This window comes from Lactuca saligna, chromosome 5 (assembly GCF_052625555.1).
Source record: "Lactuca saligna cultivar CGN05327 chromosome 5, ASM5262555v1, whole genome shotgun sequence".
NCBI lineage: Eukaryota > Viridiplantae > Streptophyta > Magnoliopsida > Asterales > Asteraceae > Lactuca > Lactuca saligna.
In genome coordinates this window covers 85577959-85650047 of record NC_136421.1, presented here as the reverse complement: position 1 = coordinate 85650047, position 72089 = coordinate 85577959, and the positions used below count along the sequence as shown (strand labels likewise).

The 72089-nt window shown below is 37.7% G+C and overlaps 1 protein-coding gene across 1 annotated transcript; it reads left to right on the top strand.

The window, feature by feature from the left end:
* The first annotated feature begins 37719 nt into the window (after positions 1-37719).
* LOC145048910 (signal transducer, putative (DUF3550/UPF0682)) lies at positions 37720-43286 on the top strand. The gene is made up of 9 exons (XM_078997560.1): positions 37720-38385; positions 39084-39290; positions 39579-39821; positions 40767-40833; positions 40912-41094; positions 41183-41274; positions 42052-42240; positions 42355-42491; positions 42680-43286. The coding sequence occupies exons 1-9, from the start codon at positions 37891-37893 to the stop codon at positions 42864-42866; spliced, it is 1800 nt and encodes a 599-aa protein (XP_078853686.1). The 5' UTR covers positions 37720-37890; the 3' UTR covers positions 42867-43286.
* The last annotated feature ends 28803 nt before the right edge of the window (positions 43287-72089 follow it).

Sequence of the window (72089 nt, the reverse complement as noted above, 5' to 3'; positions counted from 1 at the left end):
TTTTATTTTTACTTATTTTGTTTGGCTTTTCTCTTTTCATAATCTTAAAATCTCCAAAAATATTTTTGTCTCATTCTTGTTTAAAAATTACTTGGGATAGGTTTGATTCTCACACTTTATTTTACCTAGTTAAGCGACCCTAGAAGCATGCTGCTGCATGTTGTCCAAAGCCTCAGCTGATTTTGAATAAAAGCCTTAATGAGTAGGTATATATAAACCTTGTCTTCCCAATAAGGCTTCTCCATTTATTCTAATCCTGAGCTACCTTACTCTTTTCTCATATGAGTTGAGAGTTTACTGCTTGGTCACTATTTTCAGCAGAGGTACTATCGCTTTTCTTCACCACGTTACTCTTCTCCATCATATTTCGGTCCCATATCGTAACCCTTGAGACTCTCAGCATTAACCACTGAGGTTTATGGTTACAAAATATCTGTATTTATGATCTAAGCCATGTGCCACTACGTGCTTAGTGAAACCCAAAATTCAATACCTATCATGAATTGACGGTCAACATGAAATCTCTCTTTGGTTGTGCGATTCTTATGAATTTGTTATTTACCATAACATTTCTTCCCTTAGAATCCAGTTTAATTTTTTTTTTGAGATTTCACCATCATATATTTTTCCAAGTCACTATATCTGTTATCCAGCCTACTTGTTCAACAGACCACATCGGTCTCACAAGTACTTCATTTAGTCTTGGTCTTATGTCAAGGTTCGGGTTTCTAAATTTAAGAGAAAGCCACCCTATTATGCCAAACAAAAAGATGCCTTTCAACACTTCTTATAAAGTGATTGATCATAATTCAACGGGAATCCATACAACCACTTTAAGGTCTCTCTTGACCTTGAAGAAAGTGATTCGTGCCCGGGATCAACTGTTTTGTGTCTATTTTGACATCACTCTTCCCCTATATATCTCGCTTTATTTCCTTATCTTTCACTCTCTATGCACGAAAATCTTTGATTTTCCAAACTTCTCGTTCGGTTACCTTATAATCTTATGTTTGGATGACAGCTATTAAACAGATAAGTTGCTGACTCAGCCGACAGAGTAACGGCCTCAATAGTGAGGTGATGGGCACGCGTGCAAAACGGAATAGTTCTTCTCTCTCCTACGTAATCATCGGGGGTGCCAACCGTCGCGCTTCAGTCAAATCCGAAACCGTTTTATTGTATCAAGAAGATTTGGGGATGATCTTTCTCTCTCCTCTACCCACGGTATAAAAGGAACACGTCTGCTTCATTCCCGATTTACAACATTCAAAACTCAAACGAGCAAAATCGGACGATTTCTCATCTACTGCTCATCATCTTCTACTTTCAACCATGGCGGATTCTTCATCAGTACATGAAGCCTCCTCCCGCACAAACATTCTTCCAATCCATGCTCAACAAAGTCTAGTGATTGATCTCAACCCTAAGGCTTACGAGAATTACATGTATCCCATGGTGGAGTGCCTCAAATACTCTCCGTTGGTGCTCGCTCTTTCCAAAGTTGAGCTTGTACCAATGGAATGCCTTTCCCAGGTCTTCTCCACAGCCCATTATGACAGATAAGTGGATCGCATCTACTTTGATCTTCTTTCACACAAGACCTCCATCTCTAAGCAAAGATTCTATTGGCTCCTAGGCCTTGAAGCCGATGAATCTAGGGTTAATCCCGACACCATTACCGTCGGGCAATTATTTTCGATGTTCTACAATATGGGTTACATGGAGATTCTCACAACGGTCACAAGATTCAAGAAATCGTGTCTCCCTCCTCCATGGAATGGTTTCTTCACCATTCTATTCAAAGGGCTCTCTGAGCGTACTTCTGGTTCTGATGGGGCCAGCAAACTATTTATGACCATTCTCTATGGTCTATATCACGGCCTTAACCTTGACTATGGCTCGGTTCTATGGCAGCAACTCATTCAGAGCCTTGCCTCCTCCTCTCGCCACACTGAGGTATCCTACGCCAGGTTCTGGACGCTCATCACCAAGTGGGCCATGGATAAACTTCATGTTCCTACTGTTGCAGGTTCCCTTCTCTCCAACATCAGCATCTTCCACACCACCAAAATTATTGTCACCGATCCGACAAAATTTTCTTTCGTCGGATCCATTCCGGACTCTATGTCCGCCGGGGTGTCAAAGGAGAGCATCATCATGAAAGCCTACAAGGACTTTCTTCCTTCGGGCCCAAGGGAACTTTCTGCTGAAATGGTTCAGTCCATTAATGATGCAGATAAACCTGCTGCTAGAGGAAAGAAACCCGAGCAAGGGAAGATAAAGAAAGAAGCAAAGGGGGCAAAGGGTCCTTCTCCTAAGAAGCGAAAACCCTCAAAACCAGATCTTTCCCCACCAGCGAAGAAGAAGAGAGTCCAACCCAAGAGAAAACTTATTCTCTCTTCTTCCTCCAGCGACTCGGAAGAGAACCACTCTGACTCAGATAAGTCAGCTAGAGGCGAAACCCCGCCTCACTCTCCTGATCATGAGGTACACATTTCATCAAAACCTCCTTCACCTTCTCCTATACCCACCTCTTCCATTCCCATCATAACCTCCTCCATTTCCATTCCCTCCATATCTGACCCTATTTCCATTCCCCCCATAACTACTTCTCTTAAAACCACAACAACCACTCTTCCCCCACCACTTTTTATAGAAGCCACCACCACTACCACCCGTGAGGTTCTAACCAACGTATCTGATACGGGGGTTTCTACTTCACAACCCGAACCTACATCTGCACCCGAACCCACTATCACTACCGAACCACCCACTGCACCCTTATCTCCCACTCCCTCTGCTGAAACCGAAACCTTTCTGGGAGGGGATGATACCGTTTTTGACTCCATCTACTACAACCCATATCAACTTCAGAGTGATGATGATGATGGTGCTCCGGTCACCAAAAAGCACATCAAGGAGCTCCACGAGAAGATTGACAATCTTGTGGCTTCTTCCTCCTCCTCAACATCTCACTTTTCAGAGGCTGTTATTCAAAGTATGGTGGAGTCACTTACCAAAGCACATGAAGCCTCTATCAGCACAGCTGCTGCTGCCATTGATAAATCCACGCAGGCTAGTGCTGTTGCGACCGAAAAAGTTGAAAAACTATTTCAAGACGCCCAGATCTGGCTGGAGTCTTTACAGGCGGCATCAGAGTTAAACACTAAGAAGATCCGCACCGTTGTGGAGAAGCTGGTCCATTCCTTCGAAACGGAAAAAGATCAATTTGCCAGCTTCCTCCAAAAACTCAAAGAAGACAACCAATCATTTCAGTCTTCGGTTGCAGATCGTCTTCTCCCATTCCAAGCCACTCTTGCCGCTGAATCTACCACAAAGGAAGAGCTTGCCTGAAAGTCTTCCGAGCTTACCTTGGCAACTCATCAGCTCTCCCAGGCCGAGAAGGAGATCGATTCTCTTCGGTCCGAGAAAGTTGTGGTCAAGAGTTGTGTTTCAGATGTCCACGGAGCTTTGTCTAATATCATTGAAGCCCATGATCCGATTCTCAACTATTCGGTGAGGCGAAGTCTTGCAGAAAAGCTCGCTCCTGCTCTTACCCTTCTTAGCCGTATTGAAGGCATTCCTGAGTAGGAGGACCATCCGAAACAAGGGGGAGAAAAGAAGAAGTCCACAGCTCAACAGAAACCCCCTCCAAGTTCCATACCTCAATCTATTCCATTTTCATCACTTGTCCCTCCGAAAGCACCCAAACCAACATCTGGTCCTTCATCAGGTTTGAGTGCTCAAGCCAAAGCCAAACAAATTTCCGATGACAGTGATGAAAGTGATGATCAAGAGCCGATTGTCAGCTTGGTCAGGAAGCAGACAAGAGAGAGAGAGAACTGGATGAAAATGCTCGAATAGTCAGGGAAGTCGAGGCCAAGGAGAGGAAGATGAAGGAGGCTCATGATCTCCTTGAAAGCAGGAAAACTCTGTTTCCTCCTTGGACCCTCGAAGTGCTCATCAAAGAAGCCATTGAGTCCCCTTGCACTCTGTGTCTAGAACCGGTCGTCTCACTAGACCGTGTCAACTCAGTCGATTCCCAGTTCGACATGCCCCTGACCCGAAAGGCCTTCATCTTCCATGCGTTCGCTCATATAGCTGAAGTTCCTCACCCTCACCCGAAGGTGGATAGGAAGCTTATAGACTATTACCTGAGGACTGCTCAACCTCAGTACCAAACTTGGAGCGCACAGAAGATAATCAACGTTCGGGTACTCAAGCCTGTTCATGAAGGTAACTTTGTCAATGTCAGATTCAAGGTCTTGAGGGGATCTGAAAAATCTGAGCATTCTATCTCTCTGTCTGATCTTCCCAACCTCAACCCTCACGATTGGATCGTTCTGCACAACATTCTTCTTGTCCATGAAGCTGAATATGGTCCGATCATAGACCATTTCAAGAGAATGTTAGTTTGCTATATTTTGGAGGTGGCTAAGCTTGATCAAGAGGTTGCTAATATCCTGAGGAAGAAGCCCATCATCACTCCAGTCGGTTCTGCTAGCGATATAAACCGAATGAAGATGGGAAAGATTGACCCGAAACAGAACTCAGTCATGTTCACTAGAGCAGAAGGCCAGAAATGCCTGTTTGCTTTGGCTGACAAACATCTCTACACAACTACTTGTCTGGAGCATGTTCTGGGTATAATCAATCGTTGCAAGCAGAACACGGATAGTGATAAAAAGTACTTCAATGATATGATAAACTGGTACATTCACTTCCGTCAAACACTTCTTGCTATCATCCGCTGCCTGTTCAAGACAGTCAAGAAAGCCAGTGCTGCGGGGGCAAGCAAGCTGGAGTGAAGTCTCGCCCCAATTGACGCAAAGGGGGAGATTGTTGGGTTCTTAGTGTTGCATCTTGGGCTAGCTTCCTAGCCCATCTTTTATACGGTATGGGCCTGTCCATCCGTATCTTATGTTCTAGGGTTTGTGTATTTATAGATGTTTGCATGCATCTTTTACGTAACGGATAGATCAGGGTTTTTACGGTGTAATTATAGAAGATATCTTTTTGTAACCCTAGAATCCTCTACAGCGGAAGTCCTTCATCGAGCTCTGCTGAGGATTCAAAGTTCTAATCATTCGACACATTCAAATCCATTCTTGAGTATTGCTTTACATTGCTTTATATTCTTTATATACCTGTTTCAAAGATCTAATCGATCAAAGAGATTTTTATCTCATCACATGGAAAGTATTGTGGATCTGGATGAGCTCTGGTGGAAGATCCAAAACGGTAAGCAACTTGGCCCCCTAGCCAAAACCCTAAACAAACCGATGTATTTGGGGCCCAACTTTCCCTGCTTCCTGAACCAGATGACACCTTTCCAAGGTGACACCTTCAGGAGGACCATATCGCCCACCTGAAACTCCAAGTCTGAACGCTGCTTGTTGGTATAGCTCTTCTGCCGACTCTAAGTAGTCTGGAGCCTGCTCCGGACCCGCTGGATCCTCTCAGTAGTCTTGAGCACTACTTCACTACTCCCCATGACTCTTTGACTGACCTTGACCCAACAGATTGGGGTCCTACACTTCATCCCATAGAGCATTTCTAAGGGAGGTCGGTCTATGCTGGTGTGGTAACTGTTGTTATACGAAAATTCCGCTAACGGAAGATACGTATCCCAACTGCCACCAAAATCCAAAACACATGCGCGCAACTTGTCCTCGAGAGTTTGAATCGTCCTCTCACTCTGCCCATCCATCTGAGGGTGGAAAGTGGTGTTGAAGTAGAGAGAGTACCCATCTCGTCATGGAACCATTTTAAAAATCTGGAAGTGATATGAACATCCCAGTCTGACACAACCGAAACAGGCACTCCATGTCGTGACACCACCTCACGTACGTAGATCTCGGCCAGCTTCTCAGCCGATATACTCTCCTGGATCGGGATGAAGTGATCGCTCTTGGTCAACTGATCCACAATGATCCATATCGAATCTACTCTATGTGTGGTCTTAGGTGCTGGTGTTCGGCCTTGACTTTCCTGCAAGTCATGCACTGCTCTATGTACCATGCTACATCTCGTTTCATGCAGGGCCACCAGTAATTAGGGCGAAGATCGCGATACATCTTCGTCACCCCAAGATGGACGGAGAACCTCGACTTGTGGGTCTCATCCATCAGAATCTGTCATACTCATTCCCATTACGGAACTCAGACCCTACCATGTAGGGTCTACAACATACGACTGTCATAATCAAAGGAGGCCACCTGGCCTATGATTCGATCGCATTTCCGATGCTCCTCCTTCAGAACCTCAACCTGCGCCTTCCAGATCTGCTCTAGCAACAGAGTAATCACTGTCATCCTCATACATATGTCTCAAATCGGGGCCGCTATCGCCTTGCGACTCAAGGCATTGACCACCACATTGGCCTTGCCCAGGTGGTAAAGGATCTCACAGTCATAATCCTTCACCACATCTAACCACCGACGCCGCCTCATGTTCAGATTCGGCTGATCCATGAGGTACCTCAAGCTCTATTGGTATGTGTAAATGGTAAAACGAACACCATAGAGGTAATGCCGCCAAACAAAAGTATCCGCATCTTTTTCCTAACATGTAAACTCTATCTTAGATTAAATTTTGGGACAAATTCCCCTAACGGGGGGATGATGTGACAACCCTATATTTTTCCAAAAGTAGTGTAACGCTCAAAAGTCAAATACAACGAAAACTATTTGGAATCAATTAAATTAACCTCAAAAATAAAGTGTTCAAATATCTAAGTTGGGGTACATCAAATGTTAGATATCGTGCCAAGGTTTCCAACAACATAAAGAGCGTTCAAAACCGGGTTATATTGAAGAAATAATAACCACTTGTATATTTACGACACACCGTTAAAACGCTATTTAACGTAAAAAGTGAAATTTCAATAAAATGCATTTTAGCCTTAAGTTTCTAAAGAAAAGATGTAGAGCTCGTTAGACTGTAAACATACATAAAAAGATCGCCCAAATTGGACCTCGTATGAAGAAGTTACGAATTTCCTAAGTTTCGTAACAATAGTAGAGGGCTAAAAACTCGAATCGAAGATCGAGTGTTATTTAGCTATCGCCACCTAAACGAAAGTTGAAGGCCTCCACAATAGGAGTAAAATGATAAAAAGACAAACGAAAACCGACGTCGAATAAAGAAACTATAAATTTTTAACGGACTTTAGCAGTCCCGGCCTATTAAAAATATATCATTAAAAAATAAAGTCAAAAATAGCCGACGGAGTCTAAATGAAAGTTGTAGAAAATAATCTCACCTACACGTGGATATAAAGAAGATGGGAGACTGGATTTCGCCCAACGTAATCCAAGATTACGCCCAGCGTACTAGACCCAGTATCAAGTCCCATCGGCTCGAGTGCTCTACGCTAGCTAGACCTGAGTCGTAAGCCGTGACGCATTTTTACGCCCTGCGTAACCGAAGTACGCCCAGCGTACTCCAGTGGTACGCCCCGCGTACGCGATCCTCCAGCACTATAAATAGAGGGTTTGAGCTATGGGTTTTTGCACACTTTCTCAAACTCCCAATCACCATTCTCATACTTTCAAGCTCCAGAGACCATCCTGACGCCCTCGGTTTCCGTACCCAAGTCCCCGACGAAAGATCTACGCTTCCGAGATCCCCGAAGAGCCCGAAGACGCAGCTTTCCGTGGTCGAAGTTTTGCTCAACTCTAGACTCTCTCTCTCTCTTCGAACCAAACGAGTGAGTTCATACCCCTACCTTTCAATTCTTTTCATGTTTTAGGGGGGAAATACAAGTACATTACACGTTAAAGTATCATTTTATAAACATAAATGTAATATCTATCTTATAGAATATCGATACAAACATCTTTATGTATAAAGGGCTAGTACATCACCAAATTATTTTCACCAGATAGAACATACTTTCTGAAAAACTATAATGGGTATAGTTATTAGGTCAATCGTACATTTTTTACATACACATCTTGATACTTTCAAAAGAAGTAAAGTCAGTCTTATTGTAAATCTATTTATACTAAGCAATGTGAGATATTCAAACTTCAACGTACTCTTATGTATGCATTTCAAGCCCTGTATTATATACTATAATCTCTTGGAGGGAGAGCGTGATACTTGTGTATAGATCTATACGGGATTGACAACCCCGCACCTAAACTGTTAGCTACAGTTAGACCGGTAGGTCTGGGGTGACAAATGCCATAAGACTACAACACCTGAAGAATGTTGTTATAGGCATTCAGTGTCAATAGCATGGTTATAAAACTCACATGAAAGTATAAAAACAAGATTGATTTACGAGATTCATATATGCATTCAGTTTTCTACATTATTTTGAGCACAAAGATTACCGTTATCATTCAAGAATGAAAAATACTAACGCACTCCAACTTTGAGAACTTATCAAACTATTTATAGAAAATATTGGATTTTCTGAAAACTTCGTTCATTGATTTGCTACCAAAAGGACATACTTTCTCCATACAAAATACTCATGAACTCACCAACTTAATTGTTGACACTTTTTCAAAACCACTTGTATTTCTCAGGGAATCAGTAATACAAGTAACCACCAACTTTTGAAGAAGGAACGCTAAGGACGTTTATTATTAAACATTTACATCATCATATTGTAATATTCTTTTGGAAATATGTATAACGCAACAATATACGTTTTTATTATATATATGATGGTTGTGTACTTTCTTTACGATATTCAATTGTTATGGTACTACATGAAGTCATCCACCCCCGAATGTTTCCACCATTTTGATTTGGGGGTGTGACAGATTGGTATCAGAGCATTGTTTATAGTGAACTAAGTATATCGAACCACATAAGATATACAAACTATAAATGCAACGGGAACCAAAAACCCTCTGACAAAACATTTTCATAAAAATATATTTTCTTTTAAATATATACATTTTTACTCGCATGTATTAGTCTCGTATCATGACAAGTTTTCTAAAAAGTATTAAGGCAAGTTGCGACACCACGATTGGGCCTTGGGGTATGTAATCAAATCAAGAATAAATATAGCCTGATCAACTATATTTATCCTGGATTTGACCAATGTACGTCGAGGAATGGTCGTAGTGGACAACAAGCCAAAAACTTATAAAATTATTTTAGATTTGCTAATTTGAAATACTAAAGGACTATTGTTATGAATAATAGTACAATGAAAAACTTGCACTCCGTAAGATATAGTTAAACGTAGGATGTCGTTAAATAGAAATTTCTTTTCTTATAAAATCCTCATACCTCTATCCCAGTACAGAAAAATCGCCGGATTCCCTTTACCAGGAGACCCATACTACCCAAACCAAGGTAACGACGGCTGGATAAAAGAAGACCCGGATGAAATCGAGGAGAAAGTCGAAGAAGAATTTGAAGTCGAAGAGGAATTCAAAGTCGACAAGGAGGTCGAGGAAATTACTAGTGGAACAGACTCCGAACCGGAAGTGATCGACCCTCTTGCTCCTCATCCTCCCGAAGTCAGACCATATCACCCAGGACCCATCCCCATCTGGGGAAGCCATCTCTACTACTGGAGCCGCCAACTAGGTGTACGCCCTCCTTTTGGCATGTGTCGAGATTTTTACAATGTCAGTGGGGGAGGCTCAGCTGATCGAGCACTTCCTGTTATTGTGGGCATTATCGCTACCCAGAACTACCATGCAGACCAGCAAGCAGCCAAAGTTCACATATCAATGCTGCTACTCAGGGTAACGCCGCAGACATCCGTCGTCTGGAAGGACTACACGAAAATACCCAAATCTACACAGGGACGCTTCAGAATCAAATGGTAAACGTACTAGCAGAAATAAGAGAGATGAAGGAACAACAAGCAGATCTTGAAAGGCGCCTGATGGGAGTCAAGCAGTCGGATGCCGAATCTAGCTCCAAACATGCAACACACCGCAAGTAGAACTTGCTCAGCTTCAACAATTTTGATATAGAATAGGACCTCGGATAAAGTTTTTCCCTTATTTTCTTTGTATCTGTAAACGGAGACCTCTACATAGGTCAAATTTTCCAAAAATTAGAAGCATAATGTAACACACCTTAGGTGTGACATATATATAAATATGAAGTACTTCTTTATATACCTCTCGAAACTTATGGTATTAACTAAATGGTTGTACCTACTTTGAAACCAAAAACTAAAGTCAAAACAAATTACAATATACAACTAATCCTCCAGTACACGATTGTCAAAACATTAGAAACTTATAGTATTCATTCTTATTTTCTCTACCAGAACATGCCTCCTCGTAGATCAACACGCAGAAACTCAACTCCAGCACCACCTCCACCACCCCCCCTCCAACTATGGATGCAGCTATGTTCCAAACTGCTGTAACAGCCGCTGTAACCGCGGCGATGGCTCAAATGAGCAACAATGGGTTAGGAGGAGGAATAAACAGCTTTACAAGTGGCCCAAGCCAAGACCGTTCCGGGGTATGCACTTAAAAATACTTCACCAACGGAAAACCTATTCCCTTTTATGGGACTGGGGGAGTATTGGCTCTATCCCAATGGATAGAGAAAACGGAAGCCGTATTCGAAATTTGCGCATGCCCTGAAGAAAGCAAAGTAAAATTTGCTGCTTTTACTTTCGCTGAACGCGCACTGACGTGGTGGAACGGCCACGTCAAGACACTAACCCTAGTGGTGGTGAAATCCATGGGTTGGGAAAACCTGAAACGAATGCTTCTACGAGAATACTACCCAAGAGGCGAGATTCAGAAGCATGAACAGGAACTGTGGGGCCTCTCGACGGTAGGCTCAGACATCGCAGGCTACACCAACAGGTTCAGTGATTTGATAACACTTTGTCCAGGGATGTTGATTCTGGAAAGCCAAAAAGTGGAGAGGTACATCTGGGGACTATCACCCCAACTTCGAGGAAGTGTGTTAGCTTCCAAGCCCATGACCTTTGATAGCGCCAAGGAACTGGCGCAATTTCTCGTTGATCATGGCGTCTGCCAAGGAGTCACGACTATCATAGCTGAACCAACCAAAGGGAACAACAACAACGATAACAATGCCAACAAAAACAACAAGAAGAAATTCTGGAACAAGAGAAAGGGGCAACCCTCGCAAGAACCTTCAAAGAAACAAATGGTAGCGGTTCATGCTGCTACTGCTCCCGCCACAAATCCTGCTACCCCGGCACCAACAAAACAATATGCAGGGAACCTGCCCAAGTGTAGCAAATGCAACTACCATCACTACGGTAATTGCCACGAGATGCACTGTAAGAATTGCGACAGGAAAGGGCACACTGCCCGTTTCTGTAAAGCACCAGCGCGACCAGTCACTCAAGTTCCTGGTACTGGGATAAGCCAAGCATGTTATGGGTGTGGAGAAACAAGGCACTTGAAGAGGGACTGCCCCAAGACAAGGAATGTTGGTGGTATCAGGAGAGTGCTGGCGATAGGTCAAAATGAAGCAATAACTGATCCAACAGTGGTTACGGGTACTTTTCTCCTCGACAACATTTATGCATGCATACTCTTTGACTGCGGTGCGGAGAGAAGTTTTGTGAGTCATAAATTCAAACACCTACTTAACCAAAGACCCCAACCACTCAATAAAATATTCACTGTAGAAATGGCTAATGGTAAAACGGAAAGCACAAGTGATATGTACGTAGGGTGCACATTAAATTTAAACGAACACTTATTTCAAATCGACCTTATGCCCATTTCGATAAGAAGTTTCGATGTAATCATTGGTATGGACTGGTTGAGTCTTCACCATGCCGATATTCTTTGCCACGAAAAGGTCGTTCGTCTCAATCTACCCAACGGTGAAACTCTTATCATATATGGAGACAAACCTAATTCAAATTTGCAAATCATCTCCTGTTTTAAAGCACGAAAATGTCTTCGCAAGGAATACCATGCCTTTCTTGCCCACGTAGTAGACCAGAAAGAAGAACCAAAGAACATTAAAGACATTCCGGAAGTCTGCAACTTCCCAGACATTTTCCCAGAAGATCTTCCAAGGATTCCACCAGAACGCCAAGTCGAGTTCAGAATCGACTTAATCCCCGGAGCTACTCTAGTAGCAAAGTCGCCTTACCATATAGCCCCAGCCGAGATGCAGGAACTGTCCAGTCAATTAAACGCGCTGCTAAGCAAGGGCTTCATTAGACCGAGCTTCTCAAAATGGGGAGCACCGGTCCTATTCGTGAAAAAGAAGGACGGATCTTTTCGCATGTGCATCGATTACCGGGAGCTGAACAAACTCACAATCAAGAACCGATATCCCCTTCCACGCATAGACGATCTGTTCGACCAACTACAGGGAGCGAGCTACTTCTCAAAGATCGACCTAAGATCTGGTTATCACCAACTGCGAGTATTGGAAGGAGACATCCCCAAAACAGCTTTCCGAGCACGCTATGGTCACTACGAGTTCGTAGTAATGCCCTTCGGATTGACAAATGCTCCAGCGATGTTCATGGACTTGATGAACCAAGTATGTCGTCCCTTCCTGGATAAATTCTTGATCGTGTTCATAGATGATATACTCATATATTCTAGAAGTCAGGAAGAACACATCCAACACCTCCGCCAAGTTTTGGAAACACTGAGGGCAGAGAACCTGTACGCAAAATTTTCAAAGTGCGAATTTTGGATTCGGGAGGTGGATTTCCTAGGACACGTAGTAAGTGAGGAGGGAATACACGTGGATCCTTCCAAGATCAAGGCAATAGAGAGTTGGACGACTCCAAGAACCCCGACAAAAATCCGGCAATTTTTGGGACTCGTCGGGTATTACCGAAGGTTCATACAAAATTTCTCCAAGATTGCCAAGCCACTCACCACCCTAACTCAGAAGAATGTGACCTTCGACTGGGGAGAAAAACAAGACACCGCGTTTCAAACGCTAAAGCGAGCATTATGTAGTGCGCCCATCCTAACCTTGCCAGAAGGAATGGAGGACTTCGTGGTCTATTGCGATGCATCAAACCAAGGACTCGGGTGTGTCCTGATTCAACGAGGGAAGGTCATCGCCTATGCCTCAAGGCAACTAAAGACGCACGAAGTGAACTACACAATACACGATCTTGAGCTAGGAGCAGTCGTCTTCGCTCTAAAGATATGGAGACACTACCTCTACGGCACGAAATGTACGATCTTCACTGACCATAAAAGCCTCCAACATATCCTCAACCAGAAAGAACTCAACATGAGACAAAGACGGTGGGTAGAACTGCTAAATGATTATGAATGCGAGATTCGATATCATCCCGGAAAGGCTAACGTGGTGGCCGATGCACTCAGTCGGAAGGAATACTCGGGCCGCAGAGTGAAGTCTTTAACCATGACAATCCAGTCACACCTGTCCACACAAATCAAGGAAGCTCAAATAGAATCCTTAACATCAGAGAATGTGGCAGGGGAAACCCTAAGGGGAATGGATAAGAAGCTTGAAGTCAAGAATGATGGAGTTCATTACTTCATGGATAGGATTTGGACACCAAAGTTTGGAGGATTTAGAGAAGTCATAATGAACGAAGCCCATAAGACACGATACTCCATACACCCCGGCTCCGATAAAATGTATCTCGACCTCAAGAAGTTAAACTGGTGGCCGAACATGAAAGTCGAAATTGCTACCTACGTAAGTAAATGTTTGACGTGCGCCAAGGTCAAAGTAGAATACCAAAAGCCCTCAGGATTGTTGCAACAACCAGAAATACCCAAATGGAAGTGGAAACGTATAACCATGGATTTCGTAACCAAACTACCCAGGACGGCAAGCGGACTCGACACCATCTGGGTGATCGTCAACAGGTTAACTAAATCAGCGCACTTCCTACCAATCAAGGAGACGGATAAATTGGAGAAGCTAACTAGGACATACCTCAGATAAATTGTACGACTACATGGTGTGCCCATATCCATTATCTCGGACCGAGATAGTAGATTCACCTCGAGGTTCTAGCAATCACTACAAAAAGCTCTAGGAACAATACTAGACATGAGTACCGCTTATCACCCACAAACTGACGGCCAGAGTGAGAGAACCATACAAACCCTAGAAGATATGTTGAGATCTTGCGTAATCGATTTTGGCAAAGCGTGGGACACCCATCTTCCCTTGGTCGAGTTCTCGTACAACAATAGCTGCCACACTAGTATCAAGGCTGCCCCATTTGAAGCCCTCTACGGCCGTAAATGCAGATCACCTGTGTGTTGGGCCAAAGTGGGGGACACACAACTAGCAAGAGGACAAGCAACAAACCACACGCTCACTCGACCAGAAATCATAAGGGAAACTACGTAGAAGATTGTTCAGATTCGGGAACGTCTGAAGGCGTCAAGGGATAGACAAAAGTGTTACGCGGATAAAAGACGGAAAGCCTTGGAATTCCAGGTTGGAGATCGAGTCCTACTAAAAGTCTCACCCTGGAAGGGGTTAATACGCTTCGGAAAGCGTGGGAAACTAGACCCAAGATACATCGGACCATTCAAGATCCTTGCCAGGATCGGTCCAGTGGCGTACAAACTTCGATTACCTCAGGAGCTCCACAACGTACACCCTACCTTTCACGTATCAAACCTAAAGAAGTGCTTGTCCGGTGAGACCCTTGTCATTCCGCTAGACGAAATTGCAATAAATGATAATCTCCAATTCGTGGAAGAACCAGTAGAGATCATGGACCGGGAAATAAAAAGGACTAAACAAAGTCGCATACCTATTGTAAAGGTCCGCCGGAACACCAAGCGATGACCTGAATACACCTGGGAACGCGAGGATCAGATAAAACAAAAGTATCCGCATCTTTTTCCTAACATGTAAACTCTATCTTAGATTAAATTTCGGGACGAAATTCCCCTAACGGGGGGATGATGTGACAACCCTATATTTTTCCAAAAGTAGTGTAACGCTCAAAAGTCAAATACAACGAAAACTATTTGGAATCAATTAAATTAACCTCAAAAATAAAGTGTTCAAATATCTAAATTGGGATACATCAAATGTTAGATATCGTGCCAAGGTTTCCAACAACATAAAGAGCGTTAAAAATCGGGTTATATTGAAGAAATAATAACCACTCGTATATTTACGACACACCGTTAAAACGCTATTTAACGTAAAAAGTGAAATTTCAATAGAATGCATTTTAGCCTTAAGTATCTAAAGAAAAGATGTAGAGTTCGTTAGACTGTAAACATACATAAAAAGATCGCCCAAATTGGACCTCGTATGAAGAAGTTACGAATTTCCTAAGTTTCGTAACAGTAGTAGAGGGCTAAAAACTCGAATCGAAGATCGAGTGTTATTTAGCTATCGCCACCTAAACGAAAGTTGAAGGCCTCCACAATAGGAGTATAATGATAAAAAGACAAACGAAAACTGACGTCGAATAAAGAAACTATAAATTTTTAACGAACTTTAGCAGTCCCGGCCTATTAAAAATATATCATTAAAAAATAAAGTCAAAAATAGCCGACGGAGTCTAAATGAAAGTTGTAGAAAATAATCTCACCTACACGTGGATATAAAGAAGATGGGAGACTGGATTTCGCCCAACATAATCCAAGATTACGCCCAGCGTACTAGACCCAGTGTCAAGTCCCATCGGCTCGAGTGCTCTATGCTAGCTAGACCTGAGTCGTAAGCCGTGACGCATTTTTACGCCCCACGTAACCGAAGTACGCCCAGCGTACTCCGGTGGTACGCCCCGCGTACGCGATCCTCCAGCACTATAAATAGAGGGTTTGAGCTACAGGTTTTTGAACACTTTCTCAAACTCCCAATCACCATTCTCATACTTACAAGCTCCAGAGACCATCCCGACGCCCTTGGTTTCCGTACCCGAGTCCCCGACGAAAGATCTACGCTTCCGAGATCCCCGAAGAGCCCGAAGATGCAGCTTTCCGCGGTCGAAGTTTTGCTCAACTCTAGCCTCTCTCTCTCTTCGAACCAAACGAGTGAGTTCATACCCCTACCTTTCAGTTCTTTTCATGTTTTAGGGGGGAAATACAAGTACATTACACGTTAAAGTATCATTTTATAAACATAATTGTAATATCTATCTTATAGAATATCGATACAAACATCTTTATGTATAAAGGGCTAGTACATGACCAAATTATTTTCACCAGATAGAACATACTTTCTGAAAAACTATAATGGGTATAGTTAGTAGGTCAATCGTACATTTTTTACATATACATCTTGATACTTTCAAAAGAAGTAAAGTCAGTCTTATTGTAAATCTATTTATACTAAGCAATGTGAGATATTCAAACTTCAACGTACTCTTATGTATGCATTTCAAGCCCTGTATTATATACTATAATCTCTTGGAGGGAGAGCGTGATACTTGTGTATAGATCTATACGGGATTGACAACCTCGCACCTAAGCTGTTAGCTACAGTTAGACCGGTAGGTCTGGGGTGACAAATGCCATAAGACTACAACACCTGAAGAATGTTGTTATAGGCATTCAGTGTCAATAGCATAGTTATAAAACTCACATGAAAGTATAAAAACAAGCTTGATTTACGAGATTCATATATGCATTCAGTTTTCTACATTATTTTGAGCACAAAGATTACCGTTATCATTCAAGAATGAAAAATACTAACGCACTCCAACTTTGAGAACTTATCAAACTATTTATAGAAAATATTGGATTTTCTGAAAACTTCGTTCATTGATTTGCTACCAAAAGGACATACTTTCTCCATACAAAATACTCATGAACTCACCAACGTAATTGTTGACACTTTTTCGAAACCACTTTGTATTTCTCAGGGAATCAGTAATACAGGTAACCACCAACTTTTGAAGAAGGAACGCTAAGGACGTTTATTATTAAACATTTACATCATTATATTGTAAATATTCTTTTGGAAATATGTATAACGCAACAATATACGTTTTTATTATATATATGATGGTTGTGTACTTTCTTTACGATATTCAATTGTTATGGTACTACGTGAAGTCATCCACCCCCGAATGTTTCCGCCATTCTTGTTTGGGGGTATGACAGTTCATGAGGTCCATGAATGTGACAGGGGAGTTGGTGAGTCGAAACGACATCACCATGAACTCATAGTGACCATAGCGAGTCCTAAAAGTTGTCTTTTGTACATCGTCGTCTCTTACTAGCATATGGTGATAATCTAATCGTAGATCAATCTTGGAGAACCAAGATGCACCCTATAACAGGTCAAACCAATCCTCAATCCTTAGGAGAGGATAATGGTTCTTCACTGTTACCTTATTAAGCTTCCGGTAGTCTATACACATGCAATGTGACATGTCCTTCTTTTTCACAAATAGGATCGGGCTCCCTATGGAGAATTGATCAGCCTGATAAATTCCTTGTCTAGCAGCTCCTGCAGCCGTGTAGACAACGCCTGCATCTCGGAAGGAGCCAACCGATATGGTGCCTTGGCTATCGAAGTCGCACTAGGGACTACGTTAATCCTGAACTCAACCTATCTCTCCGTAGGTATCCCATGCAAATCCTCGGGGAATACATCCAAGTACTCTCGCATGATCAGTACATCATCTACTGTCGCCTTACCCTTATCCCGGGTATCCATAACATAGGAGACATAACCTGCACAACCCTGCTGAAAGTAGCACCTCGCTTTCGCTGCTAAACATAGGGTCACTCCACCCTACGGCCTCTCACCCTGAATCACTAACCCTCTCCCCACTAGGAGTCCAAACTCTCACTAGCTGCTGCTCGCAGTCGATCACTACCCCATTGGGGCTAAACCAATGCATGCCAACTATAACTTTATTCCATTGTAGGGGAATAGGGACTAGATCCACAAAAAAAATGCTCATGAAACAACTACAATGTACATCCTCGTTGAAACTTCGCGACCCAGATGATCCTTGTCACACCCCCAAACTAAGGATGGCGGAAACATCCGGGGGTGGAGGACTTCATGTGTAGTATCATAACAACAATTACAATAGTGCTCAAAGTATAGACAACCAATCATAAATATAATTGAAAAAGTTACATCAAAGTATGTGCTTACATGTTTCCAAATCAATTACATTATGTTAACAAAAAGAAATGAAAAGTTTGACACCTTAGCGTTCCATCTTCAAAAGCGGACGATTTCCTGTTTTATTTATTCCTTGAGAATACAAGTAGTTTTGAAAAGTTTCAACAATTAAGTTAGTGAGTTCATACGTTTTTGAAAGTGATACTAAAATCCTCTTCTTGTAAAAGTGATGTTTGTTTGAGAAAAATCCAATATTTTCGTTATACAATGCATTGTAATCTTAAAAGTCAAGACCGAAATGTATAATTATTTTACCATACTTAAGAAGTTTATGCAAGTTTGAATGGACATAGATTCATTAAATTTAGACGTAGAACCCGTAAATCTTATGTTTTGTTAATACCCCATGTGAGTTATTATAACCATACTATGACCTGTCGGCCTCGTAATACGACATTCTTCAGGCGTCACCAGTTAAATGACACTTGTCACCACAGACCTGCCGGTCTAGCTGTTGCATGCAGCTCAGGTGCGGGTTTGTCAGACCCAATATAGATCTATACACAACTATCACGTTCTCCTTAAAAGAGACTCTAGTTATAATTTACATGACTTTTGACTTTGTTGCCTTGGAGGTAACGTGAAGCGAATGTCTCACAAATTTATTCATTAACAGATTTACGTGAACTGAACTGAAAACCCCTTTTTGTATAAACCCGATACTTTATATTCGCACCCCGTTTATATGAGTTAAAAACCTTGTTAATGAGTTTGAAATGTAATTAAAACGTAAACTATACCTATTATAGTTTAACATAACTGCTTATAACATATATGAAACATAAACTATACCTATTATAGTTTATCTAAAACGTTTGTAATGCAAAGGAACCCCATTTTATGTGAGTCGAATGTATCACAAAAACATAACTATGTTTATCATGCCTTATCTTGTATTATTTGTAATGACAAAGGACTCTTACAAATCAGTGGGTATTTTATTTTATATAATTATACCAAAACAGAAAACATAGATAAAATATGAAACCATGAAATATTAACACTTTGCTCAACATGTTACAAAGTGTAATGAAAGTTGTAAGCTATTAACTTGTTTTTAACATTTCTGCACTATTTTGGAAAAATCACAGAAAAATCATACAAAGTCGAAAACTGAATCCATAAACTCTGGGAGTTTATAAAATGTGTCTAGTTTGTTCTTAAATTTTATCATGATTTTTAGATGTCTCTATCTTGTGTGAAAATGTCCATATTCACAGACTGGTCCGGATTCGTAGCTACAGTGATATGTTGTTTTGTAAAAATCGCCATAAATTGTAGAAAAATCGTATAAACTTGTGCAAGTATTCATTTTAAAGGTATAAACATGAAATATTTGAATATAATAGTTTTGAAAAATAAAATGTTTAAGTTGACCAAAACAGTCCGTGAATGGAGTTAAACTTTTCTGATGAAAGTTGTAGGAAAAGTTTAGTAGTGTTCTTGGTGTTTTAACTTGTATTCCCCCCCCCCCCCCCCCCTAAAACTTAAGAAAACATGAAAATATAGGGTAATGAACTCACCTTGTGTGATTTCAATGGATGGATGTTGAAGAAAGGAAGTATTCAACTCAAGAACACTTAGAATGCTACTAAAAGATTCGAAGATCTAACACCAATATGATGGAATTTGTGTAAGTAATCTATGATTTGAGTAAACGGAAGTGTAATAATCATATGGAGGATGAATGTACTTACCAAAAGTGGAAGAAAAGCTTGAATAATGGTCTTGAATCTCAAAATTTTTCTTAGAGGATTTGAGAGAGAAAAGTGTTGGTTTCTTTGGTGGAAATGAGAGAAGTAAGGAGAGAGGGTGGTTTTTCCCAACCCTTGACCATGTGTGTGGTTGAGGAAAGGATGGGAAAAGTACTATCAAATGACTAGGTATGGTGGAAGGACAAGATTTAGATTAATTAAAAGTGCAAGGACCTAAGCAGTAATTATTTAATAGTTGAAATAAGGGATTCTATAACTTTCCACAAGAGGTGGATGGTTTTGAGGACTATTCTAGGATTTCTAGAATATCCATTGAAGATAATATTGATTATTAAGATACTAAATAATTACTTGATTTGAAATAATATTATTTTAATTCGGTTAGGGTTATCTAGGGATTTCATATTAGTTATTATAACACCGTAATTTCAAGACAAATTTTCTTTTAAAAAAATAATTCTCAACACATATTTCACAAAACATCATTTATTAAAATCAAAAAACATAGCTCCATGTTTAATAAAATGGAAATCCAGGATCCTCTTAACTCTTTTTCTGATGTGTACAATCAAGCCGATGTCGCCCCACGATCCAAATAAGAAAACCTGAAACACATAACACATAACACGGTAAGCACGAAGCTTAGTTTGTTCCCCAAAATACCACATATAACACATATTAGCCACTCGAGGATATAACTCTGTGGACCCTCTGGTCCTAACTCTATAGACCCTCTGGTCCTAACTCTCTGAACCTTCCGGTTCTAACTCTGTAAACTCTAAAACATACGTAGCATAAATCACATAGAAATAATGAAGTGTATCACATCATATAAATAACATACAAAATACTCTGTCACATAACTCTAATTACCATTCTAGGTAGAGTATAGTGAGAAGACTCACATCGGATGAAGAACAACTCCTATAATCACTGCTGCTACGCACCAGACTCTAACTCTATGCCAAATCCACAATAAATCTCAATTAGGAGCTAAGTCCAACCTCTCACTCAGCCCATTAATACCCTAAGCCCATTGGGCCCACCAAAGCCTAATAATAAATGGGTCCTCACACGGCCCAAGTCTCAGCAAAAAGGCAAGCCCAAACCAAGGGCCCCAAAGCACATATATACACTCCGCTGGTCCAAGACTCTATGCATGAAGCCCAAACTCCAGGCCTAATACTCAAGGCCCAAAACATCACTTAGCCCAAAAGCCCACGGAGGGGTTACGCGGGGCGTACCTCCTTTGGTACGCTCAGCGTACTCAAGTATGCATAATTCTGATCGGGGACCTTAGCGCAATACGCGGGTTGTACTAGGATTACGTTGGGCGTACTCTCAGTTTTGCTTAAATAAATTTTTAGGTCTTAACCCATTAAGACCTTAACTCATCTCTTGGATCTGGACTTCCTAACATCTCCTACTATCACACCCCGAAACCGATGGTGGAAACGTTCTGGGGCGGAGAACGTCATGTAGTATCGCAACCAATGTACATAGTAAGCGTAGTAAACACAACCATTACATTACATAGAAATCATTACACTTTCTGAAAACAAGGTGTTACAAAAGTTATACATATATATATCATATGAACAAAAGTTAATACGAGTCTTCTATACGCTTCGTCTTCTCCAAAAGATCGCTATGTACCTGTCTAATGTGGACCTGAGAATACAAGCAGTTTGAAAATCAGCATAAAGCTGGTGAGTTCATAAGCGGTTTATTTTCATAAAAGAACAAGTTTCCTTTGGTTTTTCTGAAAAAGTCGTTATCCAAGAAAATCCCATTTTTCTTATAAGCAAAGTTTAGTTATCCGTTTGTTACACAATCAAGTTAGGTTTGGTTATCCGTTTATTACACAATCAAGTTAGGAACAGTTCGTAATCCAAGAAAATCCCATATTTTCTTATATGTAAGTTTAGTTATTTGTTTATTCTACAGTTTGGTTATGAACAGTTTGTTATCCCAGGAAAAAACCTTATTTTCCTAAAAGTCATGGTTAGTTCTTTGTTCGGAATGCTATGTACTAGTATCTATCATACTTGTAGTATTAGTTAAGTATTCTGAAAGCCTGGTTATCCTATACACGAATGTCGAATATTTACTATACTTATTCGAAATTTTGAATCTTTGGAGACACTCAGAGACTTACACTAGTTGTATATTCGAAGTCTTGGTGCCATCCAAAGGCGTACTTTCGAAGTTCTGCTACTATCCGGATGCATATTTTATTATTAGTAACCTTAGTTTATGATTAGCATGAATCTTTCGGAAAATTATAAAATGAAACATAGATTATAACATTTTATAAAGAAATCTACAATTAGTCTGAAAACTAACTCTGCAAATCAAATTGTTGGTTAATACGGTTTTCGATTTTAAAAGCATACAGAATATGAACATTTGAACTGAAACAAAAAGTTTGAGTACAAGATTTCCTTGTACTTTTGCTTGTATTCTCCCCCTGAAAACATTTGAAAAACACGGAAAAAGGAGTAGGGGTATGAACTCACGAATCGAGGAATGTGTCGGTTTGGACGCTAAACGTCAGTTCGGGGCTTGAAAACGTGCGAGGTTCCTATGTAATATGAAGAGATACATAATTGTATATAATCAGACTTTGAACTACTATTTAGAATAGAATATACACTCCGAGACGCAAAAACACTTTATTTTAAGTGTTAGGAGTGACCCGGGTAGCATCTTGTCACACCCCAAAACCGATAACGGCGGAATACGTTTCAGGGTGGAGGACGTCATGTACAGTATCATCACAATTGCATAATAGTAAAAACAAGAAACATACAACCATTTCATTACATAGTGAATTTAATTACAAGTGTGTTCTGTAAAGTTTCAATAGACACCAAAAGTAATACAAAAATAAGAGATGGATCTTGTATGCTCCATCTTCTCCAAAAATGTTGCACCTGTACCTGTCTATCTTTGACCTGAGGATACAAGTTATTTTGAAAATGAGTATCAGCATAAAGTTGGTGAGTTCATAAGAGTTTAGTGTGAATTTTTGTATAAAATGCATTAGAACATATAGTATGTAAGCTGCGATTTACAATTTGAAAGTAGTAGAAAAGCCCTAGAAAATCCTATATTTTCCAGAAAATACATCGTGAATGAAAATCTTCAAGTTGCAAGTAAGTTTCATTGATGAAAACCGTTTATTGTAAGAGTGTTTTAGTAATTTACTTTGGGATATTAATTCATACTTTAGCTTAGTATTTTAGTATGGATTTAGTGTGTTTCCTTGTACGCGACCGATGGTGAGAGTAATAGAGAACCCCATGACCATCCCGGTCATGCACAGTGTAGTGAAGTAGTGTCATCCCTGGGCTTGCACGGCTCGGACTGAAGTTAACAGTCGGGATGTAATAGTGTCTGCCCCGTATAGATCTATACATGTAGCGTCGTCTTCCTGTCGGAAAACTCTGGGCATAGTATGTAGCGAATAGTGTATCTTGTAGTGAGTTAGTGTGTATCTTCCGATTTAGTGATTTATCTTGTATTATAGTGTAGTAGTCTTTCATCTAGTTCGTAGTGTGTTCTCTTATTCGTATATTGACTCGTAATAGTGTGTAAAGTAGTAGTAGTAGCGAGTAGTAGTAGCCTTAACTATACCTATTATAGTTAAATTAATGTGTATGGTTCTTGTCAATTTAGTGGTTTAGGAATCAAATGGAATGAAAATACTCGTATCCAACACTAATATACATGATATATAACTAAGAAATCAATGACAGTCAGACGGATAACACCTACCCTAATCCCTTAATCAAACAAGAACAGGAAATAAGGCGAGCCATCGGTCCTAAGTCCTTCAAGTCTTACTTATATAAATATATTAGTGTGGTTACATTTTATAAGAAAATCTATTTAATAAAAATCTTGTCCAAAGGGAACATTTAGAAAATTGTTTATTTATCCAAAATAGTTTTGAAAACGCAAAATCCCTTTATAAGTCATAGTGGTAAATCACATGTGATTAATTTCCATAGACATGTATATTTGACTTGTATCCCCCCTAAAACATATAAAAACATTTGAAAGGTTCATTAAAAGGGTATGAACTCACCTGAAACCGAGTAAATCGGGTAAATTGGGTGAAAGTGTCGGTTGAGCGTTTGGTGCCAAATAAGGACTTGTACACCTTTTAAGACCCTATTAACATATGGAATATGTGTTTTACAAGAAATTAGCCATTTTATGCTTTTTATTAAAACATTTAGATATTCTAGCATTGATTCGTGGTCTTAAGGCTTAGAAATGGTTCTCGGGGATTGTCAAGGCCAAAAAGGGGTTACGGGGGAGTCCGAGAGTTTACTCCCTTGGACTTTACGGCCCAGAGGCCACTCCTTGGGAGTTTACGGCCGTAAGACCCTAGGCTTGGCCGTGAACTCTTGTTCACTCCCAAAAATGGATGCTAAGGCCTTAAATCAATCCCCTATATTTTTCTAGTGAATGTCTAGGACCAATTTAGGGGTTTAAACCTTCATTTAGTGTTGCTTGGGGGAGTTAATGGTCCTAGCTTATGCTTGGGCCGTAAACTCTATATCATCCTTCAAAATGTGTTGTTTAATGGCCTTAAGCATTTCCTAAATTCATATCTAAATTCTAACATGCCTTGGATGAGTTTTTGGGGCCATTTCTCATGGAAAATGGGTGTTCACGGCCGAAGCATATGCTTGGGCCGTAAACCCTATTTTGTGCACTAAAAACTTGTGTTTTGATGTCCAAACCCTCTTAGGTAATTTCCTTAATTAGTATACAAGCCTAAAGGAAGGAAAAATGGGACATTGGCCATGTTTTCGGGTTTTTACGGCCTAAGGAGCTTCTTAGGCCGTAAACTCCTTGTTTGCCCCTCAATCTTATGATTTTCTAGCTATAAACACAATGATGTATGTTTAGAACAAGTTAGGAAGGAAATTCTTACGTTTGGAAGCCGGAAATCGCGGTTTTAAAGTCGAAATCAGGTCTAGAGAGAGAAAGTAGTGAGAGAGAGTGTGTTTGGGTGGTAAAAATGTGCAAAGTGATATTCATTTCCTTTATATATGCCTCGGGTGTTTCACCCGATACACGACTACCCGATGTTGAAGTCTAACGGGGTTAAACTTTTTACTCGGGTGAAGTGGTTGAAAAGTAATATAACTTTATTTTTACTCGTCGAGTGGAATCACGAGAGTCTCGTCGGACAGGCATTTCTTCAAGTTTGAGATATGGAAGGTAGGATGTATGTTACTTAGCTCATGGGGTAAGTTGAGTTTGTAAGCTACAGGGTCGATTCTAGCGAGAATCTCGAAAGTCCCTATGTATCTCGGGTTCAGCTTTCCACGCTTTCCGAAGCATATCGTGCCCTTCCAGGGCAAGACCTTCAAAAGGACTCGGTCTCCCACCTGGAATTCCAAGGGTTTTCTTCGTTTGTCGGTGTAGCTTTTCTGTTGATCTCTAGCGGTTTTTAATCGTTCATGAATCTGTACAATCTTCTCGGCCGTTTCTCGAATGATCTCCGGACCAGTGAGAGCGCTGTCAGGAACTCGCCCTTTAGCTAACTGAGTGTCACCCACCTCAGCCCAACATAGAGGGGATCTGCACTTCCGGCCGTAGAGGGCTTCGAATGGAGTTTCCTTGATGCTCGTATGATAACTATTGTTGTAGGAAAACTCCACAAGAGGTAAGTGTGTATCCCACGATTTACCGAAGTCGATCACACAAGCTCGCAACATATCTTCTAAGGTTTGGATCGTCCTCTCACTTTGTTCGTCAGTCTGCAGATGGTAGGCTGTACTCATGTCCAGCCTCGTCCCTAGTGCCCTTTCTAGTGATTGCCAACTTCTCAAGGTAAATCTACTATATCTGTCCGAGATAATAGATATAGGGACGCCATGTAGCCGTACTATTTCCTTAAGGTATGTTCTTGTGAGCTTCTCCATCTTGTCCGTTTCCTTGATGGGTAGGAAGTGTGCAGACTTGGTCAATCTGTCAACGATGACCTAAATGGTATCCAACCCACCCGTTGTCTTGGGCAACTTGGTTATGAAATCCATTGTGATTTGCTCCCACTTCCATTCCGGTATCTCCGGTTATTGGAGGAGTCCCGATGGCTTCTGGTATTCGACCTTGACCTTCGCACAAGTAAGGCACTTACTCACGAAGGTAGCAATCTCTACTTTCATGTTAGGCCACCAGTATAGTTTTTTGAGATCCAGATACATCTTATCCAAACCTAGGTGGACGGATTATCGAGTGTTGTGTGCTTCCTTCATGACCAGATCTCTGAAACCTCCGTGGCGCGGAGTCCAGATTCGGTCCATGAGAGAGTAAGCTTCGTCACCCTTGACCTCCAAACTCTTATCCATTCTGCGCAGGGATTCTCCCGTCACATTCTCAGGCTTTAAGGCATCAAGCTGAGCGTCTTTGATCTGTGAGGATAGGTGTGAATGGATAGTCATTGTTAATGACTTGGTTCTTCGACCAGAATACTCTTTCCTACTCAGGGCGTCTGCTACCACGTTGGCTTTCCCTACGTGATATCGAATTTCGCAGTCGTAGTCGTTGAGTAGCTAAATCCACCGGCGTTGTCTCATGTTGAGTTCTTTCTGGTTCAATATGTGCTGGAGGCTTTTATGATCAGTGTACACTATGCTCTTCGTGTCGTACAAGTAATGTCTCCAGATCTTTAAAGCGAATACAACCGCCCCTAACTCGAGGTCGTGCGTAGTGTAGTTCACCTCATGTGTCTTTAACTGCCTTGAGGCATAGGCGATGACTTTATCTCGTTGCATCAAGACACAGCCGAGCCCCTGATTTGATGCATCGCAGTATACGACAAAATCTTCCGTTCCTTCGGGAAGGGATAATACCGGTGCGGTGCATAGGGCTCGCTTTAGGGTCTGGAATGCCTTCTCCTGTTTCTCTTCCCAGTCGAAAGATACGCCCTTCTGTGTCAACATGGTGAGAGGCTTCGCAATCCGAGAGAAGTTTTGGATGAATCTGCGGTAGTAGCCAGTGAGGCCTAGAAATTGACGAAATTCTGTAGGCATCTTCGGTGCTGACCAGTTCTCAATAGCTTTAATTTTGGAGGGATCCACGTGGATTTCGTCTTCACTAACCACGTGTCCTAAGAATTCAACTCTTCGAATCCAAAATTCGCACTTAGAGAACTTCGCATATAACTTCTCTGATCGTAGGGTTTCCAGGACTCGTCGTAGATGATCCTTGTGTTCTTCTTCGCTCCTCGAGTAGACGAGTATATCATCAATAAAGACGATGATGAACTGATCTAAGTATGGAAGACACACCCTATTCATCAAGTCCATGAATATTGCAGGCGCATTGGTCAGCCCAAAGGGCATCACTACGAACTCGAAATGTCCGTAACGAGTTCGGAAGGCTGTCTTCAGAACATCCTCCTCAAGCACCCGTAATTGGTGATACCCGGACCTAAGGTCGATCTTAGAGAAGTAACTCGCTCCTTGTAGTTGGTCGAAAATGTCGTCGATATGAGGGAGAGGGTAGTGATTTTTGACCGTGACTTTGTTGAGTTCCCTATAATCGATGCACATACGGAACGATCCATCCTTCTTCTTCACGAACAAGACCAGAGCTCCCCAAGGTGAGAAGCTTGGCCTTATAAAGCCCTTACTGAGCAGTTCGTTAAGTTGACCGGATAGTTCTTGCATCTCGATAGGCGCTAAACGATAGTGCGACTTAGCTACGGGGGTAGCTCCTGGGACTAGGTCGATTCTGAACTCAACCTGATGTTTGGGAGGTAAACCTGGAAGGTCCTCTGGGAAGACATCAGGGAAATCACATACGACGGGGATGTCTTTTGGGTTTTTCGCTTTCAAACTTGTGTCGACGACGTGAGCAAGAAAGGCGTGATATTCCTTACGTAGGTATTTCTGAGCCTGAATACTGGAGATGATACGAAGGCTTGTACCGGGTTTATCTCCATAGATCAATAGAGTTTCGCGATTCGGAAGATTTAGGCGAATGGCTTTGTCGAAGCATAGGATATCGACACAATAAAGACTCAACCAGTCCATACCAACAATGACATCAAAACTCTTGATTGAGACTGGTATGAGATCGACTGAAAATGAGTGATCGTCTAACGTGAGGGTACAACCTACGTAGATTTCGTTAGAGCTTTCGGTCTTTCCGTTAGCCATTTCTATGACGGATGTTTCTTTTAGTGGTTGAGGGGATTGTTTGAGTAAGTGTTTAAAGTTTTGGTTTACGAAGCTTCTTTCTGCACCACTATCGAATAAGACACAGGCATAAGAGTTGTTGAGAAGAAACTTACCCGTGGCTACTGTGGGATCCGCCACCGCTTCATTATGACCAATAGCGAGTAGTCTTCCGGTTCCCCCAACATTCGCAGCCTTCAAACAGTTTTTCTTGAAGTGACCAGCTTCACCGCAGCCGTAACATGTTGCACTCCCGAATCGGGAACTTGCAAAATAGGTTTGGGAGGGGCCTTGCAGAATCGCACCGTATGGCCCTTCCGACCGTAGTTGGAACACTGAAATTCACGGCAAGGGCCGTTGTGGTGGTAAGGACACTTTGGACATTTGGGCAGATTCCCACTATAAGGCTTTGGCGGTGTAGGAGTGGCTGGAGTAGTGGCAACATGGACCGCCACAATTTGCTGGTCCCTGGAGGAGGTTTGAGTTTTCTTACCCTTCTTCTTATCCCATCATTTCCTCTTTCTGTCAGATGACTCGGATGGTGCAGTGGGAGTTGTGGTTTCTGTTGTTGGAGTGGAAGAGACTTCGTGATTGATTAAACTCTGGGCCAATTCCTTGGAATTGTCAAAGGTGGTAGGGCGTGAGGCTAGAACATTTCCTCGATACGGGGGCATTAGACCCCAGATGTATCGTTCGATCTTTTTGCTTTCGGATGGGATCATGTTGGGACACATAGCCGCCAAGTCGCAGAACCTGGCCATGTAAGCTATTATGTCGGTCCCTTTCATCTTGAGGTTCCAGAGTTCCTCCTCAAGTTTTTGGATTTCGCCCCTCGGGAAGTACTCCCATCTCATGAGATCTTTTAGTGTGTCCTAGCCCATGGCATTGGCTGTAACCAAGGAGAGTGCACTGACATGGCCGTTCCACCATGTCAATGCCATGTTAGTGAGGGTGGCAGTTGCGAACTTGATTTTGCTCTCATCGGGGCAAGAGCACATTTCAAAGACAGCTTCGGTTCTTTCGAACCATTGAGACAATGTCAAAATTCCTCCAGTACCATCAAAGAAGGTAGGTTTACAGTTCATGAAGTCCTTATAAGTTCATCCTTGCACTCTTTGATGGACTTCACCAAATCTAGAGTTGCCACCGCTCGCATCACCGGAGTTCACTTGAGCCATGGCTACTGTCACAACTGCAGTCACAGCCATTTGGAACAGCACTGGATCGAACTGCGGAGGAGGAGGTGGTGGAGGAGGGGTTTGAGTTGCTGGTCTTCCTCTGCTTGGACGCTTTCGTGGAGGCATCTTTCACTAGAAGATCATAGAAATGATAGCAATAGTAAGAGTCTATTGCGAATATGAATAGAGTGTTTCATGGATTAAATCAACATAACCCAAGATCAGAATGAGAGTTATAATAATAGAGTAGTTAACTGCCAATACACTGGTATTTATGATGTAATACAAGTTCATGAAAATTGGCCTAACAGTAGGTCTTACATCAAACCATAAGGAAAAATGTTGGCAGTTTAGAGGTCTAGCTAGAGTACTTTTAAAGCTAGGAATGTTTATAGACAAAAGATCTACGGAACATCAAGAGGAAAGACTAGTCCTTTAGACAAAAGAGTGAGGTAAATAGACGTCTTCTACTAGCGACGGTTACTTGTTGGGCGAACCCTCAGATCCGCTAGTTGACGCATAACTTCCTGAAGGTGCCGATCATGCATCCTTTGACATGCTCGGAGTTCCCTAACTTCAGCTCGGGATGCAGCTAGCTGATGCTGCAGAGCCTCGTTGGTCCTCCTTGTCCTGTCCATGGCTTCTTCGAGTTGGCAGATGCGAACAGTGTTGAGATTCGAGTTGGCATCCACTTCTACAACTCAACCAATGGCTGCCTGACCCTGCTCGACATTCCTGGCAATCCTTCGGATCATGATGGGCAGAACCCGATCCGCTGATCCTCCTTCGCTTATGTTGTAGAAGCTTCGGTCTCCATTTTAAGGTAAGGGTTGGCCCTGCTCCTCGCTCCATCGGTTCAGGGATATTGCCCACAAGGGGGTGGGACCTTGAAATGCCGGACGGGGGTTGGGGTTCGGAGCTCCGGAAGGTAGGTTGTTAACTTCTGGTTCGGAGCTGGAGCTATCATCCTCATCGAGCCACCCTCCATTGCCCTGGTCTGGATAATACGGGTTGCTGGGATGGTGGAAACCAGCCATGATATCTACGCAAGAAAGGAGGAATAGAAGGAGTTAATAGACGTAAAAAATTTAGGATACTTATAAGACGAATCGATATTAGTTAACCCAATACTTGCGTAGTGCATACCAATTACATGTCGTCGAAGCAAGATAGTCCTTCGAATAAGCAACCCTAACTTCAGACCCCCAATCAAACAAGAACAGGGAATGAAGCAAAGGCCACAGATTCTGAGTCTATAGCGCCCTAGTCACATGTAACTGTGGTGTATCCACTTAGCAACTATTGTCCTACCAGTAATGACCCCCTTTTTTTTTATCATATATGTATATTTTAGAGGCATAGAATACTCCTATAGTATTCTTATTCTAACGTTATTGTGGTAGGGTTGGTAAGTTTTAGACTTGTTGCAACACCACACCCAAACATAGGCACATGCTAGTCACTCCTAGAAAAATGTAGTTGATCATGCTACATCCCTCCAGATGTGACCATATGTCTCTAAGCCCAATTGTGTTGTCCATCAATCTTAATACTTTTGTTATGTTCTAGTGCGATACTAACTTCTGTGTTTTATAGAGGTGTGCGTATATATATACTTAGTTAAATCTTTTAGATACTTAACAGTATATACTCTTGGTTATAGTGTTTTAGTCCCGAAGTGGTTTAGAGTTCGTATATCTTTTATATGTTGATATACTTGATTCACTATACACAATGCTCTGATACCAATCTGTCACACCCCAAAACCGATAACGACGAAATACATTTCGGGGTGGAGGACGTCATGTACAGTATCATCACAATTGCATAATAGTAAAAACAAGAAACATACAACCATTTCATTACATAGTGAATTTAATTACAAGTGTGTTCTGTAAAGTTTCAATAGACACCAAAAGTAATACAAAAATAAGAGATGGATCGTGTATGCTCCATCTTCTCCAAAAATGTTGCACCTGTACCTGTCTATCTTTGACCTGAGGATACAAGTTATTTTGAAAATGAGTATCAGCATAAAGTTGGTGAGTTCATAAGAGTTTAGTGTGAATTTTTGTATAAAATGCATTAGAACATATAGTATGTAAGCTGCGATTTACAATTTGAAAGTAGTAGAAAAGCCCTAGAAAATCCTATATTTTCCAGAAAATACATCGTGAATGAAAATCTTCAAGTTGCAAGTAAGTTTCATTGATGAAAACCGTTTATTTTAAGAGTGTTTTAGTAATTTACTTTGGGATATTAATTCATACTTTAGCTTAGTATTTTAGTATGAATTTAGTGTGTTTCCTTGTACGCGACCGATGGTGAGAGTAATAGAGAACCCCATGACCATCCCGATCATGCATAGTGTAGTGAAGTAGTGTCATCCCTGGGCTTGCACGGCTTGGACTGAAGTTAACAGTCGGGATGTAATAGTGTCTGCCTCGTATAGATCTATACATGTAGCGTCGTCTTCCTGTCGGAAAACTCTGGGCATAGTATGTAGCGAATAGTGTATCTTGTAGTGAGTTAGTGTGTATCTTCCGAATTAGTGATTTATCTTGTATTATAGTGTAGTAGTCTTTCATCTAGTTCGTAGTGTGTTCTCTTATTCGTATATTGACTCGTAATAGTGTGTAAAGTAGTAGTAGTAGCGAGTAGTAGTAGCCTTAACTATACCTATTATAGTTAACTTAATGTGTATGGTTCTTGTCAATTTAGTGGTTTAGGCATCAAATGGAATGAAAATACTCGTATCCAACACTAATATACATGATATATAACTAAGAAATCAATGACAGTCAGACGGATAACACCTACCCTAATCCCTTAATCAAACAAGAACAGGAAATAAGGCGAGCCATCGGTCCTAAGTCCTTCAAGTCTTACTTATATAAATATATTAGTGTGGTTACATTTTATAAGAAAATCTATTTAATAAAAATCTTGTCCAAAGGGAACATTTAGAAAATTGTTTATTTATCCAAAATAGTTTTGAAAACGCAAAATCCCTTTATAAGTCATAGTGGTAAATCACATGTGATTTGAACTACGGATAGTGAATCACATGTGATTAATTTCCATAGACATGTATATTTGACTTGTATCCCCCCTAAAACATATAAAAACATTTGAAAGGTTCATTAAAAGGGTATGAACTCACCTGAAACCGAGTAAATCGGGTAAATTGGGTGAAAGTGTCGGTTGAGCGTTTGGTGCCAAATAAGGACTTGTACACCTTTTAAGACCCTATTAACATATGGAATATGTGTTTTACAAGAAATTAGCCATTTTATGCTTTTTATTAAAACATTTAGATATTCTAGCATTGATTCGAGGTCTTAAGGCTTAGAAATGGTTCTCGGGGATTGTCAAGGCCAAAAAGGGGTTACGGGGGAGTCCGAGAGTTTACTCCCTAGGACTTTACAGCCCAGAGGCCACTCCTTGGGAGTTTACGGCCGTAAGACCCTAGGCTTGGCCGTGAACTCTTGTTCACTCCCAAAAATGGATGCTAAGGCCTTAAATCAATCCCCTATATTTTTCTAGTGAATGTCTAGGACCAATTTGGGGGTTTAAACCTTCATTTAGTGTTGCTTGGGGGAGTTAATGGTCCTAGCTTATGCTTGGGCCGTAAACTCTATATCATCCTTCAAAATGTGTTGTTTAATGGCCTTAAGCATTTCCTAAATTCATATCTAAATTCTAACATGCCTTGGATGAGTTTTTGGGGCCATTTCTCATGGAAAATGGGTGTTCACGGCCTAAGCATATGCTTGGGCCGTAAACCCTCTTTTGTGCACTAAAAACTTGTGTTTTGATGTCCAAACCCTCTTAGGTAATTTCCTTAATTGGTATACAAGCCTAATGGAAGGAAAAATGGGACTTTGGCCATGTTTTGTGGTGTTTACAGCCTAAGGAGCTTCTTAGGCCGTAAACTCCTTGTTTACCCCTCAATCTTATGATTTTCTAGCTATAAACACAATGATGTATGTTTAGAACAAGTTAGGAAGGAAAATCTTACGTTTGGAAGCCGGAAATCGCGGTTTTGGAGTTGAAATCGGGTCTAGAGAGAGAAAGTAGTGAGAGAGAGTGTGTTTGGGTGGTAAAAATGTGCAAAGTGATATTCATTTCCTTTATATATGCCTCGGGTGTTGCACCCGATACACGACTACCCGATGTTGAAGTTTAATGGGGTTAAACTTTTTACCCGGGTGAAGTGGTTGAAAAGTAATATAACTTTATTTTGTTTAACGAGATTAACATTAACAAGTTATATTTACTTATACTAAATAATAATGACATGAAATATAAATAGATAGATTTTTATTTATTGACGACTCCCAATATTACGGAACCTTTTATAAAGCGATGAATTCCGTTAGTGAAAACGGGATTATATAACCGATTAACATTGGGTTGTCACACATCTAAGGGTGTGTATGGCTTGAATATGGAGTTTGCTCTTCAAGAGTAAACTCCTAATGGAGTTTTCGGCCCAATGACGAACTCCCCATGAGTTTACAGCCGTAAACTCATGGTGGGGGGTTCTTGGGTGCCTAATGGTCTTACAACTCTTGTGGGGTAATGCTAGGCTTGGTTTTAAGGCATTGGAAGGGATTAAACCACCAAAGGACCCATTTAATGGAGTTTGTGACTGTAAACTAGGAGTTTACGGCCATAAGCTCCTACATACCCATTCCTTTTGTGTTTTGGTGGTTCTAGGTTAATCACATGTGATTCTAACTTAATATACAAGCCTTGGATGGAAGTTAGGGCACCATTTGACCAACTTATAGTAGTTTACGGCCCATGAACCATTCCTTGGGGGTTTTATGACCGTGAACTCCTAAGGGGGTGGTTTCATTTAAGTTTAAGGTCCCTAACACATTGTTGGATGGTTCTAGACTTTATTCCAAGGCTTAGGAGTGTTTAAGGGGCATTTTTAACACCTTAAAAGGGGTTTACGGTCTATGAAATGGTGTTTACGGTCCAAGCATGATCTTCGGCTGTAAACTCAAGTTTACTCTTCAAATGATAAGGTTTTGATGCTCTAAGTCCAGTATTGTAAGCCCCTAAGTCATATCTAAGCTCCAAATCTGGTTTGGAAGGGTTTTGAGGCTTAAAAACCCCATCTATGTGAGTTTGCGGCCTAAGGGTGTTCCAGGGCCGTAAACTCATGTCCTTGGTCCTATTTCATGATTTAACCACGAATTTGCAAGCTAAACTTGTTAATCTATGAGTTAGGATGGATAACTTACTGATTTGGGGCTTGAAATGGGTGATTTTGGATCATAGATTGAGTTTTTAGAGAGAGAGAGAGAGAGTGGAAAATCTTCAAATGAAGCCCACTCAACCTTATATATCGTTTAGGTTTGGGGCTCGGTGGAATTCTCCCCGATACTGACATTAAACGGGGCTTTTGGTCGTACCCGATTAACTTACCGTAAACCGACGCGGTCGAAACTAAAAGTTTTCCAATTAATAATTTGGGGTGTTTTCACGCGTTACTAATGAATATGGACACTCACGAGGTCATTATAAAAGTCTTAAATTAAATGACCTAACCCAAAATGTTAGCGGAAAATTGAAAGATAGACAGGTTTCGCTGACGGGGACAGGTTATCGTGACGGAAAAATTTTCGGGTTGTCACACCTACTCCATAAAGTTGACGACTTTAGGCCCTAGAATGGCTGATAAGGTCACAACACATGAAACTCTTACTTCCTTAACCCAAAATGCACATAAGTCATGCATGGGTTGAATCTCATGATCAAGATCTCATTTTTATGGTTGCCCACCACTAAATATGCTTAAAAGGACATGTCTTTTAGCTCTGGAGTTCACCAACTCACAAAGTTCAAATCTTGGGACATAATACCCTAAAATGGACCATACTAAGTATAGATAAAAAAGAATGGGAAAGCTTTGAGCTTTCTACCTTCAAATGATGTTCTAGCCCCAAGAAAGCTCAAATCCAAGGCATGGACTTCAACTCCATTCTATTTCATGCTCCTTCTTAACTCCAAAGAGCCCACAATAACACATACAAGCTCAACATGGCCACCCGCAAGCTCAAGAACGGTTATTTTAGGGTTTAAGAAGGTTTAATGGCTGAGGAAGGTGGCCAGAAATGAGACCATCTCATCCTTTAAATAGGGAAACCACTTGAATTAGGGTTTTTCCTTCAGCGCCTAGTACGCCCAGCGTACCCTCTGGTACGCCCAACGTACTAGGTGGTCCTCGCGTCCAATCCATGCTTATAGGTACGCTAAGCGTAACTATACATACGCCCAGTGTACCCGATGCTACTCATTTCTCCATAAGGACTCAACTTTCCATAACTCCCAAACTATCATAGCTTCTTTGATATAACTTCAGATTCTCAAGATCCTGATTTTTACAAACAGGTGACAAGATGCCTTACGATCCCAGCAACTCGCCACAACCTGAGACTTCCTCATGCCCGACTCGTGGCCCACAAACCCTAATAAGGGACAATCCAAAATGGAATGCTACAATTATAAATAAGGTCTATTATCCTCATATTTTCGGCCACTCCTTTTGCTAAGAGTAGCCAAAAAGTTTCCTCACTTCTCCCCTATCTTCAAGTTTCCTTAGTTGCTAGAGTTTTGGTGTGAACCATCAGAGGCACAAAATTTCTAGTGCTTGCTTCTAAGAGCTTATTGAAGAAAGATTGGTTTGATTTATTAGCTACAACAAATCAAAAGCTATGTAACTTTCCCTTATGAATTTCGATTTCGTTAGACATAGATCCCTTTCGGTTGCATGTGCCAAAATTCTTAATTGTTTAGTATTTTCCGTTTTGAGCATTGTTGTTGTAACCTAAATAACCCATCAATATGGTCATGTAAAATATATTTCCCCAGTTGGTTTAATGAAGTACAATATTATTTTAAGAGTTTGGGACACTTACACGGCCGTGTAAAGTGATTGAGGTCGATTATTAGTCATATAATCGTCTAAATATACTTCGTGGAGTTTTACTCTTCGTGTAACATAAAACACTGACATGTAAATTAAAATTTAAATCTTCAAATCCAATTGGTTCCTTTCAATGCTCAACTTTTATCAGCAATTCATAGCTCCGGTTGTGCTCTTACGCACTGTTAAGAGCATCCTCAAATCCTTTCAATCCAGTCCCAATCCATTGGCCCTGAAAAAGATATCATAAGTAGTATGGGGCATTCTCTGACTTAAATGGGTTGTCCATAATTTATCAAAATGAATAAGTAAAAACCACTAAAAGATATTTTCTAAGGGACAAAAACATGCTAAAAGGATGCATACAACATGAACATAACACTAGCCTACACTTGTTCGGAACATAATAGTCCGCTTGATAATTTAAAAACCGAATGAACATAATATGCTCAAATTACTTTACTATAAAAAACCATTCAAATCGTCCCCTTTAGAACAACTTCATAACTAATTTTATGCTTCAGATATCACAACAAACTTAGTTTCCATTACGAGCCCAAGTTTTCTATATATGGCTACAAATTTTGTAGTTTGAAATTAGTTTTTGATTAATAAACATTTCTTTGTTGTATTAGATGATGTTGGGGATCAATTGCTAATATCTCTAAAACACTAGAGAATGAAAATAAGGCATTTTTAGATCAGTTTAAATCAATAATCACTTATGATGGATCAAATAAGCTTAAATGGTTGTTAGACCCCTCATGGAATTACACAGTCGCATTTCTCAGAAATCTCATTGATAAGTTGATCCTCCCACAATCTGATGGTAGTTTGTCTTGAAATCCTCTGAGAAACTAAAAATATGGCCTGGAGAATCTGTCATGGTAAGCTTCCATCTATGGAAAATCTTAATAAACTCGGTATAGGATCAACAAACATATGTAGGACATGCAATGGAGCCCCAAGAACGATGAACCATATATATGTAGAGTGTCCGGTGTCGAAAGAAGTCAGACAACAAGTTTGTAGTTGGTGATGTTTGTTAGATTACCCCTCTACTAGGTTCATGAGTTGTTGAATTGTAAATCATAGTTGGATGGTCATTAAAGACTCTCATTGATTCACGAAGCCATAATGTTGGTGTTCATTTGGGTGGTATGGATCCATAAGAACCTTAGAGTTTACTCATCAAAGTTGAAGTTGCATTTGGTGTTGGCTCATGAGGTATAATCCCTTTCATTCTTATGGATTAAGCTCCTAAATGGAAAGGTCTACAATTAAGATGGATATAATAGAGCTATGATCCCATATTAAAATGCTATAGTAGGATATAAAGTTGTTAATGTTTTTTTATTTTTATTTTTATTTTTTATTTTTTGTTTTTCCTTTTCCTCCTAAGCTAAAAACCTGCTTCCTGTAATCAAAAAATAAAATAAAAATGCTTTAAGATATAAAATCTTGTTCATTTATGACATGTATCAATTAATATGTTTAGTAGTCGTAAATTTATAGAAGTCAATAACTTATTTTAGTAGTTAATTTAATCGCTGAAAGAAAACAAAAGGAAAATTTTAGTATTTTGTATTAAATTCAACAGATTCGCCAGCTCCTTGCTGACTAAAGACGGAAAAAGTCCAACCCCAAAACCCAACTAACCACTCTCTCTCTCTCTCTCTCTCTCTCTCTTTCTCTCTCCACACGATACAATTACCAGCTGTTCCTTTCCGCGATTTATTGCGGTGGCAAATGGTGGTGATTGAAGACATCCGGTTGAAGTGTTAATGGCTGAAGACGCCGTTCCGAAAACCTTCAGGGCATTAGTGGAGAGCGCCGAGAGAAAGTTCGCCAAGGTCCGCGACGCTCCGTCGTATGGACGTGGTCCCAACCACTACTTCCCCAAGGTATTCAAGGCTTACATGAAGCTATGGGATTACCAGCAAAAAAACCGATCGAAACTCGTTGAATCGGGACTTCAGCGATGGGAAATCGGCGAGATCGCCTCTCGAATTGGTCAGCTTTACTTCGTGCAGTACATGAGGACGAGTGAGGCGCGATTCTTGCTGGAATCGTACATTTTCTACGAGGCTATATTGAACCGAGGGTACTTTGAAGGCTCGAGTTTCAAGGCTTTGAAAGATCGAGGGCTTAGGTTTAAGGAATTAAGGTTTTACGCCAGGTTTTTGCTGGTTTCCTTAATTTTGAATCGGTGGGAGATGGTTAAGCTTCTTTTAGACCGGTTTAAGGCGCTTGTGGAGGATAGCAAAGCCCAGTTTCCGGTACGCTAAATTATACACACTCACAGTCTCCCTACCCATCTTGATTATTTAAAGCTTTTATGACCCTAATTTGAGTTACTTTCTTCTGAAAAATGCTTGCTTTAGGGTAAATTTGTTTGATTGGGATGTATCGACTTTATGAATACTACAAAGCGAAACATATATACTATAAAGTAGTAATTATTAATTAGCTATTTAGCTAGTTTTGGATGAATAACAAAAGAACTTTTGCTTGTCATCATTTAAACTCTATGGACTTTGATAGTGGCTGGCTACTTCATCTATACAATGTTAGAGACTGATTGGATAGCTAGTTTGTTTGTAGTATTTGGAGAAAGTTTTCAATTTAATTGTAGAAGTTGGAAACTTGTGATCATGCGATTCTTATTTTAAAGATCCCAATCAGGTGAAAGTAAGTGAAACATCGTGAGTATTAAAAGGTCAATCAATGGCGACACAATCACTCAGTTGTTAGGATGTTTTTGTATCTTCTAGTTAGTAGAATGCCATTCTTTCCATGAACACTTTAGCATCCACATAGATGAATCTTCTTTGTTTGTGATGTTAATTTTGTGTTTACTCATAGGAAGAAATAAGAGTAGGATACTATCATAAACACAAATCAGTGGGTAGATTTTGAGTTCACATAGGCATACTATAGCAAATGTAGCTTGATTTTATGAACCTTATCTTTGCAGGATACAACCTTTAAGGAATGGAAGGTGGTGATGCAAGAAATGGTGCGGTTTATGAAAGTTGATTCAGCCTTTTCAAATACTAGGCCTTTGCGATATTGTGCTATGTTCGATTCTTACCCGACTTCACTTCCATATGTGGCACGTTTCCATGCAAAAAAAGTTCTAAAGCTGCGAGATGCATTGCTCATGAGCTATCACCGGAATGAGGTAACTTTTATTTACCATTTTACCTTCACTTCTAATCAGAATGCTTCAATCTTCATTCATTCTGAAAAGCAACAGTCTATTTTATCTATACAACACTCTATTATCACAAAAATTTGATCACCCATTTAACCACTTTATCCAAAAACAAGAAGCAGCAAAATACCTAATCCCCTCCATATTAAGGTTAAAATGGTCATATTGTGAAACTTATTTTTTAGAGTGCAAGGGTAAAATGGTCATATTTATTCTAGAAAAGAAAGAAAAACAAGAAACTGATTAATATTTCAGGTTAAGTTTGCAGAACTTACAACAGATACCTTCAGAATGCTTCAGTGTTTGGAATGGGAACCGAGTGGATCCTTTTATCAGAAGCAAACTGTTGAATTTCATGACAATGGAACTTCAACCGATCAATCTGCCACTTCAGGATTAATTGATATTAATTTGGTGGCAGATATGACTGATCCATCTTTGCCTCCAAATCCCAAAAAGGCTGTTCTTTATCGCCCTTCTGCAACACAGTTACTAGCTGTGAGTACAATTAAATTATTCATTCATCTCTTGAATTTTCAGTGTTTGAACATTTCTTGGATCTCCATAGTGTATGTCTATGAATATGATACTGCTCTAATAGAAGGCCACATATTCCTTAATCACTAAGCTGGTGTCTAGTATAATGGAATGGAATGGTTCATTCCATTGGAATAAAGCAAGTTTTTTGGTTTTTGTCTGATGGAATGGATTTGGCATGTGATTCCTTACATTTTGTTAATTTTCATTCCTTAGGCAAGGGTACTTTTTTTTTTTCTGTTTCAAATATAACCTATTTTTAGTTATGTATTAAATTAGTAACGAATTCTTAAGAATACGTAGAAAATATGTATTTTGTTATAATCTAATTTGGGTTTTAAGTTTTAGTCATTTTTTATTATGTTTACCTATTTTTGTAAATACAAAATTCATTAATTATTAGAAAATCCACAATAGGAGTTTTTTCAAACCAAAAAGCTCTTGAAAATTGAAAGGCTAGTGGAGAAGTTTTTTTTTTTTTTTTTTTTTTTTTAAAGAGATTGTAAATTTAGAAGCTTTTTCAATGATTGTGGAAGTGGTGGGTCCCATAGGTTTTCAAACAACTGTAAATAGAAAACTTATACACACATCACATAAAACCTAATTGAAAAAGCTCTCCTATTGTGGAGATATACTGAACTTTTTCATTTAAAGTTTTTTCATGTAAAAGCTCCACCAAAAAGTTCTCCTATAGTGGATGCTCTTATCAAATGGTGTATAAACTATAAAGTAGAATCAAAACTAACTATATATCATATGTACATATAACATAAAAACAATTCATATAGAAATTCATTCCACTTTCACATGGAAACCCTTTAAAGATGCTCATGGAACGTAATGACTCATTCCATTCCATTCCATTCCTGCAGCATAATCAGAGTCTAATGTGATTGGTGTGTTCAGGTATTGGCTGCAATTTGTGATGAACTCCCTCCAGAAAGTGTTATGCTTATATACATAGCAGCCTCAGGTTACCTTCTTTTTTCATTCTTGTCCACCATAAAACATGATTTATAGCCATACATAATGACCTTTTTACCCTCTGCAGGGGATTCTGGTCAAACTACTGTTCCACATAAACAAATATCAGGAAGTGTGAGAACATCTGTAAAGTTAAACACTGTTCATGAACGCAGTAACTACATTATGCCTGAAACTCATGTTAATGGGAAAGGAAGTTCCAGTCATCCCTCTGAAACTTCTATCTGGCTAGGGCCCACCAGAAATGCAGGTAAAAATTAACGTATTTTTATCATCTTCATATCAGAAGCTAAAATTATTGTGAAATTTTACTTTGTTTCATGTTTTTTGTTTTCCAGGTTCTAATAATCTTTTTCCTGCTGATTTAATCCCGTTTACTCGAAGACCTGCTTTTTTCATTATTGATAGCGACAACAGCCATTCATTCAAGGCAGGTTTGTCGAAACTCGTGTATCACAATTAGTTTTTAAACTATAGTTGTTTTTTAATTTAGCTTTTTTCGGAGAGATGTCATCACCTTATTTTTAGGGCAAATTACAAAAACGCCCTTGTACTTTCATCATATTATCGATTAAGCAACTTAATTCTTTTTCATAATGATCAAGTCATTATCCTTTTTAATAGTTTAAAAATAACATTTTTCATGGTTATACAGTTTTGATATCAGGAGAAATACAAAATACATAAAAAGCAACTTATATTGGCTTGACATACATTTCATTAATTTGTAGTTTTAATAAGAGTAAATTACACGTATGGTCACTATGGTTTAGGGTAATTTGCGCGTTTCATCCCTAACTTATTTTTTTAACTCGGAAGGTCCCTACTATTTGTTTTTGTTACATGCTTGGTCCCTGTCTTACCTAAAAAGACTATTTTTCCCTTGATTGTTTAATTTATTTAAATAAATCCTTACCTCCCTAACCTTACCTTACCTATCACATCATTTTTCATTATTTAAATAATAGTCTTTTTAGGTAAGATAAGGACCAAATGCGTAACAAAGACAAACACTAGGGATCAAGTGTGTAACAAAAACAAACAATAGGGACCTTTCGAGTTAAAAAAATAAATTAGGGATCAAGCGTGCAAATTACCCCAAACCACAGGGACCATTCGTGTAATTTACTCTTTTAATAATGTAAGGAGTTATAATAATAACAGGACCTGTATTTCTTGAATAATAAGTTACGTTTTTATTTTCCAGGTTTTACATGGGGCAGAAAGGGGAGAACCAGCTGCCTTGCTTCTTTCACCACTGAGACCAACATTCAAGAGTCAATCAGAATCCAGTGCTGACATCACACAAAATGGAAGTCAATTCACCCTCTTCTTGACTGCTCCATTACGCGCATGCTGGCAAATCTTTGGCCTCACTTTTTCTGATGATGATGCGGTATGTATGCAACAAATTTAAAAAAAAAAAAAAATTTGGGTTTTTACGGCCTAGAATCCGATATTTTCTATGGGTTTGTTTCTGATATCTGTTTGTAACTTTGTATGCTTCCAGGATTTGATGGAAGATGCAGAAAGTATTGTTTCAGACGCCTTTGCAGAGTGGGAAACAATACTTTGTACTACAACTACCCTGGATTTAGTGTGGGCCCAAGTTCTCTCTGAACCTTTGTTGCGAAGGATTATTCTCAGGTACCAAAACTATTATCATTTAATAATTTTTTTCAAAAATGTTAACATGCATAAAACACCATTTTATCGATTTAGCTAATAGCTATTCAACTATTTACTAGTTTTTATGATTATTATAATATCAGGGCCTAAATCAATAAAAGCAACTCTGAATCCTGTTAGTGTTACTGATTCTATTTATTTCACAGATTTATATTCTGTCGATCTGTTCTTACCTGTTTCCGGCGTCGAGAAGAAAATGACCATTACGTCCCTGTGTGCTTACCAGAGCTTCCCGATTCCGTCTCTCCCAACTCCGGAATCGTCCAATCCGCCGTCATGAAGCTTGCAGAGCATCTAAAGGTTTCACATTGTTTTCGGTTCGACAGTTTATAGCCATAATAGTTATAGATTCAGAAGCAGCAGATAATATTTATATTTATATGTACATTCATCTTAACCGGGGGGGTTGTTTATATACCCTAAAGTTGTCTCGTATAAATTGTTTGGGTTTGGTGTAAAGCTTTGAAAACAACAGCATACTTGAGTTGAGTTTGTATTTAATAGGTTTTGTCATTTGTGAAAGGGAAGTAGGTAGACAGGGCTGAGGGCGGGGGTGTTAAGGTAATCTCTGAACTTTGTGAATTGTTATTATGTTATTGGGAAAAAAACGGCAGCTAAAGGTTACATTAAAGTATGCTAAAGTTTTTGCTTTGGGTAGGAAGAGGTATGATTAGTTAAGAAACTACTTTTGTTTGGTTTATATGTAGTGATTGTGTTTGGATATTATTGTCAAATTTGATGTTTGGTTTGTTATGTTCGAATATGGAAGTGTAGTCGAGTTTTTATTGATACGCATATTGCTACTGTCATTTTTACAAATATAGCACAAAAAAACACTTAATTACTTTGTGAATCATTTTTACAAATATAGCACAAAAAAACACTTAATTACTTTGTGAAAAATAGTAAAAGAAAAACCCAAATTACAAATATAGCCATCAAAATTACACATGTATTAAGCGTACATGTTGCTATAGCACAACTGTGTTTTAGCGATTTGTACGTTTGCAGATGGATTATCCTCAGATGGACTAGTCCATTTGCGGTTTTAAAACTCATTTTTTTTTTTCAGGTATAAAAACGTAATTTTTTTTTTGATTCATTTTTCTCACTTTTTCTTTGAAGAATTCTCTCTAGAAACATTATGGACGGATTTATGAACAATGCCGACAATAAATTTTAACAATAACCTATGTAATTTTAGAAAACCTGATTAATTGTGATAATTTTATTTATAAAAGTTTTTGACATTAAAATCATATACGACATTGATCTCTTTACTAATGTAATATAATTCTTTTAGAACGAAAATAAAATTTTCATAAATTATAACTTTTTTATTTTCTATAATTTACATATGAGTCGGCATATCCAATAATGTGTGCATATGGAAATTGCTAGGAGTCGAATATGAATACAGCTACCACTCGTATAACAGATTAAATTCTGTAATAATTAGTGCTTATTATTTGAATAACTTTATAATTTAAATAGTAAATTTGTTATATATTACCGATTTTGTTCATGAAATTGTCCATAGTGCTTCTAGAGAGAGAAATGAAGTAAAAAAATGAAATAAAAAAAATTACGTTTTTATATCTGGAAAAAGGTAAAATCACTGATGGATTGTAAAATCACAAATAATCCATTTGCAAACGTACAAATCGCTAAAGCACAATTGTTCTTTATTGTAAGTTCAGAGATGGAATGTTAAATTCATAGATTTTTGTAGCTATATTTGTAATTTAGGTTTTTTTTTTTTTGGCTATTTTCCACAAAATAATCAATGGATTAGGTTGTATTTGTAATTTTCTCTTTTATAAATGTATAGACATGTGTCTATTATATTCTAATATATATTTGCAACAACTATTCCAGCCATCTCTTAATGACTTTAAAACAAAGTCATTGAAATTAGTTCTTCGCAATCGGATTAACAGTTACTATGATTTTACATGGTCAACCCTTGTGATACCTTAGAATTAGGGATGAGCGGCAGAACTATTCTAGGAATCGGAACTGCTGGTTTCGGAATCGGAATCGCCTTAAGCGGTTCCGTTTTCGGTTTTTATTTTTACGGAACCGCTACCCGCCGGAACATATATATATATATATATATATATATATATATATATATATATATATATATATATATATATATATATATATATATATAATCACAATGAAACATCCTAAAAAACAAAGGTAGAAAGTTCATTTTTATTATAATCAAAACACTATTGTAACTTTATCATATATATATATATATATATATATATATATATATATATATATATATATATATATATATATATGTCACACCTCCAAACCGGAACGGCGGAAACGTTCGAGGGCGGATGACTTCTTATGGTAACGTAACAAATGAATATATAGTAAAGAAAGCAATACATCCATCATATATATAATTGAAAGTTTACATTGTTAAAAGAGTACATGTTCAAAACCAATTACAATATGATGCAAAAAATATGAATTTAAACTGGCGCTGCAACGTTCCTTCTTCAAAAAGCTGTTTGGTACCTGCAATTACTGAGTCCCTGGGTCATACAAGTAGTTTTGAAAGAATAGATCAACATTTAAGCTGGTGAGTTTCATAAGTATTAAATGATAGTATTTGTATGAACTAAAATGAAATGGTTTGTTTTTGTTTGTTAGCTTCTAGAAAATCTCATATTTCCTACTGGTATAAATGTAGCCTTAAATCAAAACCAGTGTTTGTTAGAAAGTTGATGTTTTCCTATCTGTGAGTAGTGGTTTAGAAGTTTCAAACTTGTGTCACAATTTGGTTTTTCATGCCTAAAGTAGTTAATTTATGTACGTATAAAACCTGCAATACATCTGAAAAACCCCGTAAATCAATGTGTTTTTAATACTCTATGTGAGTTTTATAACCATGCTATTGACTAGAAATGCCTATACACAACGTTCTTTAGGTGTTGGAATGTTCTGACGTTTGTTACCCCAAATGTTGTACTGTAGCTAACAGTCAGGGTGCAGGGTTGTCAATCCCGTATAGATCTATACACAAACACCATGCTCCCCCTCCAAGGGATTTTGGTATATAATACAGGACTTGAAATGTGTACTTGAGCGTACGTGAAGTTTAATGTCTCACAAAATTTAGTATAAAACAGATTTACGTGTGAAAATGTTCGTTTGTTCTTTTATATGAAAGTAACTTCTTGAAATAATATTTCCAGTATGTAAAAGTTCGTAGTGTTCTCGTAAAACTATACCTATTATAGTTTTCTAAAAGTGCGTTTCGTTTGTATAATAATCCCTAGTGAAAATGCTCACTTGTTATGAAAAGTATAATTTTTGTAGTGCCAAAACTAGACACATATACCAGTAGTATAAACAGAGTGTTTGATTTACATAAATACATAAATCATTTCTTATTTCAAAAGATAAGATGTTATCGTGGTATAATTTGCATACGAAAGTTTCCCTATAATAGTTATAAATCACATATGATTCCATTGATAAAAAACGTATAATGAAACTTTATTATATAACACACAATAATAATCGAGTGTTTTACTTGCATTCCCTCCCTTTAAAAGCATATAAAAGTATTTATAAAACATTTAAAATTGTGGATTGTAGGGGTATAAACTCACTTGAAAGATCGAAGAAGGCGAGATGAAAACCGAGCAGAATTTCGACTCGAGAAAGCGGATTTTCTCGGGATTCTTGGGAGCACAAACGACCTTCGGGACTTGAGCAAGGTAACCGGGACTTCGGGATAGCACGTGCATGGAAAACGAGGAAAAAATGCAAGAAAGATGAGAGGAATTGGCCCTTTTCTTTGGAACCCTCACATCCCTTTTATAGGGAGTGGGAACCGCCTCGGTAAGCTGGGCGTACTCGTGCGTCATGCGTGGCCGCATCCTCGACTGCTTCGGACTCTGGATGGGACGGGGCATAGCTGATGAGAATTGTTATTGAGATTTAAGAATGCAATCATGATTTATATGAATGAAAAGTATGAACACAGGATGTAAATATTAATCAGATCTTATATTGATGAAGAAACTGATTACAATAAGCATAGAGAAAAAGTGTTCTTACTCTACTTCTATCCTTAGTCCCTATTTATAGGAAACCTGAGTGTACAAAAAATATACTAAGTCATAAAATGTAAGCTTCGTACAAAAGAAGAGACTTAGTAAAATAACTAATATACGAAACAAAAGAAACAACTATTTCGACTTTTACAACTTATAGTCTATACAATCTCCCCCTTTGTAAGCAGTCAAAACTATTTAGTCTGAGAGACGCTGAATAGCTGAGTTAATTGTTCTTCTGATTTCTGAATACCATGTAATAATCTTTTTGAGCTCCTTCCTGTCTCCTTCATTGTTCTTCGAGCAATTATTCATATGAACTATGAAATTCATATATTGCGAAGTTGTATATCTTTCAATTTCTGAGACTTTGAACAAAAATTTCTTTGGCTTCCCTTTTGTATCCTTCCCTGCAAAACCCATGCCAGATGGTTTAAGGCAGATTTCTCCATCTGAATATTTTCTTAATTCCGTTTGAGATAAAGTAGACTCCCAAGGAACTGTCACTTGTTTTCCCCGACCAGATGCAAGTTCTTCATCTGTTAACGCCAAGCAATCATAGTAGTTATCTATGAATTTCTTGATATGTGCGAAACCAAACTTGAACACGTTTGTATCATATCCGTTGAATTTATTCTCTTCCATTTCCTTCAAGATCAGAGCCACTTGAATAAGATCATTCATATTCACCAACAGAAAGTCAGCTATTGTAAACTCAACAGGCTTGTTATCTGCTCGAACAACAAAATATCTGAAATTTTGAAGCATGTTCTCGTACAGTTCATCCTTCTTGATTGTTAGCACCTTTTTAATTTTCATCAAAGACCACACCTCATCCTGATCCTTCGCAAGTACAGCATGAAATCTTATTTTCATTGAAGTGTATTCATTTGCATCTTTGAATTTTTCACTAATCTTGTACTGCATTGTCACGAACATCATCTCATTAATTGGAAAGTCAAGTTGGCACCTGTCTGAATTTACAATATCGTAACTTCTTCTTGGCTTTTTCTCAAATTCATACAAACGACTTCCAATGACTTTAGATTCGATAGTTTCATATGAGTATAACTTAACAGGATCACCCTTGTACATTGTTGGTGGGTCATTTGCTCTTTGCCTCATGATGCTCTGTACTTGCCCTAATTTTTCCATTTTAACTTCAGCTTCAGCTTTCTTTTCTTCTTTTGATTTTTCAATAAGTATCTCTTTACCTTTTCCAGCATCCACAGTTTGAGGTTTCCCACTTAAGCTACCTCCTTCAGTTGACCCTATAACAATTCCCTTGAGAATTGGCCTTGTTGTTACTGTTGTTGAAGAAATTGGTTTCGTGATTATTGGCAAAGTTGTTTTGAGCTGAGTAGAATAGACCTTCCCGACAACCTTCGCATCTTCAACTTTACTCCCTTTTATTTCTCCCCCTTTCACCCCTGTGTAAGCAGGTGGGACATTCTTCGGCAGTAGAGAAGTAAAGTTGGTAATCGGGGCCAACGCTTTTTGAATGGCTTGCTCCAGAGTATTAACTTTGAGAGTTAAAAATTCTGGAGTAAGAATCATCTGTTGAGAAGTTTGCGAAACACAACTTTTTAATTTAGTAGCCAACTGAATTAATTTCGAAAACTGCTCCTTATTCTCTTGATGCTTGGCTTCGATCGGTTGAGCAGACGGTTGATTTTCAGTGGCAAGCTTGGTCACTGCTCCAACTATAATATCAACACGTTTTTGAACCTCTGTATTTTGCGAAAGGAGGTCCTGAATTTCTTTTGCAATTTCATCCTTAAACTCCTCGATCTTGAAGTTAACATCTTCCTTGACCTTTTTGACATCTTGTACAAAAAGAACATGGCGTTCTTTTGTAACACTTTTCAAATCCTTTATAACAACATCAAAATATTTTCTTTGAGCTTGAATGCGAAGCTCATTATTTTTGTCAGAATCATCAACTTTCGCAATGAGATGCTTTTCTGCAGCTTTAATCATCGATTCAACCTCCAAGCCAGAGATAGATGACTTTGTACCAACATCTGCTTGAGTTTGAATAATGGCATTCAATTTGCGATTTAGTATTTTAAACTGCTTACCTGATATAAGCATATGATCAGGTATTTGCTCTTCCTTTGAATCAAAATGAATTGCTTCAAACATTCCTCCAAAACCCCCTCCTTCGGTTTCTTCATTAGACTGAGCTTGCGAAGGTATAGGTTGTGGTGTTTCAGGGCATTGAGATGGAAACAATGTGGTGAACGGATGTTTTAAAGGATGATCAAATATAGATGATGTGAGTGTTTGTGTATTTGGTAAAGGACATGGTGGTAACGAAGTAATTGGATCTGTGAGTTGAATACTTTTGATAATTGTCTCCGTATTAGATATGTTAACAACATTATCAAAAATAAGTTCTTCCTCTTGAACTGAAGTTTGTGTAACTTCCAGTGGTGTGGATGTGGTAGTAGAGATTTGCGAAATGATAGGAAAAGTAACAGTTACCGTTGTGGAAACAGGTGGAGTTTCCGGAATAACTTCTTCGTTAGAAGATTCGTTGCTAATGATTAACTTGCGTTTCTTGGAAAGTGTTGCTTTCATATGCTTTGCAACATCTTGAGCTCTTTTTCGCTTTAAGCCAGGAGAAACAGGAACTGGAACATCACGAAACGCTGCCCCTTTACTACTGATCTCTGTCTTGTGAATAATAAGAGAAGAAGTTTTGCGAAGCTTCTTTAATACCCCAGACTTTGAGGGTATAATCTCCTTTGTTTTTGTAGAAATTTCTTCATTTTACACCTCTTCAGCTTGTGAGACTTTAGAAGACTGAAATTTTTCTTTCTTTTGTGTTTTCTTCTTCTTTTTTAAGGATTCTCCGGTAACTTCCAGTAAGACTCCAGTTTCTACAGCTGGATCAAAAGTTTTCATATAACGAACCAAAACTTTGTGAGTTGAGTGCACTTTACGAAGCATCGCATCCAGAATGCGAGCTACGTTGGTGAAGATATTTTCATCATCTTCAACCACTTTTGGAAATTGATACAATGAAAAATCTGCAACCTCTCCATCTTCTGGAACCTGAATACCTTCTTTTTCATACACCTTCTCAAGAATTAGACTCCAGTATCTAACAAACGAAATCCCCTTCTCAACATTCCTGTTTTCAAGACTTTTGATGAACTCCTTCCACAATTGAGTTCGATAATCAACACTCACATCATAGTACAGACCCATCACCATTGCATACACTTCCATCCGACCCCTGTCTAGACTGATAGTCCTCCCTGTTAAACACCTTAGAAAAATACCAAAGAGAAAGTTCCACATGCAGGGTAAACTTGATTTTCTGAAATCACTTATCATTTCAAGAGTAGGTTGATGGCCCATCTCATTAAACATGAAGATAATCTGTGAATTGGTTGGTTTAAAGAACGGAGGGTTATTGGGAATGTTCAAGAAGTCAATGAACATCTTCTTGTTAAGACAAATCCTCTTGTTATTCATCATGTGGAAGGTGATAACATCAGTGGCATAGTTGTAGGATGCTGTTGATACCGCCATTGACAACCATGTCATCGGAACCGGAAAAGAACTAAACATTGCAGTTGCTAAAGGTGATCTTTTCAATGCAACATTCAACATCTTTAGTTCTTCTGGGTAAGATGAGACTTGAGGATCAACAAGGTAGTTTGTGCTTTGAATCTTCATAAGGGATTGTGAAACAACTTCTTCTGTGTTGGATTGAGTAGCACCCATTGTTAGGGTTCGAAAAGAAGAAAGAATCAGAAAATTTGGGAATTTTTGTGTTTGATCACGTAACCTTATAACACCTTCTTGAACCCCCTTTTATACATAATCCTGATTGATTTGAATTTGAAGCGGGATGGATTTAATGAGATCCGACGTGGCACCTTGAAAATCGGACCATTACTGCAAAAAGTTAGCCATGTGTGAAAAAGCAGTTGTTACATCGCCTTAAAAACTGTGTAGAATACCATTCGTCACGTATACACAGCCTGTCAATATTCCCGTTGTTGAATTGTAACTGTTAGAACCCTTCGTATGGAGGCAAGGCTCTTTCACTTTTGGGATGAAAAGCGAAGTCATATGCCACACTTGCGAAATCTTCAGTCTAAGTTGGTATTACTTAGAACCTCAAGGATTTCGTGAGTGCAGTGTTCCAAAGATATAAGATAAGAATCAAGATAATTTTTTTTAGATTATCGTGATGTCAAAAATGTAATTTTGACACGAAAGCAGTTAAACCCCAGGCAAAGGTTACTTCGTTAATCACCAAGAGAAATGATCAATAGCTTGTGTATGTTCCCGTGAATTACAATCGAATACTTTTTGATAAGTATCAAAGGGCTTCTTTTAAAAAGTTAGTGTTGGGATGGTTTAAAATTTCATTACATATCAACCTTAACATAAGGTGAGTAATTGTAACTGAAATTACTTATATGACCAGTGTAGTCAGTGACAAGTCGGCTTTTGAAAATGTTTATCATGACTAGGATATGCGAATGAAACTCACATTGAAATCATATTCAAAAAAATTGTTGTATTGGATCTTGTTGGGTAACAAACATCGTGGGTTGCGAATGCTTGATCAAGACCATGCATGCGAATTGAATATGATTTGGAGTTTTGAATTTTGGTATTGAAACAAAAGTTTCGTTAATATCTGGAACAATGTTCCCCGTCAATTCCTTAAATTGAAAGATGTTTGGGTTTCACCTTCATCACAGACTCATGATGTCAGATCCTTAACACATAATGTTTGTATATCTAGGTCTCGATGGGTTTGATCAGAGACCTCTCGGACATACGTCTTTGTGTGTGATTTGTGTTAAGAATTTTGTGATGAAAAAGATTGGTTATAAGATCGAATGTACCTTTGTTTTGTGTGGAACAAACAGAAAACTCTTAACTCATTTGAGAAGAGTAAGGTAGCTCTTTTGACTAATGCTAATATAAGCCTTATTGGGAAGAAATTTTCATGTGATAATTTCATTAAGACTTTCGTATCTTACACATAGAGTCATATAAGGCTTGAGACAACATGCTGCAACATGCTTCTAGGGACATCCTAACTAGTACAAAGTTGAAAAAGATAGTACCTTCCCATAGAAACATACAAGCATGACCTCTTCGCATTAAGCTCTGAACTAAACTAAAAACACACAATACTTAAAGAACAAAGTTAACAAAAAAAAATTGTGGTTTTTGAATTTTTCGAAAATAAAAACATAACAAAATAAAATCTTTTTGGATTTTTGGATTTTTGAAAATAAGAACAAAACAAAAGAAAATATTTTTGATTTTTCAAGTTTTTCGCAAAAACAATTGAATCTTAGTTACCAGTTGTACGGATGCGAAGCCTCTGAATACACAGTAACTTCTGAACAATTCCGACTCAGAGCTGCTGAATGTACCTTTCATTCTTGAGATTTTGAAACTGAATTCACATCGATCATCCCCAAACCTGCTAAAATTCTTACAAAAGATTTTTCATCAAGAGGTTTAGTAAAAATATCAGCAAGTTGTTTAGTGGTTTTAACAAAATGTATTTCAATATTCCCATCTTCCACATGATCTTTGATAAAATGATATCTAAGAGTTATGTGTTTTGTCTTTGAGTGTTGTATTGGATTATGATAAATGCGAATTGCACTTTGAGAATCACAATAAAAGGGAATCTTTTTCATGTTTATTGCATACTCACTTAGTTGACTTTGAATCCAAATGATTTGCGAAGTGCAAGCAGTAGCTGAAATATATTCAGCCTCAGCAGTTGATATAGCAACACAAGTTTGCTTCTTTGACTGCCAACTCACCAATTTTCCATCTAATAGTTGACATCCACCACTTGTACCTTTTCTATCCAAAGAACATCCTCCAAGATCAGAATCTGAAAAAGCTTGAATGAAAAATCCCGATTTCTCAGGATACCAAAGTCCTAACGAAATTGTTCCTTTAAGATAGCGATTTTTTTTCATTGCAGTTAAGTGAGGTTCTCTAGGATTAGCTTGATACCTAGCACAATTACACACAGAAAACATAATATCAGGTCTACTTGCAGTTAAATACAATAAAGACCCTATCATGCTTCGATAAAGTGTTAAATCAACAGTAGGAGTATCTAACGAAGGAGTTAGTCTTGTTCCCACTGCCATTGGTACTTTGAGCTTCGTGCTATTTGTCATTCCAAACTTTTCAAGCAAACTCTTTTTATATTTTTCTTGGTTGATCAAAATTCCATCCTTGATTAGTCTTATATTCAATCCAAGAAAATTGTTAATTTTTCCCATCATGCTCATCTCAAATATACTTTTCATGAGATTTTCAAATTCAGTAGACAATGCTGGATCAGTTGAGCCAAAAATAATATCATCAACATAAATTTGAACAAGCATAAGATGATTCCCAACTTTCTTGCGAAATAATGTGGTATCAACTGATCCTTGTTTAAATTTAGATTGTTTCAAAAAATTGTTAAGTGTTGCGTACCAGGCTCTTGGTGCTTGTTTTAACCCATAAACTGCTTTGTCTAAAATGTAGACATGATCAGGATGTTCTTTATTTATAAATCCTGGTGGTTGTTCAACATAGACTGTTTCTTCTAGTTCTCCATTTAAGAATGCACATTTAACATCCATTTGAAAAACATCAAAGTCTTTATGAGATGCATAAGCTAAAAATATGCAAACTACTTCAAGTCTTGCAACAGGTGCGAATGTTTCTTCATAGTCTATTCCTTCTTGTTTCGAATATCCTTTAACCACCAGTCTAGCTTTATTTCGAATAAAATTACCATATTTGTCGGTTTTATTTTTAAAGATCCATTTTAATCCGACAACTGAAACATCAGAAGGTTTAGGAATTAATCTCTATACCTTGTCTCGTTCAAATTCAGCCACTTCAGATTGCATAGAAACAACCCAATCTGAGTGTTCCATAGCATTCTTTACTGTCTTTGGCTCTATTTTCGAAATAAAAACATTAAAGATACACAATTCTTGGTTCGCATTCAGTACCTCATTTTTCGCACGAATTTGAGCTCTTGTCAACACACCATCTTGTGGATTCCCAATCACTTGTTCTTTGGGAGGATTTCTTGTCCATTTCTCAAGTGGTGGAAAATCAGGATTAAATTCCAATGGTGCATCTTCGTACATATCTTCATTTTCAGATCCTGCAACAGAAAAATTATCATTTAATTCATGAAATTCATCATTTTCATCAAGATTAATTGTCTCTGTTTCATCATGCTCCCCCTCAACATGATGTTCATCTTCATGCTCCCCCTCAAAATGATATTCCTGTTGGTTTTGCGAATGCTCCCCCTCAACTTGATGATTCATATTTTCATTATCCCCCTCGAAAGTTTGCTCTTCCATATCATGTTGATTTTGCGAATGCTCCCCCTCAACTTGATGATTCATATTTTCATTCTCCACCTCGAAAGTTTGCTCTTCCACCAGACGAACTTCAGGCACACTTTCACAAGATATCGACATTGTAGTGATTGTTGAATCATCATTATGTTTTGAGGATTCTGATGTTTGATTATCAGGAGCATTAACTTTCGCATCTATTGCCCTGTCAGGAGTTCCAAAAATTAAGTCATAATCAAAATCATTTATTTCTGAATTTTCATTCTGAGTATCTGAATCAACAAGAATTGATTTATGTTCAAATTTACTACCCGTTTGTTTAAGATAGTAATCATCAAAAGTTAAGTTGAAAGTTTCTTCAACTTTTCTTGTTCTCTTGTTTAACACCCTGTATGCAACTGAATTTTGCGAATATCCTAAGAATATGCCTTCATCAGCTTTAGCTTGGAACTTGGTTAAATTATCTTTTAGATTCATTATAAAACACCTGCAACCAAAAACATGAAAAAGTTTGACATTAGGTTTTCGATTATTGAGTATTTCATATGGAGTGACATTGAATCTACGATGAATGAATGGCCGATTCTGATTAAAACATGCAGTTTATACTGCTTTAGCCCAAAGATATTGAGGTAAGTTCGCATATGTTAACATGGTTCTGGCTGCTTCGCATAAAGACCTATTTCTTCTTTCAACAACACCATTATGTTGTGGAGTATATGGTGAGGAGAAATTATGAGAAATGCCTTTGTCTATGCGAAAAGAGTCTAGTGTTTGATTTTTAAACTCAAAACCATTATCACTTTTAACTTTGCGAACATTCTTTTTAAGGCTAATCTCAATCTTTTTGATAAAATCAATCATCGTCTGGGCAACTTTAGATTTTAACCTGAGAAAAAATACCCATGTGAATCTAGAAAAATCATCAACAATAACTAAAATGTACCACTTTTTATTGATTGTAGCAACAGTTGACGGTCCACATAAGTCAATGTGAAGAAGTTCCAATGGTTCCGCGATTTTTGAATCTATCACAATCGGATGACCTTTTCTATGTTGTTTTCCTTGTTCTCAAGCTGCACACAAAGTATCATTGTCAAATTTTAGTATAGGTACACCTCTAACTAAATCTTCAGTGATGAGTTTGTTAATGTTGCGAAAGTTCAAATGCGATAATCTTTGATGCCAAAGCCAGCTAACATCATTAGATGCCTTTGTTAGTAAACACACAGCAGGTTTGCCCACGATTGGTTTGATGTCCAATGTAAATAGATCACCATATATTTTGGATTTGAGAAGTACTTCATTTGTCTTCGCATTTGAAATGATACTTCCTTCTTCGTTAAACACAACCTGATTTCCAATACCCACAACAAGTTGTGAAACACTAATCAAGTTATGTTGAAGACCTTCAACATAAGCAACCCTGTTAACTGTGAATTGTCCATTTGTGACTTTTCCATATCCTTTCACTTGACACTTGTGATTATTTCCAAATTTGACTACTCCAGCATTCTCCAAGCTTCTATAATCTCGCAAGTTTTCCTTTCTTCCAGTCATGTTATGAGAGCAACCACTATCAATATACCATTTCGTATCATATTGCTCGTCACACATCACTTGCATTTATTGAAAAAATTTAGGAACCCAAAACTTATTGGGTCCATCATTAGTAGTTTTGAACAAATTCTTTGAATTTAAAAACCATGTTTTCACTTTATCTGAGACACTATCCATTAAATCAACATCATCAGATCTAGATATTGAAATATAGTTATTCAACAATTTTGGATTTCCATTGACTTTCATCTCATCCTTCACAACATTCGCAACTTTGATAATTGGTTTCCATTTGTGTACTGGAACTTGCAGATCATGAGATGATGAACTACCAGTAGAAGAGTTATTCACGAACTTGTCAAATGCAGTCTTTATCTGTTGCTCTGAGAACTTCCTATTTTGATATTGTTTTCCTTTCCCTTCAAGCCAATGGTTGATCATATAAACATCATATTTTCCTTTTGTATACGAAACTTTGGTTGGTTTTGAGATCGAAGGATTTGGAAAATTTGGTGGTTTAGGTGAGAATTTGGTTTTGCTTGAGTTTTGACATTCAAAGTTGATGAATTATTCATTAATTTGCCAACATTGTGAAACTTATGATCATTCACAAATTTTTGCGAAGTCTCAAATTTTCTAATGTTGTCATATTTCCAAACAAATTTATCATTATTTTTCATTGGAATTTTGTCAACATAATATATTGGTTTGTGAAAACTTGTATCCTTTTGAAAATTTGATGATTTTTTCTTTGAAATTTGTGTTTTTTCAACTTTTGATTTATCATTTGATACAACTTTCCAAAGATTGCTTTTCTTGATTTTCTTTTTGAAACATTATTTTCTGTTGAATACTCTCCAACCATCAATTTAAATTCATGAGAATTTAGTTTCACTTCCATTTTTGGTTTTTCATCTTTTTTCAAAAGCTTTGTTTTCTTTTTCACGTTTAACCACCCATTTTTGTGATGATTTTTGACCTTGAAAAATATAAGAATTTTGAGTCAAATTGTTTTCCACTATATTTTGATTTGCGAAGAAACCTTCAGTAGTTGACCTTTGATTATCATTTTCAACCATTTTGTTGAATTCAAGTTTAATATTCTCAACATTCCCAGTTGTGACAAAAACTTGATTTGGAAAAATTGTGTTATCTGTGCATGTAAAATTTGGATAAACCACAATGTTAGTTTCCAAATAATGTGAACCTTTGTCACTAAGAATTTTGTCGAATTCTTTTGTGGAACATCTTGACACATTGCCCGAAACTGTCCAAATCTTGTATACGTTCCCTACAATGCACAAGGATGGAAAAACGCGCCAAGTAGGAGATACTTCAAAAGAAACCCTTCCAGGTCAGGTTCAGAAAATGGTAACTGGAATGCGTAGAAGGCCAAGACTCAAATCCACAAGGCCAAGAATCTGAATCCCATGGGAAAGAAGGGAATGTCGGCCAAGAAGCCCAATCCAAGAGATGCTCCAGTGAAACAAAGACCGGTTAAGTCAAAGTCATCTCAACGGCCAACCTCAAGATCAAAAGCAAGTGCTGAGGCACCCATCTGACCCAACAAGAAATGGGTTAAACCCGACTACAAATGGGTACCAAAGGTTCAATATCCCAAATCAATTAATGATTCTAATATTTCTACATCTTCTGTTTGTGATAAGTAGGATATGTCATGGGAGAGAGTAACCTACATTGATGACAAAGGTCGACCCAATTTCAAAATGGACTGGGTTCCAAAGACTAACTAATCCCGCTCTGTGTTGGATCAGCTATGGAGGCATATCATCAAACTTCGGTTTGTTGGTAGTGACTGTTCCGGACACATGATAGGGGACATTTCTCAACTGTACAACATTCAGATTTTTGTTTGAGAGTATGTGTCCTTTTGCGAAAAGGGAAGAAAGGAAGAGATCACAAATGGGGTTAGTTCTTAATGATATGAAGAATTTTCAGATCTGTTCTGAGATTATGCTTGCTGTTCTTAGACCTTCTGAATGCAGATTCAATCGGTGAATTACGGTTTGCGTTGTCTTCTCTATACTCCTGAGTTTTTCTTAAGCTGATTTGCTTTAAAGACTATTTTTTGTTTTAGGATAGTTTAAATTTGCGCATTTTCTTTCGTTTCTCTCCTATGCACAAATTTAGGGGGATAAATAAAAACAAAACAAAAATTAGAAAATTTTAATTTAAAAAAAAATCCAAAAACATTAGAAAATAAGAAAATCAAAAATATGGTGTTAATGGAATGTGCTTGTAGGAGATGTTTTGGGAAGTGATATAATCATGTGATAACAGGCAATCTGAATCTGCGTAAGGGACTGAATTTGAATTGTCTAGGCTCTGTGATTGATGCACTGGTAGGCACGAAAGATTTTAAATGGACTTGACTAGGGAAAGTTGAATCTAATGAATTTAAGGACTTGACAAAGTTTGACCTAATTAGATCCGTTTAGCATGACATCATGATGCTCGGATAGGTTGAGCAGGGAGATATACATGGGAATCTACTGGTCACATTAAATAGCCCGTATCTAGAACTGTGGATTCACTTTTCCTCGATGTGCGGATTTTGTCCTTAATTCCGGTTGGATAGGGTGAGTGGGGAATTTTGATAAATTAGGTCTGTAGAAGGTTATTTTCTTTCTTTCTATCCGTTAGGCATATGTTACCTCCTTTGCGTGATCGAGAGATCCGACCTAGACTGTAACATATGCAACTCTATCTCTCTGCATCTTCTATCTATGCAATTCTTTCCATCTGTTAGCCATATACTGTCTCCTCTACGTAACTTAAAATCCGACCTGGTACACAGTATATGCAACGTTATCTTCTCAATCCTTCTAAAACTTTAGTTAGCCATATGTTTCATCCTTTGTGTGATTGGAAGAGATCCGACCTGGATGTACATCATATGCATTCTAAATCTATCTTCTCTGTTAATAATTGTCTGCTCACCCGGTGTAAGGAGTATTTTGGAAGTCCTTGATGGCTGGAGCATGTCAGGAAGCAGGAAACACGTTCTAGTACAATTAAAATTGAACACATACAAATTGTCTGTAGATCTCGCTGCTCAATTTAGGTGGACAACAATATCTTTGGTCTTCATCAGCTGAATGGTCCTTAAGGAATATTATCTAGGAACTTAGGATCACATTGTCTTGTCACTTATAGTATGTCCTAATTTTGTCACAATCTCTCGTGTTTAAGTGGACCACAATACCAAAAATTGATCAGATCTATTCATGAAGGGAGAGGTACTGATAAACGAATAAAGGCTGTCTAAAAACTTTGATCCCAAATCACTCTTAAAGTTAGCTATTATTTTTGTTTTTGTTAAGTTTGTTCATAGTGTTCTTCTAATGTAAATAAAAAGGGGAGAATTAAAAATAAAAAAAATAAAAAAAATAAAAAATATTGTTATTTCTGTTTTACTTTTTGTTCTAAGTTTTCTTTTAGTTTTGTTTTGTCTTGAAAGGTGAATTCAGATGAAGACGAAACTCATGGAGTTTGTGTTGAAAATTTCTGAGCCAAAGCTTCATCTGTGATCATCGAAGAATTCTCATTCGAAGGAGCAAGAAATGAAGATTATTCTTCCAACATTTAATCCTTCGACCCCAGAAGCAAGATGAAGATGAAATTGAAGATTGTGTGACGGATTGCATTGAAGCCTCCTCAATCACTCTGCTGCTATCTTAAACCTGCTTAAGTGATCTAGAAGATTTGTTCTCTCTGATGTTCTCTCTGAAGATTCTCAAGCTGAAAGTGTTATCTTTCAAGAATCAGTACAAGAAGCCTCCTCACCCAATGTGCGTTCAGAGTCAAATCTTGAAGAAAAGATCAAGTGCTTAAGTTGAAGTCATTCATTGAAGATTCATCAAGTACATCTTGAAGTTGTGAAGAATTTGAAGATAAATGCTGAAGCCAATCTCCCAGTGAATATTAACAAGAAAAGCCAGCTACTTTATAGGGGGAGCTTGTTGGGTCATTTAAGAAAAGAAAGCTATAAACCAAGGGGGAGATTGTTGGGTCAAAAATATGGTTTATACTTTACTTTTCAAGAAAAATATATTTTTGTGTCTTGGACCGTAAACAACTTGGTGTTTACGATCGTATACACGTTTACGGCTGTGTTTACGGCCGTAAACCCATTTACAGCCCATGTTCACCAAGCCCATATTACCTTGTATATATATAGGTGTTAGGGGTGAGGAGTAGAGATTGATGAAACATAAGGAGTGTACGGCCAAGAGAGAAACTAGAGAGAAGTTTTGTGTGTGTGAATCTTTTGTATCCAAATCTTCATTCTAATCAATTCAAACATAGATTCATCATATTCTTCTTCTTCTTCTTCTTCTTCTCTCCTATTTGATTTGACATCATTCATTTGATTGGGATTCCGCAGCATCAAACGGATCTGACTGATACACATACAAATTAGGAACTTACAATTACCTTGACTTGAATGTTGAAGACAATCCACAGAAGATTGAGTAAAACCATTTCCAAAAGAACGAGGAAGACCATTTCTATCTTCATAAGAAATATTAAGTTAAGAGAACAAAGAATTCAAGTTAGTTGATTTTAATCCTCAATTATTAACCCAAAAATTTAATTAAGGCTAGGAACATATTTTCATTCCAGGATATGAAGAGGAATGTTGTATCCATATCAAAAAACTATTTTAGGTAGGTAGAAACAGTTCACCAATTTCAATCATACGAAATTCTTAGATCTTTTGAATTTTTCATTGAAATATCAATGACAATTTTAATATCAGATTATGCTTTTACAAAATTTTAACCGGGATATCGAGGATCACAATTAAAATGTGAATAACCGTGCAAACCCGCTCAAACACCCCTGATCAATTTGTATTCTCTCATTGTGTCACACCCCAAAACCGGAATGGTGGAAACATTCGAGGGTTTGATCTTAATCTTTGAGTTAAAACTCAATTCTCATTGCAGATTCCTGCTCGTTCTTGGTTTATAGACTAAACCCAAGATAAGGTCTTTTGCTATAACAACAACTCGAATGGTCATATTCTAATGACCTTTGATTTTATCTCGCACAAGACAAATAACGATTCAAACTCTTATATTAGAATCAGATTGAATAAATCGAGCTGATAGAATAACGGAAACAAAAAGAGTTTGATCAATACGTAGATGCTTTGGAACATAAAGAATAGCACCACGTATCTCTAATTCGTGCTTTCGGACCTACACATCTTTTAGCTTTTGGCACCTCCTCCTTTTTAGTTGGAGTACTCTTTGATTGTTGAACGGAAACTTGACTCCCCGTCATTTGACTAGTAAGAGTAGGGCAGAAACATTTCTTGTGTTCAGTAACACCACATAACAAGTTACATTTCTGGCTAATGATTGCTCAATTCTTTAATGAAGATCGTTATATTTCTATTGACTATCTCGACCATTTACTTCTTCAGTATTCTTACTGATGTTTTGTCACTATATAAGACATGGTTCTCTGAACGAATTAACTCCTTTCGCGGTTTTGTACTAATCGGACTCGATTCTTTATTAAGATTTGAACGATAATTATCTTCTTAGTCATTACCGAAACGAAGGTAACGACACACATGAATAAAACGAAATCATTTACTAGCTTCTTGGTAACCTTGTGACTTTTCCTGATCCAAGTGTGAGTCATGTGCTTCCAGTAGTATAGGCCTCTACTACTATTCACACCTACTCATACTCGTCCCAAGTATTGTCTCGCAGTTCCCAAGTCACCATTCAAAAGTTTTCACATAGAAACTTATCACACATGAACGTGTTTAAACAAATACATACAACAGTTTCTCCTAGACTCAACTAGGGTTTTTACGTTTCTATCAAACATATATTGGAGTACTTATACTCACCTTCTAGGATTCTTCTCATGCATATGCTTGCTTTAACATATCCTAATACTTTTCCATAGGTCGATAGAAATTTTACTTCCATTTCTTCATATAAATTCTTTCTCGACTAGTGTCTACTTTACAAGACACACTATTCTAAAATTTACTCTAGCAACATGGAGATAAACGGTCTTCTACTACCTGCATCATCTTCTAACTCATGCAATCCATCATGCACTTTTGTTCATTTCATTATTCTTCCTTGACATCGTTATTCTTGTATCTGAGTAAGTCTAAGTCTATTTCATAGGAGTCTATCTTAAGAAGTCCGCATCTTAGCTGCATCTCAGCAAGCTTTACTAGCTTCAATTTGGTTCTCTATCATTCCTGACTACAACATCTCTTCATACGATACTATGGGTATATTTCTTCTTCAATTAAGCATTCTACCTTACTTAAACAAGTAAGTTGCTTAATTATTTACCACTAAATGACTTAATTTACCATCCCAATCTTGTATGTTAAAGTCGGCTTAACACACAATGGAACTTTATATCACAAAGTCTTGGCCTATTGAGTCTGAAAACTTCATTAGCCTTTCTTTTGATCTTCATTTAATTCTTCTAATCTTGTACCACATCAATTGAGATACTATCGAAGTATTTATCGCCATCTTCAGTTCTTTCGACTTTCTAAACAATCATTGCTTCAATCTGAACAGCGGTAGATCAACTTCGTGGATTTGTACCAACACATTTATCTTGTCCAAACGTGTTTCAAACGCACATCTCTATTCCAAAGATGTTATTACATATTAAACATACTTTAAATGTATATTACCGCTCTATTGGTAATTATACACTTATTACGATAACAATTCATATTTATTATTTTACGATATCTGGCGATCGTTTATTTATAAACTTATCGATGTCAACTATTATAAGTCTCTTTATCACTTCAAAAATTTCTATTATGAAAATTCTTAAAATTTTCTAAACCATGGTCGGCAACAAACCTTAAGCTTTCTCACATAATAGAATATAAGGCATATCTCTTCTCTATATTCATTTATCATTTAACACATAATAGAATATAAGGCATATCTCTTCTCTATATTCATTTATCATTTAGCACATAATAGAATATAAGGCATATCTCCTCTTAATATTCTAGTGCTTGCCTCCATTAGATATTCAACCTAAAATATATCGTATAATTTTACTTAATAATTCTTTTTTAAGTTTAGAAATTCTTAAAATTTCTTGTTCACTTAAACTAATTTTCTTAAAATTCTGAAGTAACTTAGTATCTTAGAATACTAGGGTTTATCACTACCCAATCTCCCACTTAAATATTTCCTATGATTTGTATCCATATACTTATTATGAATCAGCTCATATATTGAGCTTCCAACATTTTAAGTCTAAATACCAATCCGTGATATTTAGTTCACTTAAACCATTGCTCTGATACCATGATTGAAAGACCCCAACTTTCGTATTTATGAAAGACCCAAACTTTCATACTATTTCTAAAGATTTCTTAAGTTACTTCCTCAAAACATGCTACATGCATATTTATAAAACAATATTTTATATTGATAAAGTGATTACAAAGGATTGGATACAAGCCGACTAAGTTTTATTACATTTCATGTCTACCCAGGAATCTACTATTCAAATATATACATGAACATTAAAAATACAGAGAAATACTATTAACTATTCTAAATCTTTCAGCAGTATAAAGCTATATTTGAATACTCATCACCTGCAATTGTTAAATATTGAGAGGAATAAGCGATAACGCTTAGTGAATTCAATAGATAGATACAATATAATCTTATTCCTTACATATACCAATATGATAGAAGCAAAAGGGAACAAGAAGACATATGTGAAATCATGTGACAAGCGTTCATATCAATCAAAGAGTTTATTCAAAGATATACTTTTCAATGAGACATAACGATTTCAATAATTGATATGCATCAATAAAGCTTTGGCCCAATTGGCACAGAAGACTTACAATTTCCGATTAACATTTAGGTAGATTTCAGGCTTACAGCCCTGTCTAACCATTTGCCAATACCATAGAATAGAGTTCATTCTCTTACGGAGTCATGCTCTACATGGTCAGAGGCTACATACCATTCCTATCAAACCTTATGCCAATGCCATAGAATAGAAGTCATTCTCTTACGGAGACATGCTCTACATGGCCAGAGGCTACATACCAGTACCAATGTGAATCTAAGTCCTTTCACTGATCACATGGTCAAAGGTATTATAATTGCTATAAACATAGCGAATAAAATAACACGGGAGAATAACTCAGAATAATAACACTGAGAAGCACATAACACATATAACACATAACATACAATTGTTCCTATATATTGAACTCACCTTAAGTTAACCGGGGGTTAAAATAGTAATTTGGACAGCATTTCGGCTTTAAATATGTCTTTCTATGTTGAAAACTGGGAGCTTTATTGAAAACCGGGCTCTGCGAAGGTAGGGCTTCAAAACCGAAAAGATAAAATTTTCGGGCTTCTCGGGGGTCTCGGGACGTGTTTCGGGTGCTAAAATTGATACCGGGGCTTTGGGAAAAGTCAAAATAGTGAAAATATGGAGAAAGGAGTTAAAATTGTAAAATTTCAAATTCTAGCCGGGAGGGTTCGCAGGTCCTCTATTTATAGGGTGAGAGGCTCGGATCCGAGGGCTAAGAAGCGAGCACGTGGCTGCTGGAGCGAAGGCCACGAAGCGAGAGGAGGGGAGAAGCATGGCACCTGCGAGCTTCAGACGAATCAGGCGAGGCCACGTCTCGGTGATGCGGCTTAAGCGAAGCTCGGACGTAGCACCGGGTGCGAGGCGGGTAGGCGAGATGTGTCTCGCGTCGGACTGGCCACCGATGCGAGACGTGTCCCCTTCCTGCTGGACCTCAGCCTCGGCGAATCTGCTTGCAACACTTGCTGAGTTCGGATTCGGCCACGTCTCCGGTGACACTGCTGCTTCGTGCGAAGGTGACGTGGCTGATACTGTTCATGCGAGTTTTCTCGGTTTTTGGGCCCCGAACTTCTAAAATCCATAACTTTCGTATACGAGCTCTGTTTTTGAGGTTCTTTATATGCACGCGTAGCTACAATTACGCTCTACAACTTTTGTTTAGATTTCGTCGGCTAATTTTGACTTTAATTTTAATATTATTATTTTTAACAGACCGGGACAGGAAAATCCGTTAAAAATTCATAACTTCTTCATCCGACATCCGTTTTCGTCAGACTTTTTACCGTTGTACTACATATGACGAGACCTTCGATTCTCGTTTAGGATGTATCGGTAAAATATCACTCAATCTAAAATTCGAGTTTTTAGCTGTCTACTACTAAGTTGAAACTTCGAAAAATCGTAACTTCCTTATATGAAGTCAGATTTGGGCGTTTTTTTTATCGAATTTCTCGGTTTAACGAATACTAAGACTTTCATTTAGATTTCTAAGGCTAAAAAAATAGTTTATCAAAAACTCACTTTTTATGTCATTCGTCACCGTGCCGGTTTTGTCGCGGATCTTCGGTTGGTCATAACTTCTTCGTTATAACTCGGATTTCGACGAGGTTTTCGCCTACAAGTTTCTAACGAGATGATTTACAACATCAAATAATAAAATTTTACTTATTTCAAATTTTATATTTTCACTAAATTTCACTATTTGGCTATTAATTGGAATCTCATAAGACTTCCAATATTTTATGAGTGATTCTAAACATAGTTTTACTTCCTTTCTAGTAAAAACTAGCTGTTAGAACTCAACACTCAATTTTATTCATTTTTAATAATAACAATACATAATGTCAGAACGTGTATGTTACACAAGGCCAAATCCATAATTCTAAAATTCATATCTAAGCTCCAATGGTATTTTGGAAGGGTTTAAGGGCATAAAAACCCCATTTATATGAGTTTACGGCCCAAGCATGTTCTTGGGAAGTAAACTCATGTTTACTCTTCAAAATTCATGTTAAAGGCATTCTAAGTCCAGTCCATTAAGCCATTAAGCCATATCTAAGCTCCAAAGATCGATTGGAAGGGTTTTTGGGCTCCAAGACCCATTTTATGTGAGTTCACGTCCTAGGACTGTTCTAGGGCCGTAAACTCATGAATGTGGTCCTATTCCATGATTTGAACTCGAATTTGAAGGCTAGAGGGGTTCCATAACATGTTAGGGAAGGTACCTTGGTGATTAGAAGCCTTAAATTTGAGATTTGGACCCTTAAACTTGAATTTGGGAGAGAGGTTAGAGAGAGAGAGAGAGTAGAGAGAGAGGGAAAAAGCTTCAAATGATAGCTTGAACACGTTTAAATAGTGTCTAAGTTTTGGACATGGTGGAATTCTACCCGATACCGGCATGAAACGAGGCTTTTGGTCATACCCGATTAAGTTACCGTAATCCGGCGGGACAGAATTTAGAATTTTTCAATTTAATTATTTTGGGCCATATTCATGAGTTTTAAGGGATTTGAACACTCATGAAATTATAATAAACATATAAGTTTAAATAATTTAACCCAAAACGAAATCATAACGAATTGATAAACGGCAGATTTTTATAGGTAGAATGGGTTTTTCGGCGATGGAAAATTTCGGGTTGTTACAATAGGGGAGTTTATGACCCACTTGGAGTTTACAGCCGTAAACTCTAAGTGTTGTGGCCGTGAACTCATGGTGGTGACAGTTAAGGCTTGCATGTTGTTCGATGGCTCTAACAGGTACTTCCTAACACTCATTCCTTGAGTGTATTAGGCTTAAAACTCCTTAGAATGATCTTTAACCAGGCTTGAACTCATTACAAATGAGTTTGACTCTCAGTTGAGTTGACTGACTGAGCTTTCAAAGCAAAATTTTTTCAGGTTGTCACATCATCCCCCCGTTAGATGGAATTTCGTCCTGCAATTAGCTTTCTTAGCAGTACTACTGGGGTTGTGCTCCTCTCATTTGCTTCGTCCTTAGCCTCTGTACCCGAACTTGGTCCGTTAGACGAGTGGTGTTTGGTGATGCTCTTCAGACATCTGACGATAAGGCTTTAGAGGACAAAGTACTCTTCACATGAGTACTTCGGGGTTAAGAATACGAAATATAAAACTGAGGTTTATGTCGGACTTTCGATACGAATGAAGAAAGTTCTGAGAATTTGACGGTCGAGGCGATGGAAAAAAATGAACTTAGTATGGTGAAGACCACGCCAACTCATGACGAATGCTAGTAACAGACTCTTTACTGATCAAAGTTTTGGCCAATTTGAAAGAAATGTCTGTTATACGATGATGTATCCCTAGTGTGTTCGACAATGTACCCCCTGTAAATGTTATAGTGCTTTCTGTTTTCCCTTTGATATTAACACTCCTACGTATCATACCGCTATGTGCGAGTACATACAATGAAAATGATTTGATAACTGGTGATGATACTTTATATTATGATCCTCCTCGGTACCACTACAATCGCCTGACATATACAAGTTATGAATATTTAAGATGAATAAGACAGTCGACTGAGTAACTCTGCCTCAAATCCACAACCAAATGAGGAGCAGGAATTAAGGCGGAATCACTCACTCTAAGTCTGCATCATCGTAGTCATGCACAAACCTGATGTGTATGCTAAGCCATCATAGCTTCTCTAAATGGATATTTTAGTTCTCTTGGATACCATGATCTTTTCCAATAAGTGAGTGATTAAAATTACTTTTAAGTGTTTTCCCCCAAATTTTAATCTTATATAAATATAAGTTAATTTTTAAATTAATTACTTGATCGAAGACGTACCGCTGCTCGTTGATGACTCTGGGGTTGATTCTCTTGCGGTGATCATCTGGATCCATCCGTCCGCGCCAGATTTCTTTGTTATCGGGCAGTCCCTCTGGTAGTAACCAGTCTCACCACAGCCATAACAGGCTTGGTTTTTGTGACAACCGTCAACATTGGAGTCGAATCTAGATTTGAATAAACTTAGTTGCACGTATAGGCACGACACATACTAGACTAAGTAACTAGAAACTAAGTTATAACCTACTAGAAACTTGGAAAAAATTAGAATCAATGGATAATATACTTAGATTTCACATTGATATGTGAATTCTACAACTACTTAACTGTAGTGAATATCCATATTTAAGTCACTCTTTGACTCAAATACCTTTTCATGAATCATATACACACATCATGCACTTGACCTAGTGGTAGAAATTAGGTCAAAGTCTCATAGAAACTTAAGTCAAAGTTGAAGACTAGGACTAGTATACTTGATTCCTCAATTTCGCTTGAATCTCGGAATCACTACATAGAATGCCAATAAACTGATAAAAATAAATTACAAACATTATTTATAACTATAAAAGAGTTATAATACCATAAGATAATTTGAAGTCTCAAATATTCAATTTATTTTGATATTCAAAGTTTATTAAACTCCAAAACCCTAAAAGCCATAAAACCTAAATTTTATAAAATTTAACCTCAAGAATTTTATAAAAATAGTTATGAAACTTATAATATTATCTTAAAATAATTAACTTCAAGGAAATATAATCAAGGAAAATAAAAATTTAAGTCATTAACATTTACCCTTAATTTATAAGTCAAAAATCAAGGTTTCATGAGCAAAAACTTGGTTAGGGTGTATATTTTATAAAAAGTTTGATATTTTTATAAAAGAATTGAATTTTTTTATAAAATTAAAAGGGAAGGAGGGAACAATACTCTCAAAACCATCCACCCTCTTCCGAAGACACCTCCCCTCTTCCCAAAACACATAATCACTCCTTTCTCTCTCACACTCCACTTTCTCTCTCATTTTCTCTCATTTCTCTCTACCTTCACCACTCCATTTTCTCTCTTCCTCTCTCTAGGAAGCATGCAAATTTTCAGAAAACAAGTCCAAGAACACTCATGATGCTCAAAATATTCATCATCTAGTGTTGTTCATTAAGGTAGAACACGATTTCCTTTCATTTTCCTTCAAGTTTCATGATTTTTCTTGCATTTCCTTCTTCTTCCATGCCATTCTCTTAGAAATTTTGTGTGAATATTCATTCACTTCAGTTTTGATGATGATGTTGGTTGATTTTCACCAAAAACATCTTGCATGTTACAAAATGGTGAAGATCCATGACCTAAACCTAAGTGAAAACCGTGGAAATGCACTTTTCAACATGTTTTGGTGGAAAAACACCACATGCATCTAAAGTTTTCTTTCAAAAACGAATTTGAACATTTCAAACTCATGAATCATCTTCAAACAAACATGCATGTGATGATCTTCAAGCTTAGAGGCTTGATCATCAAAGTATGTTGTTAAAAAGTTTTCAAATGAGTTTATAAAGGATTTATTCCCAAATAAATATCTAAAACAAGTTTTCTGATAAAATCCGATTTTCCCTGTATTCCACCAACAAAATGAGATGTTCTACAATTTTTCAGAAAATAATTCATTTTTCTCGAATTATTATATTTATGGCAATAAATTAGGTCAATAATTCATATAAAATACTTTCTGAGGACTATAAATCCTAGGTAAATTAGTGGATGACCCCTAAGGTAAATGAAGACATCTCAGCAAGTTTCATCGAATTTTGTTACTCTTTGATATGGTTTTGAATTTTCGTTTTGTTTAGTTCAAATAAATCATAAAACCACTTTAAGAAATTTTAAAAGTCTAGATAGTAATACTCATAGCTCCTACCCTATGTGGAAGACTCAGAAAAATATTTTCAGAATTTTTCATAATGCATTATTATTTTTCTCCGATTTTTGTATTTATAATGGACTAATAATAAGAAAAATGTTTATACTCATCCAAAAATCATGAACATTTAACAAAAGACCTCAAAATAGAGTATAACACTAAATAAATTTTTTGATGATTTCTATATTCAGTATACTATTTTCCCCATATTTTCTACGATTAAACACACTTAAATCTACAAAATAGGATTAAACTATATAAAATTCACCATTGGTATTTTTCCTGAATTATGTACACTTTAATTGAAGTTTACAAAATTTTTGGTAATTTACTTAAGTTGTTTGATAATTATTCACAAATTAATGATTATTAAAGTGAAAAAAACAATGAAAAATAGCAAAAATATTTGACAAATATCTTTTATATTTTTCACAACTTCTATATATGTAATAACACTGATACAAAAAGTTTGGGCAATTTTAGAAACTGTTTTCTATTTATTTCAATTTTTATTAGAATAAATGATCAAAAATCATAAAATTGGGTTAATTAGTTTGGAAATCTATTTTTATATTTTTCTCAGCTTAAGTATATCTAATGGCAGTATTATAAAAAGTTTGGGAATTTTTATCATCTGAATTCTATTTTTCTCGAATTTATATTGTTATGAAGGCATAAAAATTTGGAAAAATAGTTAATCACATCAAAAATTCAAGATAACATTTCTGGAAGACCTATACTGTATTTGGAACAAAAATGTAAAATTTGATGAATTTTGGAAACTTTTTGATAATATTTTTGGTATTTTAGGAGTTTAAAACACCTTTAAATGTATTGAAATACCCTTAATTAATATTACAAATATCTGGAAAATAATATCCAAAATTATATTAATCATATGAGTTATAAAGTTACACCATTTTGGAAAAATGTTTGTAACTTATTAGTATTAAATTTTAACACAATATTGACATAATTCTATTGTAGTAGTAAGTAAACTAGTGTTAGCTTTCTATTAGAGACTCATTAGTGTGTAACATCGTGTATGAATTGATAGTGGTACAAGTGGATCGTAGTTGAAGGCACCATTTGCATCATCTCAATGCATATTGTGAGTATTCATGACTCCCTCTATTTTCGGTTTTTATGTTTTGGGGTGGAAAAGCATGTCCTAAACTATTTATGTTTGTTGTATTTAATTTGACTTGTATCAAACTTGGTTGTTATATGTTGCTATGTATGTGTACGCTATTGTTAATTCATGAGTCCTTATCGCGTTTAAGTCCCTGGAATCAGTTCACATAACTCATTAACTAATTTGAGCCTATGGTTATTATGGATAACTCTATTAGGAGGTAGACAACTCCTCACTCGCACGATTCATTACCATATTTCCCTATGTTAGCGATAGACATAGAAGAGGGCACCCTCGGTCATTAGGCTTGGGTGGTGAACTCATGGTATAATCATTATGCTCATACGGACCTTGTATCTCGTTTTAGCAACAAACTTTATTTCCCATGAGAATATGAACGTTGCATCTTATTTGGGCAACATACTCTATCTCTCATGATGACAACGAACTTTGTTTATGTAAACTTATTTACTCATTTGCAATATATTTCTATTTATAGAAACTTTATTTCCCATGAGAATATGAACGTTGCATCTTATTTGGGCGACATACTTTATCTCTCATGATGACAACGAACTTTGTTTATGTAAACTTATTTACTCATTTGCAATATATTTCTATTTATAGAAACTTTATTTCCCATGAGAATATGAATGTTGCATCTTATTTGGGCAACATACTTTATCTCTCATGATGACGAAGAACTTTGTTTATGTAAACTTATTTACTCATTTGCAATATATTTCTATTTATGGAAACTTTATTTCCCATGAGAATATGAACGTTGCATCTTATTTGGGCAACATACTTTATCTCTCATGATGACAATGAACTTTGTTTATACAAACTTGTTTACTCATTTTAACAATATACCTTATTTATGGAAACTTCTATTAAAACTTTGATTAGGATTCATGAAACCAATATTATTTTTAACTTGTGAGTACTCACCAACTATTTTTTATAGTTGACGCTCGTTTTACATGCTTTTTCAGGAATCATCGAGTAAGTGGCACTTAAGGACACATCACTTTTAGGAGCATTCGCATGTGTTGTATTTCAGTTTACATTATAATTTCTTTTAAAAATTTGTTCAAACCCATTGTAAATTTGTAATGATTTTTAAACTATGGTTGGTGTTGTCTTTTAACTTTTTCAATGAAACCCTTTATACTTCCACGCCTCGTGTTTGTGCTTTAGCGGGGTGTGATAGTTTTCTTCAACTCCAGGGACTTGGGAGATCGGTTGAGCCGGTGCCCTGCAGAAATGGACTGTGTGTCCCTTTCTGTGGCAGTTCAGACACTGCATTTCCCAGCATACTCCAGTGTGGTTATAGTTGCACTTTCCACACTTTGGGAGGGTTCCAGCATATCTACTGCAGGTACTGGAGCAGCAGGCATTGTAGCAGCCTACATAGTACTCGTTTGTTGCTCTTGCGGGGTTTCCTAGGTTGTTCGCTTCTTCTTCCTCTTGTTCCGCGACTTCTGTTTATAGTCATTTCCCTTTGATGGCTCGGGAACGAGGACTTCTACACGATGGAGGACTCCATGGTCAATGAGTCGCTAGGCCAAGTGTTTGGTGCTATCAAATGTGGCTAGGTTGGAAGACAGTACATCTCCTCTTATCGGGGCAGTTAGACCCAAAATGTATCTTTCTATCTTCTTCCTCTCCGGGGTAACCAACACGGGGCATAGTGCTGCCAGATCACTAAACCTGTCAGTGTAGGCCACTATGTCTGAGCCGACCATCTTGAGCCCCATAGTTCTTGTTCTAGCTT

Bases quoted from the DNA above. Each gene is read 5' to 3' on its own strand.
- LOC145048910 (XM_078997560.1), top strand. From the start codon at position 37,891: ATGGCTGAAGACGCCGTTCCGAAAACCTTCAGGGCATTAGTGGAGAGC. The intron at 41,095-41,182 runs GTAAAAATTAAC...TTTGTTTTCCAG, and splicing joins AGGGCCCACCAGAAATGCAG to GTTCTAATAATCTTTTTCCT. The intron at 42,241-42,354 runs GTATGTATGCAA...GTATGCTTCCAG, and splicing joins CTTTTTCTGATGATGATGCG to GATTTGATGGAAGATGCAGA.